Source organism: Cygnus olor, chromosome 2 (genome assembly GCF_009769625.2).
Source record: "Cygnus olor isolate bCygOlo1 chromosome 2, bCygOlo1.pri.v2, whole genome shotgun sequence".
NCBI classification, from domain to species: domain Eukaryota; kingdom Metazoa; phylum Chordata; class Aves; order Anseriformes; family Anatidae; genus Cygnus; species Cygnus olor.
This window is the reverse complement of record NC_049170.1, coordinates 158,949,871-159,021,708: the sequence shown is the minus strand read 5'-3', so window position 1 is coordinate 159,021,708 and position 71,838 is coordinate 158,949,871. Positions and strand designations below refer to the sequence as shown.

The window sequence follows — 71,838 nt, the reverse complement described above, 5'->3', positions numbered from 1 at the left end:
CATATTGCACATCCCATGTCCCTGGTGAAGAATATCGCCTGCCTGTAGCTCAGCTTCAATGTGATGAGGAAGACACTTGGGTTCAGGATGTTTGCTGGGGTAATGTGCTAGATCTTGTCCTGAGTTTCACATATGCTTGATCCATCCAAACCAACTTGTTATTATCAGGCTTGTCACTTGAACTGGTATCACTGGAAGCCTGTGCTGACTGGGACATCTTTCCCTGCAAAAGCTAAGCATAGGAAATGCCTGATTCAGGTGGCTCTTAGCTGAACACAAAAAGAAAATTCTGCTGCTATCCCTGCTCTGCTTTTCTTCTTGGCAGGCACAGGCACCAAGTTTCTGGAGTCTTCAGCTCAGACTTCCACGGAATTGGAAATGAGGGGAAAAGGAAGATTTTTTTTTCTTTCCTTCTTCTCAGCTCTTTAGATGTGTACAAGCTGCTAGAGGAACCCACTTCTTCAAACTGCAGAACCAGATTTGGGAGTCATGTGGCAATGTGCTAGCTAGATCTGCAATTCATTCAGATAAATCCATCTTGGAATGGAAAACTAGACACAAGTGAGGAAAAAGACTCCAACTTTACACTGTTTTTTAGGAAATTTCAGGATGGTTGCCACTTTTCCCATCGACCATCAGTAGATAACCTTGGCAAAATCATGTAATAATGATGTATATCTCCTGCTTATCATCATTAACACAGGTCTAACACTTTTTTTTTTTTTTTTTCATAGTATTTATCTGCCTCCTCTTCCACATTTGCAAATGTTTGGACAAACAGACAACCATTGGTAATGTATGTGATCACTGTTTAACACCGCTTCACTCTTAATTTTCCTTGATGTTTTTTAGATGTTGTTTAATGTTAGGATGTTCAGTGAACAGCAGTTTTGAGTCAACATAAAGGAATATGATGGCCTCTCTGATATCCGTTAAGGATTGTACTCTAAAAGAGTTTTACAGCAGAAGAAACCAATAACATTTGCAAATTCTGCCTCCTTGTCAGACACAAGTGATGTCTGGGCAAACAGTTATTGGTATGGTTGCATATATCTGCGCGAGAATTGTGTAAGTTTATTTTTTGAGGAAAGCAGGGTAGAAAAACATCTCTTGAAGTGTCACATAGCCTTCAGCCATCACCTTAAGGACTTAGGAGGCATGAATTTCACTGGAGAATAACTGAGATCCTTTAATACCCTCTAAAGTTCATTACTGGGGATTTTTTTCATTTACCAGGTTGTAGAAAGAGCTCTTCTATATACTGGTATTGATGGTCAAGATTAGATACAAGCTTAAGCTAAAAGAAAAAAAAATAGAGCGAGTCAAAAGAAACTTGTTCTGGAAATTAAATATCCTATCATCTCTGTAAATGATATCTATTAAGTCTCTGGTCAAGATAGTGGGCAAAACAATAAAACTACCCATCTTAACATTCTGGGGGGCTCAATGCAATCAGAAAATCCATCAGAGGAGCTGCTTTCTCATCTCCTGCTGTCTTTTTGCACATAAAGGCTCATATTTCTTCTGGCTGATGCTACATCATGCCCAGCATCCCTATGTCTGAAGATCAGCAAATTAAACTTTGTAGTTTTTTCCTTTCTCTCTAGCTAATACATTGCAGTTTTACTAATTGCTCTTATTGGTTGGGTAATAGGATTATTATTATTGTTATTATTATTATTTTAAATTTGTTGGACATGTCTTTTTAAATAATTATTTGCTGGGCTTTTAGAAATAATTATGTATTTGGTTAATTTGTGTCTTGTTTTTCAGGATGCTGTATTTCCTTCTCACATGACATTATTGTCTGTCTACAACAGACTAACTTTCTCATGTGATATTTTTCGGGCAAATTTCTTAGGAAGGCTAAGGAATAGACAAGCAGGAAAGAAAAAAAAAAAAGGAAGAAAAAGAAAAAGATCAGAGCTTGACATGAATAAACATAACTCAGCACCTATACTAGTCGAGAAAAAGAAACTACCAGTACGCCTGCTATCTCGATTGGTATGCAGAAGAAATGTCACACTGTGGCTAAGGAAACTCAGAAAATGTTGCAAAGAGGTTGATTTCACTTGTGCTCTGGAGGTTGCCAACACTGCTACTGACAGAAACATGTTGTTAGGTTAAAAGGGCCGATCATCTGATCCAGGGTGGGAACTCCATTCCCTGCCTGGCAATTATGCCTGTCTTGGAAGGCCAGTGCTCAAGTAATCAAGTATTCAGTAAATAATAAAGCAGCCTCCCCAGGCAAATTTCTGGCAATCCAGACTGAACGCAGTGCATGGCTCCTTTGTCTTTTTAATTGATTACATGTTGTTTTTCCCTACAAGGATGATTCTCCGCTGATACAGAGAGTAGACTGGAGAGCTTTCCCTTTCAGGAAGGACCGAGGAGGACAAGAAAAGGGTATACATTTTATTATTTATTTATTTTTAATAGTGTATTAAACAAAACATTTGAGAGATACTTGAGGTATCGAATGCTCTGAGCAGCTTATGTCATGTCTTCTGAATATGGACAAACAAGCTCACAATAAAATGATCCCAAGTCCAAATCAACCCCTGGTTGCTCAGAAAATCTGAACAAGCAGTCTCTGTCACTAATACCACCTTGATACACTGGATCTGCCTTTGCATAGAGATAAAAAGCTAAATAAGGAGTTGTCTTCTTTGTTCTTCTTCCATATGCACTAATGCATTGGGTCCTGACCATTGACAGAAATCCACAAGCACAGTCAGACTTAGTCACTTCAAAAGATGTAGTGGTTCAGATTAAATGAGCTGCACAGTGCTCTGCTTTAGTGGAGTAAACTCTATGGTGTAAGTCTTGTTTTGTACCAACTGAGGGCTTGGCTGCTTCATTATGCTGTGGCTGATTCTGTCTGCAGAAGTATGGGCAAACCTCACAAGTCAGGATTTGTTCTTTGACAATACTGAAACTCTCTGAACATCTCAGGTCTACCAAGCCAGTGTTCATATGTAACATGTATGCAACTTCTGAGGCTCATTTTTGACCATCCTACTGAAAAGACCATAGGAAATCTGGATCTATCATGCTGTTTTGCCTAACATAGGTGCAAGATCAAGCAAGAAATATTACAAATGTGAAAACAAGCAACACGCAGGTAACCCATGGAGGTGGACTTCTTTTATTCTGCCAAATTTAATTGAACTTGGCCAGTGGGTGTTTGGGGCCACCTGTTTGGGGCAGGTGGGAAGGGAGAGCATGGCTGCTGATGGAGGTAGATTTACAGCAAGATGGTCCATCAGGAAACCAGACTAAAGAAGAAGAGATGAAAGAATTTGAAGGAAAATGGCTCTCCATGCTGTGAGATATAAAGTTAACTGCTGGCATTCAGGAAAATACTTCCCTTAGGAGGGGATACATTATTGTAGAACTATTTCCAGTACAGTCCTTTCACCTTTAGCTCAGAAATCAGGACACAGTCATCAGAGCAAGAAAGATGACATGAATAACTGGATGGAATAAACTCATTAATTCATGGGCTCCTATTTTGTGCCAACATTTTGTTTTACTGCAGGACCAGGTGGGATGCAAATTGATGCCAGAGGTGAACGTTTCTTTTTACCAGTCCTTGAAACTAATATGGGATGCTGATAATGAGGACCATCTGTGGACAGTGATGAGTATCTCTCAGCTGTCTTCCTCTAAGGAAGAAGAGCAGATTGAGACATGCCATGAACTTTATGACAGCCTCCAAACACCTATAGCATGGCACAGACTGCTGTGGGGACTAGCAGTCTGCTTGCCGATGGTGCATTGCCTCCACTTCCCATGAACTCCAGCTGCATAAGAAGATGATATTTTTTCTTTCTGTGCTGTATCTCTCTTCCTCTCGTTTCTGATGTGTTTGTGACCAGATTTAAAGAATCCTGGAGTCTGTCAAAGGACAAACTGTCTCTGATGAATGCTGCCAGGGAAGTAACTCCCAAACTATTGTGCTGACATTTAAGAGAAGAAACCACCACTCAGCACCTTCCCTGTGGCGCTTCTGTTCCCACTTGAGCATTCCCAGGAACTGATTGATGCAGAAAAATATGCTCTTAGGAAAGATTATCACAAAGGAGGGATCAATGTCTGTTACTGTAGCCCCCAGCCATTTTGAGTAGTGTGAGAAAATATGCTTTGCCTGGAGAGGCAGAGGCTGAGTGGAAAATTAATTCTGGATATTGTTCTGCACCAAAGGGAATGAATCGCTGTGTAGAAGTTTAAAAAGACTTGTTAACTGCTTGGACTCACTTTCAGAGAGATTAGATGCCTCACCAGAACATTAAAGACAAACTGTCTTACAAGTCTTTCCATTAATACTCTTTCACCATCTCTCTTGAAAGTTTTCCTTCTGATAAACATTGAAAAAGTTCTCGATACTCCCTGGGTATAGAACTTTGCACGGAGAAAAACAGCCAGTACAGTCATTTTTAGGATGTCCAGGAGATAATTTTAGCACTAGCTGTGTGATGGAGTGTGTATTTTTATGCACATTCCTAGTATTGAATGGAAATTGTGTTGGCTGTTTAGCATTGCAAACATCATCATCAGAGCCATCACCCTTATGTTCCACATTGCAAGAAACTTGCAGTTCTAGTCAGTGTACATATCCTTGGGAAGCAAGCATAAAGGAGAGAAAGGGATAGCTTAATGTGAAAGAGATTTTCCAGTACCTAGGAAAGTAGCTTAAGCTTTACACCAGCCAAGTTGTATTTCTTGCCAGAAGCAATTTGTGTAGCTCAAAGTCAAGTATCTATTCACTTGAGGTTCACCGGGCACTTCCAATCTAATGATAAGGCATTCATTTACAACTACAATGAGTTGAATTGTTCTGCTGGCACGGGTCATGAACAAGATTTGACTTCACATCTTGGTCAACATAGAGATACCCTTCCTGTTTGCTTTATAGTCTTACCTTGTATTTATTTAACTGCTCTTCTTTTGACCATACTTGGGACACCAGATGCATTAGCTATGCACTTCAATCTAGAAAGAGAAGAGTGTTATTTTATTTATTTATTGCAGTCAGTGAAGAAACATCATGATTGTCATTAGAAATCCTATTTGGAATGACTAGAAAGCAAGCTGGTCAACATCATGTGTTGACTTACATTCACTTTGTAATTCATGTCTTGTGTAACATTACTTTTCGAGAAGCATAGATGGGACTCAGAAGACAATGGCAAGTCTCTGTCAAAAATTAATCCAAAGAAGTTTCTACAAAAAACAATGAGCTCATCCAAAACAGCCATATTGTTACAGTCCTGATTTTGTTCCTTTGACCTATTGGACTGCTGAAAGTCTTCCAATGAGCAAAATAGGAACAAGTTATTTCAGAATTAAGTTCAACAACATGCACTCCAAAGCCTGAACAAAAACTTCTAATTCATATCTTGCTATAGCATTCTCGCCAAGTCTTTCCACGGGGTATTGCCATGGCATGACAAACCACACAAAGGCAAAGAAGGAATAAACTAGATGCAACAAACTGGGTGACTGACACTGAAAAAGCTTACAGTCTTGGTAATATTTCCCCTCAGCTCTTGAAAAACAGAGTAAAATCTATAGGAAACAGATAATCAGCTAGCAGTTAGTTAGAGTTTGTAGAAGAAGGAAGACGAGGTCTAGAGATATAGTCAAAGACTGGATTAATGTTAGGAAGACCAATGAGTTATGTCCCCATCTCTTCGATAGGATGCACGTTCAGATTTCTTTCACTCTGTATCTGGCATTAGATGTACTAATGGAGGCTGGAAAGCCTGCAGTGTGGTTCTTCTGATCAGGAGCTGGCATTCAGCACCTGTGTCTTCTATGGTGGTCTCAGTACAAAGCCTGTGACATAACAAGTGATAATGATTTAAAAAACATACACCTTTGTTTTTGCATTGTGAGCTGTCATGATGTAGAACTGCTTCTGAGAAATTTCAGGTTTCATCTCGAAAGGAGGTGCAGGTCTCAAAATAATGGCCTGCTTCAGGGCTCATATTTATCCGTGGCACTTGGCTTTTTCACTGATGTCTTTCTCAGTTCTTGCTTTCTTTAGTATAAGACAATTACCAGTAATGGATGCTGGGGCCAAATGCAGTGCTTTACTAAGTAACTCAGGAGATTATTCTGATGTTCTCCCGATGTTCATTAGCATTCAGTGCTTTTGGGAGGAAGGGAGGAAGGGAGGAAGGAAAAATATAAGGGTGAATTCTCAGCCTTGTTTAATTTCCTACCTGTGTTACCTAAAGACTTGTCTGAAGACCTTATCTTCTTAGAGTGGACTAGTTGCTTCAAACAAATATTGTAAATTACAAGAGATACTGCCATGTACTGCAGGCTTAGCAGTCATTCCTCAAGGAATACACATTCCTCAAGGACCTATGCACTGTAGGTATTGAACGATAGCTTTAATCTGGAGAATTTTTACAGGATCTACATATTTTCCTCAGGCTATCTTAGGTGACAATCCCGTAAGATTTAGCACTCCCATGCTCCTATATAAATAACAGAACAAGAGAAGGAGATTCCAGGGTAAGCCTTTTCAAGCAATCATGGGTAACAGTACAATGACAGCACATTGCTGTTGCTGATCGCATTACCGTCATGATGCTAAAAAAGCAAAGTGCAATGATGTATTGAAAAGATCTGGGTCAAGATTACACTATTTCAGGAAATTCATTTATGCTGAAGGCAACTGTTGTGTATAGCAGAGAAATCCTGAATGTAGAGTAGAGATGCACAAAGATCAAGCTCTCATTTTAGAACCCCAAAGAGGCGTTTTTCAGACACGTCAGACACGTTCAGACACGCAAGCAACAAAAAGTCTTGCAAACATTTTTGTAATTTTGGGAAGTGGCACAGGATGAACCCGAGCGATTCCATGGGTATGTGGCTAAAAGGCAATGCCAACAATCTGCCTCCAATCCAATAGGATTTGATTTCCCAGGCTGTCTGGGGGTGAAGTTCCTTTGCTCTCAAGGCCTACTTGAGTCTTGTTTTGCTGGTGTAGCCACATATAGAAGAACATCGTCAGAAATCATTAGGATAAGGAGGCCATTTTGCTTTGGAGTGTCCTCAAAAAGAATATTTTGTTACTGAATGGATAAACGCTTCAATTTGCATGCTCAACTTGACCCTCTGTATGAATATAATTGCTTAATGTATGTGTGCATCTGTGTGTGTGCCTATACAGAAAATCTAGAAGGATCGTAGCACGAAATGTAATATAGAGTAAAACCCAGGGGATGGAAAGAAAACTGCCTGAAATTAAAAACATGCTTGCTGGAATCATTTTCTATAAGACTACTTATGTTGTTAAGTCCTCATCCAATAAATACATTACTTGAATTTTAAATGATGACTTTTTTTTTTATATGTTGTTAAGTCTAATTAAAAGAAATTAGTCACGAGAGTGACAAATTTTAAGCTAACTACAAAATTACTTCACATGGCATTTATTCAGATAAGTCAAACATGGCAAGAGTTTTAACCAAACTGGCAAATTCAGCAAAAGTAATGCCTAGGCATCAAAATTCTTTCTTAAAATTAAGTCATTTGTTATGAGGGGTATTCTTTTCTTTTCTCCAATAACTTCTTTTTCTGTACTTTCTTTTTGTTAGGACTGGAGAATAAAGAAATTGTATAATAGTGAGTAATAAAATCTGTCATTCTTGTGAGTAATGCTTTGTAATTAGAAGAAATAAAAGTAAAGTAAGTACAATGGTGTGTGGTGTGCAGGGCTGGGGGTGTATTGTTGCGTTCAAAGGTTTTTATATTAATAATGATGCTGAACTTTCTACGCTTGAAGGTTCTGCTTGAATTAGCATCAAAAGGTGCAGCTTTTTATCTGTACTTTCAGTTCCACATGCTGCCACTGCTACATAAATCTTTCACAGAGAGAGAGCTGGGAGGAACCCAAATCTTTCTTTGTTAAACCTACAAGCTGCGAATATGAGAGCTTAAGGAAGAAAACTCTATCAGCTGCTAAAGCCCTGGTTGTCTTTCCAAACCAGACGCTAGATGGCTGAATTCCCCTCCCAAAAGCTCATGCACACTAGGTCGTGCTCTGCAACAGGCACCAGAGGGATTTACTGTTTCCCTCACGAGGACTTCCAATTCCCCAGATTCGACCTTGCTGCTCCTACCGTGCTTCTTCCTCTGCAGAAGCACCTGGAAATACCAGTCCATTGGTCTGGAGAGTTTTGTTAGAAGTATTTCAGGTCCTACGAACTTTGATCAAGCCTGGGTTTCAGTGGGCAGTCTGTCCTCAGAGTCATGAACGCTGTTTTTCTGGCAGCACACCGACCCTTTGCAGGTTTTATCCAGAGCCAGACATTTTAGCCATTGTACCCTCTCTGGCTCCAGAGCAGATGGCTTTGACGAGGATGCCCCAGAGCTGGGTATTTTGGAAGATGGATGCTTCCCAGCCTGGGGCAATCAGCTGGAGGATCTGCCCCAGAGCTGGCCATGCTGGGAGCCACCTGCAGCTGTTCAGTGAAATTAGCATTCTCATTAACTAGCATTTAATGGGCTTGTTAATTGCCAGCTAGTAATGAAATGCACAAGAATGTCAGATTTGCTGAGCAACTTCTGGGATCCGGGAACTTCTTGTTCCATGGAAATGTGAATGGCTTTAGTTTTCTTGCTCCTTTCAACAAAGAATGTCTTTTTTTTTTTTTTTTTTTTCAAAAAGACCAACAAACCGTAAGTCCTGATTTCCACTTAATTCCCCTGTCTATTCCTGTCTTAGACATTCCAGGGACTGTTGAGTCCACCATGTCTGGTGTTAAATTACCCTGAAATATAATTACTGTCACTTTTTGGAAAGTATATCTTATTTCAAGGCTGAATTTAACTAACTTCAGTTTCCAGTTATTTGATTCAGGAATACCTTCGTCTTGCAAGTCTCAAAGCTACCAGCTTGCCCCCCTGATATCTCAGATATCTACCTGCATAAAACTCTGCACAAGAAATGCGCTTCTTACACACTTTAATGGAGTGATGTGATTTTACTCCCCAACATTCAAATAATTAGCCCTGTTTTCAAAAACCTTAACTTTTTTTTTCACTATTTTAACACTTTTCTAAGTTGAAGGAGTGATGTATTTTAGTAGCAGAGACGTGATTTCAGTAAAATACTAAATCAAAAAAAAATACATTTTGAAGATTGTCTTAGTGCTTTTATTGGAGGATTTCTCAAAGGAATTCTGGTACATCTATCTCCAGGATTTCTATGACCTCCTCAGTTTCCTAATCCCTTCAGTTTTGTTGTTTCTGGAGGTAAAAACTGTTCATTTGGCTGTTTTCAGTGCACTTTGACCACTCATTGTAGTGACAGATTACCTTCATAACAGAACTTGTCCTTTTTATTATTTATTCCATATTATTTATTCATATGCTATATGCCATTTTTTTGCTAAACAAACAAAAATAGTGTTTAAATTATTAGTGAAAAAGTACTGAATAATGTTGGCTCAAAGTCTACTTTCAGTTAGATTGCAGCAAAAAGTTACCATTCACTGGAAATCCTTCTGTCCCCATTTAAAATAGCATTTTGATGTACTGAGACAGTTTTTAATTGATGTAGGATGTGTCTTTTTGTTTCTTTATATGACAGCAGCTTCAGTCTGGAAGGCATGTGGTTTAGATCTAGTGAAATCAAAGTAGGTTATATCATCTTGACTTTCTTTATCAACCAGACTTGAAATCCTATCAAAAACATAACAGGTTTCTTTGACGAGACCTACTTTCCCTGGAATAATGTCATCTGGTGCTGTAGCATTATTTTTAACTTTAAATTTTCCTTTTTTTTTTGATGAACTGCTGAATTAAAAATAATTTTGCTTGCTGAGGATCAGTCATTACAGTCCAGCTTTAAAGGTCTGCAAGCCCTCCAGTCCCTTGAAAGATCTCCATTTTTCCAAGATACATTAAGATTAAAGTGATGCCAAAGCTTCTTCCAACACTTAGTAGATTTTTTTCTGAGAGTATTGACTTATGTTCTTCAGAGATTCTCAAACATTTCATTGCAACACCTGTGGCCTCAGTTGTTTTATAGGTCAAGTTAGTTATATTGGAACATTTACCATCACAACAAAGCACACTAACACGGGAGTACTGGCAGTGCCGTGGGCTGCACTGGGAATTTTGCAATGTTCACTCTGTACATGGCCGATGTATTTGGCTGTATGCCCAGGGATTGTGAATGGTGGGAGAATTGTGCCATGTCCAGGTGTTATAGCCCTTCTCCTTATACATAGAGGGGTTTATGGCTGCATTTTGTCAGACCAAATGTGCGCCTGGGCAGTATTCTATCTCAAACAGTGGCCCACACATCATGCCTAGTAAAATTTAAAAGATAAAAATATACTGTTATTTCCATGATATGTTCTCTAGAGATGGATGGCCAAGGAAATGCAGCAGGCAGAATACTTGAATGTACTCTGCAAAATCAGAAGAGAGTGGTTATTTTCTGCTCCCATGTACCCACAATCCAGAAAGGTTAACTGCTCTGCCCAATTCACCCCTGCTGCTATGGCACGTGCAGAGAGATGCAGTTTTCTTATTGTCATGTTGGAGCTCTGAATTCCTTAAGCTGTTTACCCTTTTTGCAGGAGTAATTCCATTTGGTAAATAACCCGGGGATGGTAGCAATGAAAGTAGTGAGGCAAAGCAAAGTTATTATGAACCTATTGAAATGTATGAAGGAACTAAAAGGTTAGATGGAGAAGAAAAACACTTGGGGGAGAAAAAGAAAAAAAAAAAAAAAGTCCCAGGAACACATTTCATAGTGGGCGTCAGGTTAAATAAGTTAAAAATAAGCCATCATCTTAAGAGCTACCAGACACTGACACAAACAGAAAGTTAAAACAACAGCACCACCAATATTACAGGCAGCAGCCTTTGATGCTTTACTGCATCTGCAGTCCTGTGCTGTGGCAATGTCTTCCCTGCTAGACATTTAATATTTTATCTCATTTAGTGTTTCATTTGTTATTTTAGATCTCGGTGCTGTCTGTTCTAACTATACTAGGGTACGCTGGTTTGGAAAAATTTCCTCAAGACTGTTGGTGGTGGATTTGAGGATGTACTGGGTCGGGCTGGGATGTTAACTTTCCCTGCAGCAGCCCATACAGTGCTGTGCTCTGCACTCGTAGCTAAAACAGCAATGGTATCACACCGGTGTTGTGTCTGCTGCTGAGCAGTGCTGACACAGCATCAGGACTCTCTCTAACCCCGCTAGGGGTGGGCAAAAATGTGAGAAAAGAAACATTACCAGGGCAGCTGACCTAAACCAACCAAATGGATATTCCATACCATATGATGTCACACTCAGCAATAAAAGGTGGAAAAAGGAGGAAGAGGGGAGGAGTGGGCTCTCATTGTGAAAACCTCTGTCCTCCTCCTGAACACCAGCTACGTGCACTGAGGCCCTGCTTCAAGGACGTGGTCAAGCATCGCTCATTTGTGGGAAGTAGGGAGTAATTACTTTCCTCTGCACTTCCACATAGTCTTTACTTGTTTTGTTTCGTTTTCCCTTTCCCCCTCCCTTTTCCCCTTTCCTTTTTTTTACCCCCTTTAGTTAAATTGTTAATTGTTTAGTTAAATTATTTAGTTAAATTGTTTAATCAATAATAATCTTTCCTTAATATTTTTTTTTCCTTTAATTAAATCATCCTTATCTCAACCTGTGAGTTGTGCTTTCCTTTACTTCTTCCCCTCCTCACCTAAGGAGGGGGAGTGAGAGAGCAGTTGTGGTGTTCAGCTGCCTAGCATAGTAAAACTACCACAGAGGTTTGAGAATGTCACCTTAACACCTATCATCTTCTGGCAACCATCCATACTGTTTACTCCAGAACAGAGCTTGATATGCTCCGACACCTTATGCTCCAATACCTATTCCTAGAGAGGTTTCTCTATTTAAGTGAACCCTTGCTCATGTTTTGGAACAAGATTTGACAACCTCAAGTACAGAGGACCCATGGCACCCTTGGACTAAGGTTCTTTTTTTCATTGAATGCAGAAATATTGAACCTTGGAGTGGGAATAACAGAACTGATGCTCTCATTTCCAGACCTATAATGCTATAGCTCAGGCAGCATGTTTGACCTAGGTCTCCAGGCTGGTTACATCTGCTAACTAAAAATAGTTTCAGATGGGTAAAGAGTAGTTTATACACTTGCTAGCACAAAAGAATAGGTTATTATTTTCCAATGTGCTAAGTAACACAACAGGCCATGAGTTTATCCTGCAGCAAGAAAACATTTGGGAAAAAGCTTTCTAATGCTAAGACTAGTGAAGCACTGAAATAGATTGTTCAGGAATTTTTGTCTCCATCACTAAATGCCTTTGAGGTCAGGTTAATCTGATGTCCCCCAGAAGTGAGAAAGGCCATATAGATAAGCAAGAAGCGGCAAGTACCCTCATAATTTTGGCTCTCAGTTTTAGGCTATTTTCAGATGAAAACCTCTCTGCAAAAGAAAGTTATATCTCACTTGTTATTTGCTGGAGCTGAACAAAGAGACCAGACCACTATCTAATAAAATGTTCAAGGTTAAGTCAAGAGAGCCAAGCACCATTGAGAACAAAATTATTTTAACTTTTCCATCATTTCTCAGTACATTATTGGCACAAATTTGATTTTCTGAACTGCAGCATAGAAGAGAAGTTACCCTTTTGGCTATATAATTCTCCTTCCCAAGTTGGGGGAAGAGATAAGACTCCTTCCCCCAAAAAAACTGATCTCAGTCTCATAAAGAGCAAAAAACCCCATCCAGGCAGCCCTCAGGAATCTGCTTTCCATTAATGAAGTGCATACCTATTCTTAGCTATGCTCATATACATTTTAATATGCAAACAAATCCCTTCCTATCTCCTCAGATGAGATTCTGACATTACCTAGTTTGCCTGTGAAATGTGGATATGGTTTTCTCCCTTGCGTGGCGCGTGAATAGTACGTGCTCTACTTAGAAGGGAAGCAGAAATAGAGGTGTGTGCACGTGCGCCTGTAAATCTGCTTTTAGAAGGCAGAAATCCCAGTTCCTTAAGCACCTCCAAGTCCACTCCATAAATCTCTGCTGGGAATTTTATCTTTGCAGAGCACAACTTTCAAAATTATGCACATATTGAGGAACTTGCTGAAAAAGTGGGGCAACCCAGTGTTATTTTAAAATGTCTTCTCTATACCTTACTGACTTGCTATCATATTTTCTGCAGCTTTCACATCATGCTTGCTGACCAGACAATTTATTAAGGACTGTGTGGGGAATACTGAGATGAACTGCTAACCACTCTGAATATTGATGTTTGAGGGAGTAGTAGGCTTCCAAATAATTTTTTTTAGTGGCAAAATTTATCAAAGTGTGTATAAAGGTAGCAGGAATTATATTCAGATCCTGCATCTTCATTTCTGATAAACATATGTCACAACACAGGTATTAAGCCCCTTAATAAGAAAGCTGTGTGGAAAACTGATTAATTTATTTTATTTCCCTTCAGGTTTGCATCATTTATAGGAAAGAAAAAAGGCCCACAGCAAATTTTGCATTGAGTTTGATCAAACATTGTTTTTCTCTGGTAAACTAAGGGTAATGCTTTTGTTCAAAGAGAAAGTTTCACTTTGGTGCTTGGTTTTTGAATCCTGATAAAAAAAATACTTGTGATTGAATAAATGTCATTTCCAATTAGAAATACAAAAGATTTACTTTGAAATGAGATGCTTCATCTCCTACAGATTTTTTTTGCTCCCTGCTAAGTTTTTTGTTTGTCTCTCTGAGACCCAATAATTTGGTGAAAATGATACAAACTCAGAAAGGATTTTGGATTTACCAAATAGGCATTTTTCATCTGATCTCAGCCTAATAATTCAAATCTAGAAGGTTGGTGGTGGTGTGTTTTTTTGTTTGTTTGTTTTGTTTTGTTTTGCTTTTCTTTTATGTACTATTATCTGAATTTAGTGGTAAGGGTCCCTGGGCTAGACCCTTACCCTAACCGTTCTTTGGAACTGTGAACTCCACATCAATCTGTCTGTCACATAGTACTGGGGCTTTAAGAGTTACTATGTTATCAATATATAATAATAATAATAATAATAAACACTATGAACTGCCATTAAAGTATGCCTCAGTTTCATTTCTTACACTGTTAAATTGAGTTGAGGAATGAAAATCTGAAGAGTTGATACTTCGCCTTTGGTAAGCTCCAGTAAGTCTCTGATGCCTATATACAAGAAAATTGCTATAATATCTTCTTCCAGTCATTTTTCTGTTGAGTTTGCTTTTTATTTATCAGTCTGGGGAGGTGTAAATGGACACTTGGTTACTACTGTGCAAGCACTGAGGCAAGGCAATGAGGAAGAAAGATAGGACTGTAATTGGCACACCATGAACCAAGGGCCATGTATGTTCATGCTACAGTCCAGAGGTATCATGTGACACATGAAGATATCTCCAATTCAGGTTTAATCCAGGTATTTCATCTCACACTAGCAGGCTGACTACCTTTCTGTGAACTCCAGCATTAGGACCGTGAGAAAACTTGTGCTCCAATAAACTGTTCTCCAATTTACTGCAGCTAAAATCTGCAGCTTAAAGCTAGCTTTTGCAGCTACTTGCCCTTCATACATTGCCTTTCTAGTTAAAAATGTCCTTATCCTTATCCGTGTCAAATGAGCTAATGCCAAAGAAGGGTCATTTAGAGTTTCTTATAAATGCAAATTACCTCCCATTCCAGCTTTAATAAAGATCCTGTCATCTGAATTAACAGTTGATTGCATTAAGTAGAATGGACTTAAATCCACTGCCCCTCAGCTGACCCATCCCCACAAATAAAAAGGCCATAACAAGTTGAAGAAAAACCCTTTGGATTGCCTCATTGAAACTATGGGATCTCTTCCTTTCTATATCCCAGAAGAATCTGTCACCAAAAGAAATAATGATTATTGTTATTTCTGGTTAATTTTGTAGTACCTTCTCTGGACAAAGTGGAATGATCCTGAAACCAAAGTGTCCCCAATGATTTTGGTGTCTTGAAATGTGTCTGGACTTTTTCCAGAAATTTTATACTACTAGACTGATGTCCTGTAACAGGGAGAGCAGTCATGAAATGCACCTACAGTCACACTTGTTGTCACCTGCCTGGTAGGAGCTGTGCACACCAAGCAACTCTAGGTGGAGGTGTCCGCAGATCACTAACAGCAAGGGACAGAGATATAACAAAAAGTAATCTGCCATGGGGAGGAATTCATTGCCTACATGAAGCCATTCAACAACATTGTGTATGCTGTGTGCTGATCACCTGAAGTACCTTCAGTCAGCAGAGAGAAGTGGCTCAGGAGGATGACAAACACTGCTCTAGCACTAGTGTCCAAGCTGACCAGCATTTTCACACTCTGTGTGCTAGTTGCAGAATCATAGAATCATAAAATCACAGAACATCCCAAGCTGGAAGGGACCCACAAGGGTCATCTAGTCCAACTCCTGGGTCTACACAGGACCACCCAAAAATCCAGGAGCACCCTGAGCTTACTTTTCATGTGCCTGATGATTCCCACCAATTAGATACTTGGGATGGGACCTGGAGCTTAATATAAACTCACTAGCCCAAATGGGGAAAATAAAAAACAACAACCAAGAAAAGCACTGGGAGACAGCAGAAGATGAATGAGGGAGGCAGATGGGGAAAACCTATCACCAAAGGCAAAAAGCGTGACTTGAGCTGCAATCAACCAAGACATTCCTCTGTTCTTTCTTTCTTTCTTTATTATGAATATTATGATATAAATCCTGAAAGCTTCTCACTCAGTAATGAAGTCTTGTTTTCAAGGACTTCATTGGTGTGTGTGAAATAGTTCTCTATCTGGGCTTGACCGACTGTGGTAGATAAGAGAAACAAAGCTGCAAAGGTACAGATGGTCACATCAGACATTTGCATATCCTTGGTTTAATGGCAAAGCTATCAAACATAATAATGATGGGAAATTACAGACATTACCCTCCGGTCAAGAGCTTTAAGCACTTTGGACTTGGCAGGGGTTCATGACATCCAGCTGGAACTGAGCAGGTTTTTACCCACCTCAGTCCTGCCTTGGTTTGCGTCCAGCCTGAATAGCAAAATGGTCTGTTCCTCTCTGAAAGAAATGCAAGGGCTCATTTCTGTCTTTAGGGAGGACCACTGTTAATCTGCCTTCTGGAGTCTTTGTATCTGGACAGTCATACTCTTAGACAGGAGTGAAACCCTCACTGATAGAAATCCCGTAACTGTGAGACTCGCTGCTGCTGGCTGAGCAGGCATCTGGCACTTCTCAGGTGTGTTATTGTCCATCTGCAAAGCAAAGTAAGAACCAGGATGACCTGTGTCTGTGGAGGGTAACCTAGAGATGCTTGGGTTGGGTCTCATTTCACTGTAGAGGACTCCACCTGAGCTAGTCACGTTCAGCCCCCTGTATAATCAGAGGAGAGAGGTTTTTAGGGTGCTATTCTTCACACCTACATTAACAACCTGCTGCAGGTGGGGGGCTAAACTGTGCCCTCAACTTTGTATGGTCCAGAAGTAGTCAAGAGTGCAGCACCTGACTTAGCTTGGTCAAGAATACCATCGTCTTATGGCTATTTGGTGACTTAGGGGAGCTAGAGTCTCCATGAGCTCTGACCCAGAGTCGAGCTAATGTATCATGACCTGACTCTACAGGTTGTGCTGTGGATGCCCTTACCAGCATAGGACTCCAGATCTGAACATCTATTTCACTGTAGAGCTATAACCAAAATCCACCTGGAGGCTTCCTGTTGCTTGCATCAGTGGAAACATTTACCTCTGGAAAAGATCTTCCCCATGATGGTTCAGGCTGTTGACATGCTGGGAATCATACGGTCTCCTCAACCCTGGTCCTGCAATGCTGTTGCTCCAGAGAAAGCTGGAAAACCCCTCCAGGTGAGGACTGGAAGGAATCCTTGCTGCAGTTTCTTGCCCAGCTGTGCATGTTATAGACTCATCTCTCGTTTCTTGTCCTAGCCCACTGCATGTAATTAGGCAACCCCAGCGCTAACAGTGTCTGCTAGACTTGCTGGAGATGCCGAGGGAAACACTTGTCAGTCATCCACCAGGAAGGTTGCCCTTACTAAGTGAAGCGATGTGCCGTGACCTACATCATATGCACCCACCTACGCTCCGCGTGGGTTGCGTCTTCTCCTGGGGGAAGCCCAGCAGCTGCGTGTGGGTATTATTCCAATTAGTTTTCACGTTGTCAGTGTGAGTGCGATACGGAGACATGCTGGCATGTCCTGCGTGGCAGCATTCTGCCAACAAAAGAGACTCCCCCTGCTACTGGGAAAATATCATTTATTTGCAAATCTGTCCAAAGCCTTACATATATTTGTGCTGTTCCACGAGAAGAGTCATGTTTTATTTTAGAAATATGTATCTGCCTCTAAGCGTGTGTATCTATATCCCTCTCTGCATACAATACTTGGCTGGCATTTTTCAAACTCAGCAACTTAAGCAACAGAAGGGTTGTGTTTTTTTAATCCTTATGTGTCATTAGCTAACAGCCTGTATGCTTCCATCTTAGGGAGAAAAAAAAGCTTGCAGTTGAAACCCCAGTCCCTTTCTCACGGGCTGAGTCAGCGGGAGGTGGCTATTTTTGTGTTGCTGGAAGACAAGTGTTGGGAGAGAGTGGACTCGCACTGCCTACACCACCCAGAAGGAAAGGGGCACGCAACCACAGGCTTGCAGAATGGTTGAGGTTGGAAGGGACCTCTGGAGGTCATTTGGTCCCAAACCCCTGCTCAATCAGGGCCACCAACAGCAGGGTGCCCACCACCATGTCCAGGTGGGTTTGCAGATCTCCAAGGAGGATTCTCCAGCATCTCTCTGGGCATCCTGTGCTGGGGCTCCATCATCCACACAGCACAGAAGTGCTGCCTGATGTTTGGATGAAACCTCCTGTGCCCCCATTTGTGCCCATTGCTGCTTTTCTTGGCACTGGGCAGCACTGACAAGATCCTGGCTCCATCTTCTCTGCATCCTCCCTTAAGGTATTTATATATATTGATAAGATCCCCCTGTGCCTCCTCCTCATAGCAGAGCTGTTCCAGACCCTTTAGCATCTTTGTAGCCCTCTGCTGGGTTCTCTCCAGTAAGTCCAGATCTCTTTTGTACTGGGGCCCATCAGCACTACATGTGCAGTAATGTCATGGGACAAGACAACTGCCTCTTTCTCTAATCAGTGAGGAAATAAAGCAGCTGTTAACTGGATATTTCGTTTTAGGCTACTTTTGTTTTTTTTCTCCCCAAGGCTAAATTGTAAATTGTGCACATTCAGCTCTGAGGCAGATATTTTCAGGGGGGTTTTACCTCGTGATTTTCTTTCTTGGGCAATTCCATTTACTAAAGCATGTCTGCCCTAGGCAGTAACAAGAGACCTTGTTGTTACTCAGGACCCTTGGAATAACTGGGGTTTGTTTATACCCAGAGTATTCAGGGCATCCCTGCAGACAAACCCTGTTGCCACACTATAGAAGAAAGCAAACAGAGGGACCTCTTCTTCCCATCTGGGTTCCTGTTTGTCTTTAAAATATCTGACTGAAGGGTGAATGGTATACAAGGTCCACAACACCCTCCCAAGATGTGGTGGGTCATGCCCAGAGTTGTGGGAATAACACCTCGATGAGGATGTGGCCTGGAATCCCAAAGTTGTTCGGGGTTTGTGGGTTTCAGGTTTAAACTTCACCTTCAAGGGGAGACACGGAGGCATGTTGTTGTCCATGTGAGCTGTTCAGTCTTTAGGCTTTCAGTGTCCTAATGGACACAGCAGCTATCCTCTGCTGCTCCCTTTCACTTACATTAGGATGGTGGGAAAATTAGGGGCTTTCTATATCCTGGAGAGATGTTAAATAAAAAAGAAGGGCTGACTAAAAGCAACCAGGGTGTATATTTGCAGGCAATACTCTGTGATTAGATGGGAGACCTGTTACTAAAGACTGCAAGAACAGAGTGAAATACAGCAGCAAATGCAGCTACTGCGGCAGAGAGGGGTAGATGGAGGAAGACTCCAGACTGTTTGCTTGCTTTCAAAACTTTTCAGTAGCACTAACTCTTCCATCCCACCCCCCTATCCTGGTTGTTTCTAGGTTATCAGTAGTAACATGTTGGGAATAACTTTATAGCCTAAAAAACGCACAGCTTTGCAGCTAGTCTGACTTTGGGGAAGTGGTCTGTTCTGCTAGCCATCGATAGTACCTCTACTGGGGCTATAATTGAGGGTCACCCTTTACTCTGGGGCAAAATACTATGCTATCAGACAAGGAGGTTGTGGCAACCCTCAGCTTGAGGATTTTCTTTTTCTTCTCTTCTCTTCTCTTCTCTTCTCTTCTCTTCTCTTCTCTTCTCTTCTCTCTCTTCTCTTCTCTTCTCTTCTCTTCTCTTCTCTTCTCTCTTCTCTTCTCTTCTCTTCTCTTCTCTTCTCTTCTCTTCTCTTCTCTTCTTTTTTCTCTTTTTTCTTTTCTTCTTTTCTTTTCTATTCTATTCTTTTCTTTTCTTATCTTTTCTTTTCTTTTCTTTTCTTTTCTTTTCTTTTCTTTTCTTTTCTTTACTTTTCTTTTCTTTTCTTTACTTTTCTTTTCTTTTCTTTTCTTTTCTTTTTCTCCTCATGAGTTACAAAATCACCCTTTGCCACCAGTTTGAGGCCATTTCCACAGGGCATCTCTCACTCAGAAACATAGGTATCAAAGTAAGCATAAGGTAAGGCAGGGAACAATTTTAAAGGGCAAATGTTATTCACACATTTAGTTATACCTATTTACCTCAATAGTTTTCAAGAATGTTTGCCTTCAGCTGAAAGCCTAAAAATTCCTCTTATGCTGCGCTTGGTTGAGCACCAGTCCTAGAATCATAGAATATCCAGAGTAGGAAGGGAACCACAGGAATCATCAAGCCCAACTCTGAAAACTGTTTCAGCATAGGGAAAAACAAAGATACAGCAGTAGGTCTGACCCACCCTCTTGCAAACCTCAGGTGGCCAAGACTTTCAGCATCCCCAAAAGCAATCAAGATCACAGAGCCCCGGGGAGACTAATGGGAATTTCTCCCCATGGTTTCACCCATCTGAAACAGCAGGGCTGGGATAAAACATTCTTTGAATGTCAGAGAAAAAGAAGCTGGCAGGTGGCTTTGCCTCACTCCTCGGGGTCTCCTGACTCACAGTAGGTGCCTGGGGGCTTGCACTACCCACCTCCTCAGCGGGGGACGGCAGGTGGGCAAGGCAGAGTCCTGGCCCCGCAGGGAGGGAAATGCTTTCTGCAGTGACTCATCCGCGCACTGCCTTCAGAGGGAGAGGCAGCAGTTTCACTGAGTGGGAGTCGCTTTGCTATTTTCTGTTTACAGGTTTTTCTTACCGTCTTTTCCCACCTGGGGGATGGTGGTTTTGAAAAAAAAAACAGAGTGCAGTCATTTTGTGGCTGGAACAAATTTATTTTATTTTATTTTATTTTATTTTATTTATTTATTTTCCTTTCCAGATGAAGAGTGAAAGTTTGGTGTTTGCAGGGGAAAATGGAAAATGAAGAAAGGAGGAGAAGGAAAAATCATTTCAGGCAGGGATGGGTTATGCATGCAATACTCTTATTTTACATCCCAGCCTATAGCTTGTCCAAAGGGTTTATTGGTACTAATGGGGAGTAACATATCAACTGGTGGAATTTGGGAAAAAGAAGAATTCAGGCTCCTTTACTTGCAGATCTTATATACACATTAAATCGTAGACATCACAGCCCATGTCAGAGAGTTCCTGCTTTACTAAAACACATCAAACCTGTCAATCTTCCCATCAAACTCACTGTCACTCAGGTCCCTTTCATGCTGTTTGCTTCAGCCATGGTGAATCAATTGCATGGCTTGGGGCTGGGTTATTAGTGCCATTATCTTGTTTACTGCCTGTGGATCTCCCTAGCTTAAAGCAATGCCCTTCTAACATCCTAGTAAAAGAGAAGGTCGGTTATTCCCAAGTTTCACATGGAAAAATGATGGAGAGACGGATTCTCTAAGGGTCTTTGCTTGCCAGGTTTATGTTGTTTGCAGGGCTTGATCCAGTCCATGTTCTCCAGGAATGTCATCCAGCCTGGGCCTTTCCTCACTTGTTAGAAACCACTTGAGGGAATCTCCTAGACAAGCATAGAGGATATCCTGTGCTGGACTGGGATCCTTCCTGTTAAAGTATTGGAGTAAATGGTGATGAGGATATGAGTTGTCAGGAAGCCCTTGTATTAGACCACAGATGTCCATGAGGGAAGAGTCCAATTGTGAGTGCTGAACTTGGAAAGCTCCTGAGGTAGCTTTGCCCCTAACCCAATGGTTTGGTCATCTCTGGCTGTGGGATAAAGCTGAGAGTTGGGGTTCAAAGCTTGAAACAATAAATGGGTGTTTAATAGCAGGGAACCAGCTTCAGCTGGGCAAACTGTTGTCCACCAGGATATCCAGAGCCTGGTGAGCAGAGCACGAGTCTTGATCCTGGAAGTTCTGTCTTCTCTGGCAGACTTGAGACTTGTACCTCCATCTTCTCTCTTACTGGCAAGTGCAATAGCCCATTTATTTTGTATACATCTGAAACAACAAGGTTTTGTGAGAGTTGGCTGGCCTTGCCACCTTCCTCCAGGAGAGGTTTCCAGGCCTGGATCTAAAGCAGAGAACTCCCAACAGCTTGCTGTTAGCCACCGGACTCCCAAACAAATTTGCAGCTGATGTTTCCCCTGTTAGGGACATGGTTTAGTGGGTGACATTGGTAGTAGGGTGCTGGTTGGACCAGATGATCTCAAAGGTCTTTTCCAGTCCTAATGATTCTATGATTCTATGTATTATAATATGACTCCAGTCACTCTGGCTAAAGCACTTTGTGGCCATGGGGCTTATTCTGAAACACCCAGCTCTCTGCAGAACACTTCATCAGGGGGCTGAGAAAGGCACCAAAGACTGAGGATTGCCCCTGTGGGAAGGTCCCTAAGCTGAGCACAGCAATACAAATACGTGGAGTCTGAAAACTTTGAGGCAGAGAAGGAAACTGAATTGAAAGCATTCAAGTGCTATGTGACTGTAGCATCCTGCACACTGTGGGGTGCATCACCTTTTAGACACAAACAAAAGCAAAGCCTGAGGAGTTGGATAACTGGCACATGCAGTCTTGTTCCGTGGCAGAGAATGTGTGTGTCTTTCCAAGCAAGCTTACTGTGCACTTGCAGGAGATGTTGAATTAGCAACTATGGCTTAACTATGTATGACAGTGGAATTTTAGAGAAGGAACTTTGAAAAGATGCAGCATTCACCTTGTCTGTGAAAGGGGTGGGTACATAGAGAAGTTCTCCAATGGATAAGAGATGGTAGCATTTAGACTTCAGGGTTGGGTCAGAGTTGTGGTACCCACAAGGATACAGGTCCTCCCCTCCTCCAGATCACACTTTTCAGTCCTGCAAGACATAGTCCCTCTCTAACTTGCTTTTTTTTTTTTTTTAATTATTATTATTTTTATTATCATAGAGAAACTCTGTTTTGCATTGAGATGGAATTCCAGTTGGATCATGTACCTAGACTTAGGACTGGGTAAAGCTCTGAATCTCGTTGTTCAAAAACAGACACTAATGGGAAAATGAAGTCTTGCGTAAGATGAAGCAGATGAGTGAACTGAAGGCCCTGATGGAGAGAACTGAAGAGGTTCCAGCTTTTTCTCCCATCACTACATATTCACTCTGGAGTTTTGCAGGACCCACGTATAAACATAGTTAAACTTTGAGGTGGTTCTGCCTTTTTTTTTCTGGCCTAAGGGCAGCCAGGTATAGCTGGGGATGTCACACCTTGGCTATGTCCATCACCTACATTACTAGATCCATCTCCAGTTCACATGCAGCATGTAGTTATTGTCAGGGTTTTGACTGAGGGCTCTATCCACGTGTCCTCTGAAACAGCACCTGCACAAGGACTGCTCGTGAAGTTGGAGTTAATTTACTGAGAAGGAGTATAACCAAAATAATATACACCATATTCTTTCCAGTTTTGAAGACAACGATTAAAAGTTAAGCTGTTAAACAATAACATTTAGAATCAGGATTTGTTCTTTTTTCGTTGTTGTTTTTCCAAATACTTTACATTTAAGCACAGATATACCCTCCAATCATCTTCACTGCCTTTCTATTTAAAAACAATTAGAGAGAGAGAAAATTATGTGTGACTAGGTGTGTACTGCGGAATATAACTCTTTTATTTATTTAAGAGGGAGTGATGAGCCATATATGTTATACAATTACATGGAAGATAGCAAGATTACTGTGTTTTGGAACAAAAAAAGTGTCAGCGTTTGGAAAGAAGGGGGATTATTGGAGGTAATTTATGTAGTTTAGAGTGATTTAAGTCTAGTTAAACAATTGCACATCACGGTACAATATATGACATAATAGGACAAGAGAATTGAAAAGTTTTCCACTGTTTTCTATTCCATCTTTCCACCTGGTGCTCTGCCAGAAAAACCTGCAGAGCTCTGTCATCTGTGGAGAGGCTGCTTCTGCCCTATGTTATCCTAATGTCTCTTCTCTTTTGCATCATACTGTGGTTGGTCGCTCATCCCATGGCATTTCTTCTGGGGATCTGAGTGGGGTTTGCTCAGCTCTTAGATGAGCTGGTTCTTACTGACCATCCCAGCTCAGCTGCTTGAAATTTCTGATCAGCAGTCTTTTGATTTTTATTCTTGCATTGTCCAAAGTTTTTCCTTTGGGGAGGAAGTCAGGGCAGACTGCATTTAAGAAGCTAAAGGTAAAAGGAGTTAGAATCATAGAATCATAGAATGATTCAGGTTGGAAGGAACCTTAAGGATTATCTAACTCCAACCCCCTGCCATAGGCAGGGATGCCACTCGTCAGATCACGTTGGCCAAGGCCCTATCCAGCCTGGCCTTGAACACCTCCGGGGATGTGGCATCCACAACCTCTCTGGGCAACCTGTTCCAGTGATTCACTACCCTTACAGTGAAGAATTTCCTCCTAATGTCTAGTCTAAAACTACCTTCTTTTAGTTTAAGACCATTCCCTCCTATCATTATCTACCCAAGTAAAGAGTCCTTCTCCATCTTTTTTATAAGACCCCTTTAAGTATTGAAAGGTCTCAAGGAAGTCTCCCTAGAGCCTTCTCTTCTCCAGGCTGAACATCCCCAGCTCTCTCAGCCTTTCTTCATAGGAGAGGTGCTCCAGTCTTCTGATCATCTTTGTGGCCCTTCTCTGGACTCGCTCTAACAGGTACACATCTTTCTTGTGCTGGGAGCCCCAGACCTGGATGCAGTGCTCCAAGGGGAGGGGCTCACGGGGGCAGAGTAGAGGGGGACAATCACCTCCCACGACTTGCTGGTCACTCCTCTGTTGGTGCAGCCCAGTCTGCAGTTGGCCTTTTGGCCTGAAAGTGTGCTCTGCTGGCTCATGTTGAGCATTTCATCCACCAACCCCCCCTCAAGTCCTTCTCCACAGGGATGCTCTCAATGAGATCTTCTCCCAGAAGGGAAGAAGTATTAGGGAAGGGTACTCATGAATAAACATCGATGTTTTGGGATTTCAACGCTTATTGGCACGTGGGTCATCTACCTGATGTGTTTTAGAGATGGGGAATACCTAAAGGTTCACGTATTGCTCAGACTGAGAGCTGACAGCTCTGGCACTGGGATCTGAGCACATCCCAGCTGTGAATGCTTGAGAGGTCTCAGTAGCATTCTAGAGCAGAGAAAGACTTTTTTACTGATGGGGGAACTGAGGCACAGGGAAAGTGATAGATTTGTCTTTTTTTCATGCTAGCTTTACTGAGCTGCTGCTCAGCACCTCTAGGGAAAAATACAGCAAATACCAAACTGGCTTCTGAAAACATATTGGTTTAGTTTAATCATCTGGAACATCACAAATTTCCATTATTAGGGAAAGAGATCCCCTAGCAAAAGCCTGCATCCAGAAAGGGTGCAAACACTGCTACACAAAAGCTTTGACTTTGAAAGAGCCTGAAGGTACCATCCTCTCTGTGTGCAGGGAGGGAAGGGGATTTAAGCAATGCAGCTCTGAGATGGTAAACTGAGATGGAGAAATGAGACTCTGCAATTACCCTGCTGCGAGTGACTAATGTGACTGCAGCAGAAGCAGGTGACACCAGCTGGTATCATATCGCCTGAAACAGCAGCCGGGCAGCAGGGCAACAAGGTTTGGGCACTAATGTAAATGGGATTGAGCACTGACTTGGACTCAATAATCCTTGTGGATCCCTTCCAACTCAGGATATTCTACAATTCTATTATAAAGGCTTCCAAATGGTCTCTTCCGACACAGCCTCTTCCTTTCCTCTAGAAGAGGTGCTTGGAAGAACTCAACTTCAGATGTGATGGTGGCATGTGGTGGGAAGTTTCAGACAGATGGGGTTTAACAGCCAAATTTTTCAGATACAAGCACACGTTTTTCATTTCAGACTCCAGCTAATGACCCCAGAGTCTGATAAAAATACCAGCTCCCCAGTGTGTGCTTGCTCTGGTTTGCAGAGGCCCATCCATGGCACCATGTATCCTCTTCACCCAAGCCAGCTGATGCAGCAGGGTCTGCTTAGAGGTAAGGGTGAGATAGAAGGATCTCATTTCTCCCTCCCCAGCACCACGTAGCTGTTACGCTGGAGGAAAGAGCCAGAGGAGTGATAGTGACCACAGTGACCTGTGTGACAGCTAAAGCCTGGTGCTCTCTGGATACTCATCCTGCACTCCCTTCCATCCCTCAGGTCACTGTGTCTCAGGTAGGGTTGGTTTTATAGGTTTGAATACCCCTGGAGTCACTACACAGTGAAGCATGAATGAAAATAGACTCTAGAAATCTGAAGTGGGGCCTGGACGCAGCTTTCCATGGCTCTTGCACAACTTGTGGTCATTCCCTCTCTGCTCACTGATGTTCAGCCCTTTGTGGACCAGCTCACGGGATATTCCAAGCATCACGCCTTGGACCATGGACTTTCCAACCACAGCACTCCTACAGATGAACCCCGTTTTGGTTGCTGCACCCCTTGGACTCAACTCAAGGGGTATGTAAAGGAAAGTCACTGAGAATCACCTGAGCTCTGAGGACAATTACTTTTACCGAGCCAGGTCTTACAGGCAGTGTTTGAGGCTTCGAGCAACTCCAGCCACAGCTGCAGAGTCATCATTACCGGCCTAACTCCCAGATAGAATTAATGATTCGAGCCTTCTTAACTGCCAGTTTCTCCCCTTTGCCCTAAATGTTAATTCCTTCCTCAGCTATGAAATTACACAGAGATTTCATGAGCTGCCATCTTACCTGTGATGATGGTTGTTGTGGTTTAGCCCGGCTGGCAGCCAAACACCACACAGCCGTTCGCTCACCCTCCCCCCTCCCTCTCCGGGATGGGGGAGAGAAACAGGAAAGTGAAGTCTGTGAGTTGAGATAAAGACAGTTTATTAAGACAGGGAAAAGAATAACAACAACAACAACAACAACAACAACAACAACAACAACAACAACAATAATAATAATAATAATAATAATAATAATAATAATAATAGTATTAATAGTAATAATGTGTACGAAATAAGTGATGCACAATGCAATTGCTCACCACCCGTTGACGGATGCCCAGCCTATCCCCGAGCAGCCGGCCCCCTCCCACCCCGGCTAGCCACCCCTATATATTGTTCAGCATGACGTCACATGGTATGGAATACCCCTTTGGCCAGTTTGGGTCAGCTGTCCTGGGTCTGTCCCCTCCCAGCTCCTGCTGCATCCCTAGCCTGCTTGCTAGCAGGACAGAGCGAGAAGCTGAAAAGTCCTTGGCTTGGTGTAAGCACTGCTCTACAACAATTAAAACATCAGCATGTTATCAGCGCTCTTCTCATCCTAATCCAAAACATAGCACCCTGCCAGCTACTAGGAGGAAAATTAACTCTGTCCTACCTGAAACCAGGACAATGGTGTTCAAGCTCAGCGAGGCACTGAAAGTGGGTACAGACCACCCCATAACTTATCTTATACCCTCACCCCAAGAACAGCAGTTAATGCTTTTATACATAATTTTCTTTGTTTTGTTCTTGTTTGTTTGTTGGATGCATATAAAATCTGCCAGCACCTTTCAAACATCATCATGCCAGGAAGAAATAAGAAAGATACTTTGGAAATAACTTTTCAACCTCAAAGAAAGTGAAATAAAAGAGCAGCTGGCTGAGACAGCTTAAAGCACATGATTCACTGGTGGCAGAGCAGAGATGAGATCTGAGAAAGGTCAAGACCCTGCTGTAACTGCTGTGACACACTCCTGCAAACTGATGGCAGCAGGGGTGCTGTGGCAAGCGGGATTGTCAGGAGGAAATAGGTGTAGGTGCTGGGAAGGCAACACAGTTGGAGTGAAATAATCCCCTGAGCCCGGGACAGGTTTCATGGCTCATTCCTGCCCACTCTGGTGATTATTTATGATGCAAAGTGGCTGCAGGGGGTTGCCATGTGGTAACTTTTGTCGGGCACTGCTTTTGAGACTTTATCATTTGTTTTGCAGAGCCAAAGCTGCAACAGTGCACGGAGGTTGCAATGCAGAGAGCTTATCTCACCTCTCGTCTGCAAAGGGGGTAGCTAAGGAGAAAACCTACAGCATCCCACAGAGTCCTGATTCCTATCTGACAGACCCTCATTCTCTTATTTATTTTATGATTTATTTATTTATTTATTTATATGACCTCAAAAATCTGGGATAATCTCCTCTCCAGACAGACCCTGAGCACCAAGAAGGTCAAAAATACTTCAGTAGCTTCAGGGATTGCTGCGAGTGGATTTGAGCAGGAAATTGAATTAATTTTTCAGGGCTGCCTCATGTGTGAGACTCAGATTCTGGGGAATAGGGAATAGACTGACGGATGGATGGTCGTAAAGCAGCAGAAAAGAGAGACTTGCATCAGAGCTGCTGATCTCCATCTCTACATCACCTAGCAACACTCCAATTAAGGGCTTAACTTCCGAAAAATTGATTCCTTGGGAATTTTCCCATTAGGTGGCACCACTGGCCTTGAGAAGTTTCTGTTGCTCTGGCTTTGTCTTTCCAGATAGCTCCAAATCCCAGTGCACAGACCACAGAAGTTCAGGAACAGTCGAGAGCAGAATGAAGACTAGTCTGGGATTTGTGCAGACTCTGAACTGACATGGGCTATCAGTTCTAATTAAATTTGTAGACAAGCTTTTGATGGGAACCAGACCGTCTTTACAATGGGGATAGCACTGCTTCTGGAAAACCCCATGGAGTGATTCCAGAACCTGGCTTCTTTGGGTAAAACTTTTATGGCTTCATTAAAGCTGTGCATCATCAGCAGAAATTGTCCCTGAGCCACACACTATATTCCAGTACAGCTTGTGCAGCCTGTGGCTTTCCAGCTGTTGGTAGAGAGCAAAACTAAATGTTCACGTGGTGACACCATCACCCACTCCATGACCTCATACAACACAGTGTAGCACATGGTACGTGCATGTGTAATTTGTAGGGAAAGTCAATGCTTTGGCTGAACTCAGTGGTGGAAATACCCCTTTGCATTGTCTCTTGGAAATATCATTTCTGGCATGGCTGCAGGGAACTGATTTGTATCTCCCCCAAAATTTGTTCTTGATGCATGCATGAATCTCTGCTAGAAAGGGGAAACTCAGTTTGTGGACATATGTTGACACCAACTGAGGTGTCATATTGAGTCCTCTGAAGTTAAAATACAGAGATTTGGTCTAGTTCGGTTCAGTTCGGTTCAGTTCAGTTTTGGTTTGGTTTGGTTTGGTTTGGTTTGGTCTGGTTTGGTTTGGTTCAGTTCGGTTTGGTTTGGTTTGGTCTGGTTTTGAAGGGAAATTCATTTTGGGAACTCGCCACCAGTGTTTCCTATTTCTATTAGCTCTATTTAGTGATTGGTGAGTGGGAGATTTGCCTTCCGACCTCTGAGAAGTCAGGTGAAATAAATCCTACCCCAGGAACATTTTCCAGACTTCCAGAGCTTGCAGAAAAAGTCCTGCCAGGCTCAGCAAAACGAGCCTTCTCTTGTAGTCATTGTTACCTGTCAGACTCATGTCCCCATCTGGCCTTCTAGGAATTTTGTAAAACTGGTCATGAGTACTGGTAATATTAAATAGCTCACAGCTCTTCAGGGAAGAACAAAACAGTGCTCAAGGCCTCCTCCAGCAGAATCAGAAGCACTGGTGTTTCAAAATAGACTGAGTCTTTAAAGAATAAATAGACTTAGAGCAGCTACACACTGCAGACATTAGTATCCCTTCCGCAGCAAAGCTTTGTACACAAGTAAACAGTTGTGACAGTCTCCACGAGAGTCATGTAACAAATCAGCTGGCTCTGCAAGCCTTTTTCTTTCTGCCTTCAGCATGCAAATGAGGAAAAATATTCTAGAAAGAGTTTTCCATTCCTGCAGGCTGCTCCAAACTGTATTTGTGCGATCCTTAGTCACTGAGCTGAAGAAACTGCTCCTGTAAGCACCTTCTGAAGATAAAAATACACAGACCTGCTCTGAACATACAGCCTTGGGTTTATGGAAGTTCTTCTTTTTCCTTTCTTTCTTTTTTCTCCTTTCTCCTTTTCCCTTTCTCCTTTTCATTTTTTCCTTTTCCTTTTCCTTTTCCTTTTCCTTTTCCTTTTCCTTTCCCTTTCCCTTTCCCTTTCCCTTTCCCTTTCCCTTTCCCTTTCCCTTTCCCTTTCCCTTTCCCTTTTTCCCTTTTAATTCTTTCTATTTCATTTTTTCCTTTTTTTTTATTTTCTTTTTCATTCTCTTTTCTTTTTTTCACTCTCTAATTAGCAGCATGTGTTGTGGTCCATAGGGCAGAGGTGGCATTGCAGATAAGTCTAACTCTACAGTGGAGAATTAAATTAACCAGCACAACTGACATCTAAGTCTAACCCTAAACAGAGTGACAAAGAATTAGTATCTGAGGAAGGAAAAAACAGGATCTGTTCAAAACAAGAAACACAGAGCGAACGGTCTGTATTTGATAGTCCCTTTTTATTCTCTTCCCATTCACAGTCATTTGTTGAGCTCTTCCTACTATTAATTTGTCTTTTCTCTTCATCCTCCATCACCCTTGCCATTTGATATTCAGCTGCCTCATCAGTAGTTTTGCATTTATAGAGACGTAGCTCCATCTCGTCATTTTCCTTGCAATGATTTGTGAGTGACAGATCCCTTCTGTAACATGAAGGTAAATGTACTCCCCTTTCAGTCCTTCAGGAACAGAAGGCTTGCTTCCCTGCTTCTCTTCTAGACTACCCCCAGAGCCATGCTGTTATCGAAGGCTCACACACAGAGCCTCTATATGTAGAGAGGTGTCTTACAGTGGGGGCCCTGTGTTGATGCAGATGGTTAGACCATTGCTTTTGAGCCCAACCTGTCTGCATTCTGTTCCCTGAAATGACTTCTTTGACTCACAAGCTAATGTCAACAAGATTTGTCTGGAAAGGGCTGCAAGACAATTGCATTGCATCAGCTTTGGCGAATATTCATGCCAGGGCAGGGCTGAAGTAGCTCAGCTGGGAGAGCGTTAGACTGAAGATCTAAAGGTCCCTGGTTCAATCCCGGGCTTCAGCAGCCTTTTCCAACAGTTTTGTGGGTTTTGATTCTGGGCTGACCAGTACAAGAGAGAAATGGGGCTACTGGAGAACATCCAGCAAAGGGAGGATGATTAAGGAACACGGAAGTATCCCTCATATAAGGAGAGACTGAGAGACTTGGGGTTGGTTGCCCAGAGGCTGTGGTATCCATCCTTGGAGATATTCAAAAGCCATCTGGAAAAGTCCTGGGCAATCAGTCCTAGGCAGCCCTGCTGGAGCAGGGCGTTTGGACCAGGAGACTTCCAGAGACCTTCCAACCTCAACTATGTTACGATTCTGTGGGTAGAGAAAGAAAGAGGTTTAGGTAAACAGCAGGGATTGTCATCTTCAAATATTGCCATTAGCAATGGCCACCTGGCCAATCAGCACAGCCATACGGGCTGACTAACCAGGCAACAACAGCTGTGATTATTATTGGGATATTAGAAAAATGGACGTAAATATAAATGAGAGCAGGTTTACACATTCCTATCCTTAAAGAACCATTTATTGGGTTCTAACTTTTTATTTTAATTTTTTTTTCCCAACAAGCTAATAGCTCCATGGACAAGGAGTGCTTCAAAATTATCTCACCAAGAGCTCTGAAATCCTGGTGTCTGTCATCTGTTGCGAGAGCTGCAACGCTACGTCACGCGCAGAGCCCCCAAATAAACTTCCGTTCTCATTTAAGACACCATCTGTGTCCCATTTCTGCAGCACTTGGCACAGCTCACTTCCCTTCTATGGTGTGTTTGTTCCCCTCGTGGAGCTACAGCCTTCTTTGGAGGTGGGAAAGTCAGCTGGAGCGGATACCACCTCCGTGCCAACGGAGAGCACTTTGCTGCGATGTCTGTGGGTAGCAGGGTGTTCTCCGTGCTCTGCCTTGGTCAGTGGCCCTGGAGAAGGCTCAAGGGCAACCCATGGAAGAGCTAGAGCCTCTATTAAGTCATATTTGGCTGCAAGGAGGAGAAGAGGCTTCATTAGGCTGTTGGCTGTTAATGAGGGCACAAGCAACGAGGTGAAGAGCCAAGTGGGAGCATCATGGACACGTGCAGACACGGTGGAACATGCAATTACTCAGGGTCCTTTACCTGGTAATTGATGGAGTTCATAGCCTTGTCTTCTTATTATGTAATTAAATTATGTCTTCTTGCATAACTCTGACAGCTACAATCCACTCCAAAGCAAAAACAAACTTAGCCTAAGATCTCTATTGAACTAACTGAATGATCTCTGCAAACCACATCACCTTGCCTCAATTTCCCTCACTATAGCTCTGCCCTATTACCTTCCCCAGGTGTAGTGAGAGTTAACTTGCAGGTGAAAATACTTCATGTTCCCAACTTGTTTTTGTGTGTTATCCCAGCACGCGTCCCCACGGATGATGTTGTATTACTCACACACCTCAAGTCCTCTTTTTTTTTTTTTTTTTTCCTAATTCTTTTTATTTGCAAGAGCTGTGAACAGTCATGCTATCCAGGAAAACAGTCTTCATAATGCTGGCATCAGCGTCATTGAGCTGTGCTCAGGAGATTGTTTCTTAGGAATTCCTATGACTTTCAGGTGAATTTACTGCAAACTTTAACAGAAACAAGGAGGAGGGATGGATAGGGAAGCAAACAAGGACAGCTCATCTCAGAAGAACAGAGAACAAGATGAGGTAAATAAAGCGGAAAGAGAGTAGGAATGAGGATCACAGAGTGGAGGTGACGTAAGGCAGTAGAGAAGCCTGGGTCATCTTTGATAAAGACCATTTTAAATGGCTAGGAAAGACTTTGGGATACATCTGGAAAAGTAAGGTCATATAAATGGAGCAGAGAAAAACTTGGATCATTTTGCTTATGAAGGCGAAGTCTAGGAGAGATTTGGTGTTATGTGCATCTGAAGGAGATAAACACCAAGGATGGAGAATATGTGGTCAGGCCAGAAAACAGCATGAGAGGAATGGAGCCAAAGTGGTTAATCATGTGCCTTGTCTGTAAATTCTGAGATTTCTGCCTTCTCAGATGTAACAAAGTAGACGAAGAAAGCATAATGAATCAACACTTTCTCTTCATCTTCCTTCTCCTGAGCAATTTTATTTTATTTTATTTTTTTAAGCAAAGCTGAGATATTATATAAGCCTCACAAGCCAGAGAAACATCTTGGTTTTAGCCTACTTTTGGATGTGTTTTATTTCCTTTTTGCTTTGGAAGACGTGCCCCAAAACTTTCCTTGAGCTCAATTTGCTTGCCTTCAATGCATCCAGCAGTACCAGCTTCCATACACTAATTAATGTCATGTGAAGAGCGTGAGGGAGAGTTTCTTGGTTAACGTGGTGAGATAAGCAATGCTAATCCTGTCATATCACCAACGTTTCCCTCCCTGGCAGAGCTAAAGGATCTGGGGAACGACAGGAGGTGCAGAGGATATGGACCAACATGCAGCCTTTTTAGCCATAATATTTGGTCTAATTAGAAGATAACTAGTATCAGCCCATGACCATGGCAGAGACATGGGATGGAAATGTGGGTTGCATCAAGGGATCTCCAGTCCCACAGAACAGGTATAACTCTGGCTGAAACCGGATGTCAGGAGGGAGTCAGGTCTGATGAACACATAGAATAGGAAAGAAAACATTCTGACCTTGCCCTCTCCTCCAGCTAGTTATTTCTTGGGAGGGCAAAATATGAATCAGCACTTGCTCCCACCGTGGTTGTATCATTCACTGAGGAACAAGCTCTTTTTGCAGTTTGTTTGCCATTCATTCCAACTCTCCTTCATCGACATCGAGCATTGACAGAGGTAACTTTGACCCTGTGTCTTGGGTCAAGAGACAACTTCAGCTGGGTCACCAGAAGAGCAGGATGGTCAGACAGGGTAAGGCCATAGTCCATCAAACCCTGTCTTGTCAGCAGAGAGTAGTTTGCAAAAATCTCTGATACAGACAGCTGTGGAGCTACCTTTCCTTCGGTTATCCCAGCTCAGCAAACCAGAGGTGCTGAGGCTTCTTCAGGTGCCAGTTACCTTGTTATTGCCATATTTAAAAGCTCTGATAGACCTGTCCAAAGGAGGTTTTTTTTTCTTTTTTTTTTTTTTTTTTTTTTTTTCCCCTACAGCAGTTTAAATGCCTTTTTTTTTTTTTTTTAACTATTTCCTTTTCTACCATTGGCTAATGAGGTCTGTTACTTTTTACAGATATCTTCACTGCCCTTGCTCACTTTGGCAGGAGAAAAGACCATCACACAATTCAGGGACAACACAGTGTCAGAGGTGCCTTGAGACCAATCTCCAGCAAGCTGAATTGATTTAAAGTGCTCATTCTTCCTCTCCTGTATTCATACAGTGACCCACATTCACCTGAGTCCCAGTTGTGTGCAAGCTCACTGGACACTTTGCTGTACATTCATCTCATCTGCTCTCAGACCAGCCTGCAGTGGTTTCATGAAAAGCCAGCATTTCCCTGAAAAGACATGGCAGAGAGGGAGAGAGAACTTTAATTTTTTTCACTTTTCTTTATAAACTACTTTGAACTCTCCTTTTCCAATCTCTTCCCAACTGTTTTTCTCCCATTCCTCACACCAATAAAACATGCTATAATAAAGGTGCCTGCCATGGCAGGGGGTGGACATGCGAGGGAAATCATAGTCCCTGTGAGGGAGAGCAGAAACCCTCCAGCGGGGAATAGGAACAACTAGTAACACATTTCCAGAACACTGACGTGCTCGCTGTCTGTGCTGCCCACCTGCTCAGCTCGGCTGGCCTGCCACCTCCAAGCTGCGTACACCCACCTGCAAGAGGGAGCCAGCCCGGGGGAACGTTCACCTGGAGGGGAAAGCAAGTGGTCCCCAGAGGAGGTGGGAAGAGGACGAGGGATCCTGTGAAATACCATGGCTGTGTTTCAAGAGGGAGATTTTCTGGGCTCAACCTGATTTGGGAGTATGAAGGATGGGATATGGTAGGGGTGTATTAGCATCCTCATCCAGATAATGATGCAAATATCCAAAACTTTTTCCTCTGCCATTAATTCATAGTGTATTCCTGAGGAAATTTTCCTGTCCCATTTGCAAACACTGCTTGACTTGGCTACAGCATGTGAGACCATTTTGTAACTATCGAGACAACCGCCATCCCTGGAGTGGGATAAATCCCCCAGCACTGCTGGAGAATTAACACTGCAGATGGCTACGGGAATACTTGCAGGTGTTGAGATATTTGTAGTGTTTTGCCTCTTTCTTTTGACAGCTTCTGTCTCACTTGTTTGCCTTGTTTATATCCGGTCTCTTCCAACGTGTTCAACCCACCTGGGGAAGTCATGGGTGATTCCCACCCGTGGGGAAAAATGCAAAGTTTATAAGCCAAACACCCAGATGCACGAGCTGAGCTGCAAGAGATGTCAGGCTATGAACAGCAGTCTGATAAAAATCCAAAGCAATTTGTGCTCCTTGAGCACACGGTGGGGTTGAGGTTATGTGCAGGTATTTCACGTTTACTCCAGAAGCACTAGGTAGCTGAGAAGTGCCAATATATTTAGTGAGGAAAGCAGATACCAAACCCTGAGCTAACAGGTCTTTTCCTGGGGAAGCACTGAAATAGCAATGGAGCTGATTTCTCTCTACTGACTTTCCCTGAGAAGCTGGGAAAAAAAATGAAGCTGTTAACTTAGAAACTTCAATTAAATGTTTAAAGCTACAGGTGATGATCTGGGACCTTAATTCCTGAAAATCTTTGGGCTGAAAAAAAAAAAAAAAAGCATCCCCAGTGGCTTTGCAAGCCTCCCAGTCCTGGAGTTATTTGCTTTCAGGTTGTCACTGTAGCTGCAAAGCCAGCTTCCCTCGAGCAACAGACAATCCAGCACATCTGTGGCCACCCATCAGGATCTTTAATGGGGTGGCTTCAAAATCAGCAGGCAACTGTACTGCCTCTCACTCCGTCCAAGTTAAGAAAAGCTGCCGCCGTTTTCTATGCTAATTTTATGGTTTTCAAAAGCCCATTTCATGTCTCCTCCTCCTCCATATACTTCTCTCTCTTGCTCGCTCTTGCTCCTCCTGTGGAGGTGCCGAAGCCTCCTCCGTCAATTTGTGAGAACTTCTGCTTGAAAACTAGAGCAGAGAATCACCCACGTAACCAGGCTGGCAGGAAAATATCGGAGGCAGAGACACTGACTCAAAATGACTCGAGGAGTTTCCCCATGTCAGGGTGAAAGGAATGAGAACCTGAGCCTGACATCGACTTCACCAAAATCCCTAGGGCATAAACCTGTCCATCATCTTCTGACCACAGCTGGTGAATTTGCTCATTAGGGAGACATTCCTGCATTTGTTTCTGCCATGTGTTCTTTTCTTATTTTATCAGTTTTCTGCTTGCCTGGAACTTGTGCTGTTCCTTTTTTTTTTTTTTTTTCTTTTTTTTCCCATGAGAAAATTTGGCAAGGCAAGCTTTCTTCTAGACATTTCCAATTGCTTATAATGAGGGATTATAGGACATAGCTGAGTTTCTGCAGACAGAAGCTAAAAAAGCATTTTCTAATGTTTGTGTCATTATAAGTGTAGCTTAAGAAGGTGATCTAAGTGCAGTTTAAAGCCCTAAAATCTAGTAATTGAAATCATTTCTGAAATGGATTCTCTTTCTTTCTACATTAACTGCTTTAGAGCTTTGCCAAGAATGTTTTCCACGCTGCAGATGCTTGTTGGGAACCAAACTGCAATCCACCCACTCTTCTACATGGACTACTCAACTTTCCCCGGTCTGGCACCTCCTATGTGCTCCCAAAGGCTGGCAGAAGACCATTCGCCCTTGCTGCAGCCTGAATCCCACCCTGGGCAGGGAAATGAAAACCTACGTATCTCAGAAGCGACAGCAGGAGCTCCACAGCCCTCTTTCTCTGGGCGTTTTTGAAAACCATTTGCATATTTAAATAGCCTACTTCCACTTATAATGAGCGGTGCTTGATGTTCTTTCCTTTTCCTCCACTAGCACCCTGCAGTCACAAATAAAATTAGACTTCGCCATTCAAACTGAAAATAAAGGATAGCCCATTGCCCCAAAAGTTAACAGCCCGAACACTTAATAGACCAAATAACAATCTAAACTACAATTAATTAATCAGCCATAGACACTAAAGCTAAGACCCTTTGAAAGTTTTAACTGCCTATCTACTTTAGTACTTCTGAAGAATTGAGTTGGGTCCAAAAAGTATTTCGTTATTCTCCATTTTTAGCATTGGGTATTCAGACCGGGCCACTACTGCATTTGAAAGAAGAATGTTTAGTTTAGTTTAGTTTAGTTTTGTTTTGTTTTATTTTTGTTTTGTTTTGTTTTAATTTTAGCTCATGCATGACCATATGACTTTTGGGGATATTCCTTAGACAGAGAGAAACAATCCTATCCCAAAATTTTCGAGGACCCTTGCTCAATGACCTGAATGGATAAACTACCCAGGTCCTCATATCTGCCACCAAAAAACAGTGCTGGGTAATTCATGCCCTACATCAAATTCGGTAGGTGAACTAGGGCCCTGTGCTTTTCAAAACCCAAGGACTTCCTGCTAAAAAAAGGCAGGGCTGGATTTCCAGAGGAGCTCAAAATTCAGAGTTTGGAAAATTGGCTGCTCAGCTGAGCTCATAGGAGCAGCTGGACCCCTATGGACCATCCCCTACGGGTGGTGAAATGTTGGGTCCCAGGCCCTGGACCACTTCCCAAGGCTCCTTGGGGCAGACTTCAGCTTTAGGTATTTAATGCAATAAAGTTTTGGGTTACCTTAAGCTCCCTTTAAAGTCAATGGGGAGAGTTAGTGCTTCTGAGTCAACTTGCTGAGATGTTAGGGTCCACACTGGTGGACTAAGATGGGCTGGGAAGGGGCAGGACTGAACATGCACACACTTAATTTTCTATCAAATGGTCTGGATGGCAGCTCCTGTGCACCCATCGCACCTAGGGCAGCAGGAAGCATCTTTTAATGTGAACTTGGGTGGTCTTCATCATAATCTGTACTCTACTCAGTTGCACGACAAGCACAAGTGTGTGATTCCTTCAGGGCCTCATGCAAGCTGCCTGCTCGTGGCACAGTGCTGCTACACCTCTGAGAGCTCTGCACTGCAGCACAAACCTAGCCTTAATGCCTGGAGTAGTAATCATAGCATTATTGCTCCCATGGCATGCAAATAATAATCCTTTCTTTTCCTCATCTTGTAGCTGCCATGTAATTTAGGAAATTAATCTTCAGGGCTGGGAATGTCTTTTATTGTCTTATGCGTTCTTTCTGCCTCTGTCTCTGTCATGGCTAACTCTCCCTGTCAGAGCTCAGAGCATTTTCCAAGCTGACTGGACAATTTTTGCCCCATTTTTTGATGGGTGAAACTGAGGCATCAATAAAATAATTGTCTTCTCGGGTTAGCCGTTGGCAAAGAAGGAGACAAAGCAGATGAGCAGTCCAAATATTACAGTAGGTCCTGTGAGAACGTAAGAAGGAAGCAATTGCAGAAACACTCCATAGCAATGCAAACTATCACAAAGATAGCAAAATGGGAAATGTGATGATGGGAAGGTGCATGCCACTCCACATGACCTTCTCCTCAGGCAGCTTCGTTGACACTGCAGCAGTGTTTCACAGCGACTGCAAAACAGAGGGCTGGGGTCTTTTGTCTGACCCCATAAAACAACTGCAGATGCAGTAACCCCTGGGGTGATCTGCATTCAGTAGTTTCAGTGGGAACTTTCCCAAACCTACTAACAGACCCAGAGCCAGTCATGCTCCTACAGTGGCCACATACCTTACAGAGCCTCTTTTTTTTTTTTTTTTTCCTAGACAAAAGGAAATCCTCCTGCTGAGGATTCCTGTTGAGCTGATTTTTCACTGCAGCCCCAGCATCTCAGCAGCACCGAGATGTAACACTGGTGCTGTGCATTCGGGGTGGCTGCGTGCTGATTAATCCACGCCAGCACTTGTGGCAGGAAAGACGGAGAGAGTTGTATCATGAGGACAGGGGAGATGGGCAGCAGCAGCATGTCAGGACTGAAGGAATTGAGGGAAAGACAGGGAAACAATTAGAAAAAGCTGGAAATCAGAGCTGAAGGGCGCTGGCAGAGCTGTGAGCATTTGTGGGGAGGGAGGAGCCTGGAGAGGGAGCACCAATGCACGGGGGCTCAGGAAGAGATGGTTTTGGGGTCCGATGAGAGCTGATGGATCAGCGCATGTGGGCTGGGCGAAGGCGCTGGCGAGTCAGCCGCCCCCGCGCTGCCCACTGCCCTTAATCATCCGGCACCTTCCCCTTATTCATCCCGTATCTCGCCTCCCAGTGAGCAAGCACCATCCTGCAAGGGGCTGTTTTAACCCTTCTTTGAGCCAAAGGCAGAGAAACTCAGAAACTTTCAGCATGAGGCTTGAGCCCGAGATGCTTCAAAGAGGAGGGGAGCTGGCACAGGAAGGCGAAGGTGGGAGAAGCAGCAGACAGAGGAGCTGGTCTGATCACTTCTGACAGCACTGCACTGTGGTCTCTAGGGATTTCTTTACGTCCTGCAGTGTGTAAGATCAAGAGCTGATAGTCAGTATTAGTGGCAGCCTTTCCTTTGCTTTCCCACAGATGTGGATGAGGATTAGAAGCAGTTTGTTTGCAGGTTCCTCCTTGCACTGCACTGCAGCCATGTTAAGGGTGAGCAAGCCCAGCTGTCACCAGCACCTCCACGACTGCAACAGTGACGGCTTAGACCATGAATCCTCCAATTTTATATATAAACCGATACCAAGGAAAAGTAAGAAGAGGGGAAATACATGTGATAGTGCCCCCCAAATCCTCTCCCACCTCTTGACCATTTTCAGCTTGGGGGATTTGCTTAGCTGGCTGTGGTTTATCTGCTCAGCGATCCATAATAAATCTCTATTCCAAATGCTTGTCTGCAATGTGGCTGGCACTTCTAGATTGCCTGATGGAGAGAGATGGTGGGAAACACCAGGTCCTCTTTGGGAAGACCTCTTTTATGCTAAAACCTACAAATACAACTGGTGTCTCCATCTCAATGGCACTAAGACCAACTGGTATGGCACGTCTCTCTGTCATATTGCTAAAACCTCTTCTCCCCGCTATAAATAAATTCACTATACCCAAAATTCCTCTTGGAAATTTGGTTCCCTGCCCCATGTTCTCCCCAAGCCACATCTGGTTGTTGCTTGGGAGGGCACAAGTTGGCACATTCGAGCAGTGTGGATGGGCAATGGGCAATGCTTGAGTCCAAGCACTGGCCTTATTTAGATTTTCAGCACACATTAAACCAGGAGTCTAGCACCAAGTCAAAATATTGTTTAGCCAGACTGCTTGAACACTAAGCCTGTGCCAGCTCATTGCTCTCTGACTCATGATCAGCGTGTCTGGTATCTGATTTGCTTCTGCCCTTAGGGCCCAAGGCTTCACTTCGCTAGTGCAGTAAATGAGGTCAGAGAAGTTCAGTATGCAGCCACAGCGTGCAAATTGTTCTTAAACCCGAGGACAGTGCCTGGGATGTGCACACACACCTGCCTGCATCCTGACACAGGCATAGAAAATAGGAGTAAAGGGTCAAAGGAAATGTATTTTCTACATGCTCTATACTTGAGCCAGAGGATCCTGCCCGAGTGAGTCAGGTCTGCAGAGGGATGTGCTGGGTGAGCAGCTGGTAGATTTGCTGAGCCACACGGGAGGGAAGTGCATGCTCTGGCCCTACTGGCTAGTGGGTGGTGGCTGTTGGCAAAGAGATTTGCCCAGAGGGCCCCATGATGTCTCTTCCAGGCTTAAGCAGGTCGTGATGTCATTCACTTATACACAAGTCATTATTCACTATTGCTTATTCAACAGGGAAGCCATCTCCTGGAAGCAGTGCAGGGTCTGAAAGGGTTATGTCCACCATCAGAATGAAAGGGAGAAACAAGAGGTCTTTGCCCTATTTTGGAAGAGAGATCTGATGAATCGATCTTTGAGAAATCTGTAATCAAATGTTCATTGCTTCTCACTTCATTTTTCTTTCAGAGAACTTGCAATTGAGATCTTGTCTCTGCAGTTTGCCTGAAGGTCTCCACAGATCGGGAATTAGTCAGAAAGGAACTGAGAGCAAAACTGAAACACAGTTACTGAGTTATAGAACTCTTTGAGGGTGCTTGCACGTCAATACTATCATCTCAAAGAGGCTAGTGTAGGAACAGAAGAGGTTCAGGAAAGGGTAGAAAGCTTCTTCAGAGACCTGGAACTGTTTCCTTAAAAAAAAAAGGGGGGGCATACTGTAACTTTTCCTCCTGGAAAAAGACAAATTGTGCTTCAAAGTCAGTTCTGATTCAGACTGAAGTTAATTCTTTCTGATAATATATGTTTTCCTTTTCCTGCACCAATTTATTGAATGTCCGCAGAAACCACTGGGTCAACATTGCTACCTCTTTTGGGGGCAGTCCATGACATAAGGGGTAAGAACAGGCAACCCAAAGATGAGGGGATACAAAAGAATCATATCTCTTTTTCTGTTGAAGACATTGAATTATAAAACTCTGTTCCTGATTCACAGAATTATTTATGTTGGAAGGGACTTCTGGAGGTCATGTGGTCCAACCTCTCTGCTCAAGCAGGGCTACCTACAGCAGGTTGCCCAGGACCATGTCAATACAGCTCTTGAAGATCTCCAAGGAGGAGACTCCACAGGAATCTACCCCCTACCCCTACCTTGATACCTCTTCTCCTCCTCCCCAGGCTGAACAGTCTCAATACTTTCAGCCTTTCCTCACAGAAGTATTCCAGTCTCTTCTTTGTGGTCCTTCACTGGACTCTCTCCAGTACCTCCACACTATGTCCATCTTGTACTGGTGAGCCCAGAACCCACAAAACTGTTGGAAAAAGGCTGCTGAAGCCCGGGATTGAACCAGGGACCTTTAGATCTTCAGTCTAACGCTCTCCCAACTGAGCTACTTCAGCCCTGCCCTGGCATAAATATTCACCAAACCTGAAGCAATGTAATTATCTTGCAGATTTTTACCATTCAGACTGCCTTTGTAGACATTTGAGTCTTTTCCTATTACTGGAGATGTCTGAGAATAACATAACTCCGTCTTCTCTGCACCCTCTCTTCAGACATTTATATACATTGATGAGGTACCCTCAAGGCATATCTTCCAGGCCAACTTCTCTTCTCCAGGCATTTCATGGAATGTTGTACATGGATAAAAGGGCTTCAGAGGCAATTAGAGAACAATGGAAACTTAGTTCCACAAGAAAATGTTATACATAGGTTGCCTTGAAACCTCCCTTCTTCCCCAGTCTGAGAAGCTATTAAACTGCAAATTACCAGGATCTTGGAGAATGCTGCACAGAGACTATTTGGTAGCTTTCTTCTTGTCATTATAGTTGTTTCACCTGAGTTTGCTACTGTCCCAACCTCCTTTCTCCATATGCTATGTAGAATCCATGCCCCCACAAATAAAGCAATCAGGGTCTTTGTGACCCCCCAGAGCAGGAAACCTCCTAAAACCTTTGGGACTTGGGTGGGGTTTTAATTACCTATTAACCTTCAGGCAATGGAAGAATGCCCTTCATCTCAAACACAATCTCATCACAGTGAGACTTTGCCTAAATACAGACATTCAGTGTTATTTGTAATATCTTACGCAATCCTAGTTGTATGACAGTTCCTAGTCCAGAGGACTGTAGACTTTCTTCATGCACCATGAAAGAGATGAATCTTTCAGCCCTCTCTCATAGCATTCAGCCCTGGATTGAAGGCTCTTGGGACTCTTTAAAAGTAGCAGGCACCTAGGAACATTAAATATGCCCTTGCAGGTCAGATGTAATTCATTCCCCTGTCTCTGGAATAGGCACAGGAAGATGCTCCATTAGGGTGAGCACACCAGTATGGCAGCTAGCTGCAGTCCATTCCCTTTGAGCCATATTTAAGATGTTGGAAGGAATACTTCCACCTGGTCTTTCAGTATCTGTTTAGGGATCTATTACCAATGCTTAAACCTGTGTTGAAACACAGGTTTGGCCCAAACTCAAGAACTATCAGAGACCTTTGAATGAGAATGGCTTTGGTGGTTAAAGGCACAAGACAGGCATAATTCTTCCAGCCTCATTTCCACTGTTAACATTCCTCCAAGCAGGTTTTCTCAGAGGCTGGACTCAGATATCTTTCCCTGGAGGAGCCTGAATCATCCACACCCTGTTGGCTGTGGGTGAACGGCTGGCAAGGAGCCACCTTCAGGTTTCTCTCTAAGAAAGGGAGACCTGCCAGGTCAGCATCTGTGGAAACCTGGCTCACCTGCGACTTAGCTCTTCCCTTTCAGCTCTCCCATTTTCACTTCACCAGCTTTCTCCTTGCAAAGGCAAATGACTGCAGAAGCCTAAACAGTTCTGTTTCTCACCAGCTTTCCTCAGACAGGAAGAAATGATCCCAACATGGGAACTGTGGGATTTGACAACCCACTCTGCCTTACTGGAAATACTCAAGCATCAGCTGGGTACAAATTTCCTACAGAAAGATAAGCTGTGCTACCACTTTGCAAAAGCTAGCAGTGCTGGGAGAAATGAGGAAATGAAGGACCTGATAAAGAACAAGCCCTGAAGGAAGTGCTACATTGCAGTTAAATTAGAAATTTTAGAAGCTGACTTGCTGGGAAGTTGGCTCATACAGATGGTGAAACATCACAACTTAAAGTCTAGGAGCAAAGTTATCAGAAAATAGAGCGGAACTGCAAGTTTAACACGTCTGACTGGGAGGACTTGGAAGCTCAGACTTTATCTCATTGAAGAGAAAGAAATTCAGCCTGACCCTCTGGCTTGTTTCAGACCTAAGGGCTGGAGCTCTGTAGGGAGTCCTGCAAGGGAAATGAATGAAGTGGAAGGAAAAGTGAAGTTGGGCTCACTGCTTTACTTGTCTTATGGGCAGATCAAAATCTCTGCAGCTGACACTGCTTTTTTGAGCGAGGGCTGTGGACATCTCCCTCTACCACAAACAAGTCCAGCTCACTACTGCACTGTACAAATGCAGAGATTTGGGAAAACTGCTTTGACATCCTATCCACTGTCATGAAAGAGAGACAGACAGCCATGGTGGTCTCCTGATTGAAAAATACCCTGTCCCTTTTCTCTCTGTCTCCGGTCTGCCTGCCTATGCCAGAAAGTTCCTGATAGGTAGCCTTATACTTCTCCTTTGGTTTTCTCTGTTGTTCTCAGGTCAGTTGAGTCTCACTTGCACTGGGTCTGCAGAGTGTGAGCTCCTCTGGGCTTTACACAGAGGTTCCCTGTTAACTTCTCTTATCTGTCCTCATTTCCACTGCAAAAATTCCTGTTTCATTCACATCTTAAATACTGTCTGCTGTTTTGGTGTTCCCATATAACAAAGGATGTAAAAAAATACTAACAATTTGAAAGGGGCAATAAAATCACTTCTATACTGTGAATGGCTTTATAAGCTGTGATTATTCAGTCTGGAAAAAAAAAAAAAAAAAAGGAAAAGAAAAAGAAAGGGAAAAAGGAAGGATCTTGCAGGATTTAGAAATAAGTAAGAAGGGGTTGACTGCTTATTGTCTCTCCTGGTACAGGAACTAAGGCTTATCAGTTCAAATGATCAAATGACAAACTCAGAACAAAGGAAAAGGAAGAATTTCTTCACACAATATCTGGATATCTATGCAACTCTTTGCTGTAGGACCTTGTAGATCACCAAAGCATACAGTCATTCAAAGAGTGACTGAGTAAGTAAGTTTATTGAAGAAAAAAAGTCCACGTGAATTTGAAACTACCCATTTTAGTTCACATGGTTCCTGAGCCACAAATCTCTGGGGACTGGGAGAGTATCTGGTGTTATAACACTACGTGCTTTTTCTATTATTATACTCTACTGTAGGCATTAACTCATGGAAAATGTCAGAAACTGGGTTTTGAGCTAGGTGTTCTTCTGTACATCTTCTCTGGCACCTCCCTGTCTTCATGCCTGGGCTCCCTAAGACATCAAGACAGCATCAACCTGTGAAACCCTGTTGGCACGATGGGCAAAGAAGAGAGATGCTGGAGGTGTCAATTTAAGCTATCAGCCAACTGTGTGATCTACCACTCCCATACAGATATTTGACGCTTAGGCTAGGTCAAACAGATGACAGGACATCCCTCTCTTTCCATTTTCCCTCCTTCTATTCTTCCAGTCTTCCTATCACTCAAGACTGATCTGCCTGTGCTTTTTAAAACATCCATCTGGCATCCACCAGATGCAGCTTTCAAAAGTTATCACATTACACCCAGGCAGAAAGATGCCATTGAATGCTTATCCCTTGATCTGCTCTGCCTGACCATGATGGGAAGTTGGAAGCTGGCCTTTGTGGGTCAGCATGGATTCATCACCTCTTGCTGAGTGCACTCTTTTTTAATGGGGGTCAATTCATCAAGCAGATGGAGGTACAAAGAGCTGACCTTTCCTACCCAGCTCCACACGTCAGATTTGCCATAAATCTTAGTTTTCACTGCAGATTTCCTGGCACCAAACTATGCCACTGATCAGATTTTGCCCTATTTCTCCATTCTTAACCCATCTATTTGCACCAGGGGAGTAACAGACAATGGCAGGGTTGAGATGCTATTGCTTTTCACATATTGACTTGGCTCTGATGTGTCAAATAAAGCACATGTTCCTCCTTTAGGTTTCTTGGATTTTTTCTGTCTCATTACTCCGAGTGCATTTTTGGTTTACTTGAAAAGAATTTTCAGTGATTATCTCTATTTTGCTGTCGCTATTTTCTCTCCTTTTTATTTTTCCAGACTTTTCTGAAAATGATCTCATTAAGAACATGGAACTCCTGTTTCTGAAAAAGGTTCCTTGAGGTTTGCAAAGGTCTCCCAGCAGGAGGGTTGCTTGTCTCCATTTTCCCTGCAGTTCAACAGACCCCCAAGTGAGCCCATTAACAAAAATGGACTGCTCAAAAAAAATCTACAAAATATGCAACGGCAGCAGCTCCAGAATGTAAGGCTCCAGCAGGCACCAAACTAGGTTTGCAAACCTCTTTTCTTATGGCAGTTTAATATGCTAGGGAAAGGATGCACTAATAACACAAGGGCGACTGTTGGTGCCCACTACCTGCTGCAATAGCTGTGAGGGGACATACTAAAGGGGTTAAAATATGGTGCCTGAGATAAGTCAGTTGTTATTCTGGAGAGATAAATACATATTTGAAAAACAGAATTAATGAAGCCTGGCTGCAAAAATATGCCTGTCACATAGCCTTTTTCTTCTCCCCCCTCAGTCTGATATCTAAAAAATGCTGAGATCATTAACCTACCCTTTGGGGGGAGGACAACACTAGGCCTTCTTTAAAATTTTCATCTAAGGCTTATCTCTTAAGAATCCAGGCTATGAATAATGGCAGTGATGTCATTATGTGCAATATCCCCAAGCTTGAAACATGTGCCTTGGGTGGAAGGATGCAGGCTGTGGTCCTGTTGCTGCCTAAGACAAATGAACAGGCTGTGGTTGAAAATTTTCATTCTGCCCTGTTGTGAAGTACCCACCTATCCAGTGGTAGGAAAACACAGTGAGAAGAAACTCCAGACCTGGCATTTAAGTTCTCCCTGATTTTGGGTTGCTCTTTGCTGAGAAAATTGAGTTTTAATGTTGGCCCTAGTGACCCTGTTACAGAAAGAGACCTAAGCAGTCTTGGATACATTTCACTCAGACTGGTGAGGCAATTTTGGAAATACAGAAGTCTGTGTTCACCTGTGTTCAATTCTTGTCCCTGATCAGGGAGAAGAAGGTATTTGGGGCAGAAGTTTCTGAGCTTTATTGGAATACCCCAGGTACCGTACAGAAAAGAAGGCAATAACCATCCCCTGGTTATGGCCTGCATAGACCTAGGCTGATGAGACAGCAGGGGAACACCTGGCCTGAGACTATTTTCTTGGAGCTGAGCACTGAGGCACACAAGCCTCAGTGAGTTCAGTCTAAATTTGCTTTGCGTCAATTACTGGATATTGCAATCCTGCAGTTGTGCTCAGTGTACAAGTCCTGTTACTTTTTGCAGGCTTAATAACATTTGCAGATCCCTCTCTGCCTCCACAAACTCACAGCATTCTGTGCTTTCCCCAGATCTTTCTTTCAAGATGGATCGCCCACTGCCATTTCAACCCATCAAAACTTCATTTTCAGAAGGATAAATCTGATGCATTTGGGAATCACTTTTTTAATAAACATCAATAGACCAGAGGAATAAAATGGATGCTAAGAAAGCAGAAAAAACAACACCAAGAAATCCCTTGGAAAAAAAACAGGTGCATTAAATTGTGTGGGGGTATGTAGGTATATATGTAAGACAATAATACATGAACCAGGTGGCACGTTACCTCATTAACAATCCACTTGTTCTTGCCAAACAGGCTTTGGTGAGATTCCCTGAGAGGTTTCCCAGAAACTCAGAAAATTAGTAGTAAACAACACTTTCTGGGGGTTGGGAAATATTCTCTGAGTCTGCCTAGCATCCCAACCCCCTTCTGAAGTTTCCTGTTTTGCAAAGCATCCAGAAGACATTAGAAAGAAAATTAAGGAACAAAGGAGGGGGAATAAGAAAGGTACATTCAGAATCCACAGTAATCCACTTCACATTGAAAGTATAAGAATGATTCCTTGGACAGTGATAGTATCTTGATGTATAAAATGGGTTTGTTACTTAACTCTGTTGATTCACGCTGTCAGGCACGGGGATGAGGCAGCTGCCAATTTTGATGCCAGGAAGGAATTTTCTCTCCCAGAACAGATTGGCAGGGAATTTACAAAACTGATGGGTCAATAAAAAGGGTCAAATATGGTTATGATGATTATGTGGACAGGTTGGGGTGACATCTCAGAGCACAGCAGCACTATCATGACTCAGTGGTACCAGGCATGCCCCAAAAATCAGTGCACAAACCTTTAGTCTTCTCTCCCTCAGTTCCATTAAACCTGTCCACAAAGGGATGACTTTGGTGGACCAGATGATTAGATGAAGAGCGGGGTAATGACTCTTTTTATATTTTTGTCATCATCTGTTTCACCTATGTTCCTAAAAAGAGCCTAATTGAAGCTCTGTGAGGCTTAGCTGTTGGCTGTTCGGTTTTGTTGTGTTATTTTTCCTGTGTTTCTAAAGAGTGTTTAAAGAACATGTTCCAGCTGCCTGGAAGGAAAAAGCCAGAAAGAAAAAGAGAACAAAGGAAAGCAGTGGAGATATTTAAATGAGATAATTTTAGCTGTTCTAAATGGCACAGGCCACATGCACAAACATTTGCAGAAAGGGAGATGAGGAAGGAAGAGGGAAGAAGTTTTGTGCTGCACAATGAGTCCCCAAATTAAGGGAAGGAAGGTGGGAAGGTGCCCTGTCAGGTGGGAAGGTGCCCTATCGACAGGATCCTACCTAGTAGCTCTTGGGTAACTGACTTCAGAGCCTCACGGGTCTCCTCTGCACTCTACCAGGCCTTGGCACAAACTCATCCAGGCCTGGCAGGACAAAACAGGGAAACCATTTCTTTATGGGGCTGAGTCCCACAGACAGGCACTCTCAATGTGGCAGAAAGGGGGTGGCCAGCCTGGATGATATGAATTCAGATCCCTTCTTGGTCTCAGATCTTGCATCCTAGGTGAACACCTGAGGAGGTCCTTCTTGGTGGGGAGAAGGCTTGGTTGCTCCTTGTGGGATCCTTATGTTTCGTGTGCAATTAAACAGAAACAAGCAGAGAGATAGTGTTAGCTTTCCTGTGAGATATGGGAAATATAGCCTGGGATTTGTATCCTGAAGTTTGAGACTGCCAGGCCTGTATCTCAGTCTGGTCCAATGGATGTTTGGTGAGTTATCTGAAACAGAAAACCTCTTGCGGCAAATGCAAGTTAGAGCATAGTTTGCTATGTGGAGGTCAGAGCTCCTCAGATATGAAGAAGTCACAATTCATCTCCTAGTCAAAAGAGACATTTTGGACCTGGTTTTCCACAGGTCCTCAGAAGGCTGCCTTACCCCTAGACTATTCTGCACAATGTTGCACTCCTTGTTGGTAATGTGACTGGTAAACATGCCCTCTATGTCCTGACTAGGATTTTGAGTGGCGGTTGGTGCTTCCTGAACGACTGCTGGCAGAAGCATGGAGATAAGCTCAGTTTAACACCTGTTAAACATCTGTTTAAAATCTGCTTCTGTTTAACATCTTTGTCGGTGACATGGACAGTGGGATTGAGTTCACCCTCAGCAAGTTTGCTGATGACACCAAGCTGTGTGTTATGGTCGACACACAGGAGGGAAGGGCTGCCATCCAGAGGGGCCTGGGCAGGCCTGAGAGGTGGGCCTGTGTGAACCTCATGAGGTTCAACAAGGCCAAGTGCAAGGTCCTGCACCTGGGTTGGGGCAATCCGAAGCACACATACAGGCTGGCTAGAGAGTGGATTGAGAGCAGCCCTGAGGAGAAGGGCCTGGGGTGTTGGTTGATGAGAAGCTTGACATGAGCCAGCAAAGTGCACCTGCAGGCCAGAAAGACGACCATATCCTGGGCTGCATCAAAAAAATGTGGCCAGCAGGTTGAAGGAGGTGATTGTCCCCCTCTGCTCTGCTCTCATGAAACCTCTCATGAATCCCTCAGCACAAGAAGGGCATGGACCTGAAGGAGTGGGCCCAGAGGAGGCCACAAGGATGACTGGAGGGCCGGAGCACCTCTCCTGTGAAGACAGGCTGAGGGAGTTGGGGTTGTTCAGCCTGGAGAAGAGAAGACTCCAGTGAGGCCTTACAGTGGCCTTCCAGTGCCTAAGTGGCCTTCCAGTGCCTTCCAGTGCCTAAAGGGAAGGAAAAGCCCCAGGAAAGCTGGGGAGGGACTCTTTGTCAGGGAGTGTAAAGATAGGACAAGGGGAAATGGCTTTAAACTAGAAGAGGGTAGATTTAGATTAGATATAAGGAAGAAATTCTTTACTGTGAGGGTGGTGAGGCCCTGGCACAGGCTGCCCAGAGGAGCTATGGGTGCCCCATCCCTGGAAGTGTTCAATATCGAGTTGGATGGGACTTTGAACAGCCTGATTTATTGGGAAGTGTCCCTGTCCATGGCAGAGGGGTTGGAATCAGATGACATTGAAGGTCCCTTCCAACCCAAACAATTCTGTGATTCTATACCCTGATCTGATTCCTTTGCCCTCACAAGGCTTAATGTAGCAGACAAGCAGTGCTTTTAACATCCATCACATGCAAACCCTGGGGAGGGGGTTGAAAAAGGATGTTGGAGAGCAAGCAGGGGATGGAAAGCAGGGGGCTGCATCTGTTCATCATGGGGGACAAAAAAACTCCAAATCTTGAGGTTTTCCCCTCTGTCACAAGCTCCCTAACCACTAGCATCCCTCCAGAAAGCCTTGCTGTCTCTGGGCAAAGCAGTGCTACGGGGACCCTATCTCCCTCCCTGATGTAGAGCTTAGGGAGAAGAAAAGAAAGCTGTAACCCACACCGTGACAGGCACCACGCTTGGGGAGCCGTGCCCACAGCACCCTTATTTCAGCATTGTCACCCTGTCCCACTTTCTCCCCCTGAAAGCTCACCTAGCAAGCTGTCTCCCTTCCCCACTTGCAGGAAGGTGGAGGGGGAAAGGCAGGAGCGTGCGGCAGATCCCGTCTCCCTCTCATGCAGCACTGCTCATCCCTTCTGCCTGCTCCCACTCACCCCTTCTCCCCCACAAACCCACCCACCTCCATGTCTCATCCAGGGGCGGTTCAGGGTCCCTTGGGCAGCTGCGGGGATGGATACTAACCTCTGCCAGGCTGCTCTTTAAGGAACCTTGTAATATGGAGCTGTTGCATTTCCCTCCCCTTCCTCCCTGCAGCTAGCCTCGCCTGCTGAATAACCTGACAGAAAAAAAAAGGGGGTGCGAGGTGGGGAATCCAGGCCACCGCGTCCTCCCCCGCAGCGTGGGCTGGTTTTGTGTGGAGAAGGGCAGCGCTGAGGCTGCTGGCGGTGTCAAACGGGGAGAAACAGTGGCAATCAGGAGAGGAGCAGCGGCTCGGTCAGCCAGCCGCCCCTGCATCTCCCCTCAGATCCTTTTCTCTCTCTGTTGCAACGTTCCTATGAGGCCCTGTGGAGGGCTAAATCCTATTGTGCTGGGAGGGAGCTGCCACCGTCTCCCCAGCATCTGCCAGATTGCACACAGGGGCCCTGGATGAGGGCAGAGCTGCTGCTCCCAGCCCCATAGCCCTGCAGCACGACCATCACTCCCCAGGTCACGTCTGAACAACATTCACCCTCCCTGAAAAATCAGCCTTCAGGATTTAGGGACCTTCCCCTAAACTAAGGCTCAAATAACCCTGGCTGCAATTGCAGCCCATGACTATTTATTATTATTATTATTATTATTATTATTATTTTCTTAAATACTGTTATTCTATGTTTATTCTTTATTATTTTTTTTCCCTCCAGTTTTTGGTCATTCAGATGTCAGGGAAACCTGTGGGGAACAAATCTTTCCTGTATCTCTCAGCGGTCTTCTTTCTGGATGGAACCAGCCCTCCTAAGAGATAACCTCCATGAGGAGAAGGGAGGTTTAACTAATTCATGTGGGGAGACACCAGCAAGGAAAAGATTGGTGCTGGGATAACCTGTGTTGCACGTTTGATTTTTATTCCTCTGTCCTTAAAGGGAGCCTCATTCCCTGTGTTCTCCTGTCTTGGAGCAGAGAGAACCACACTTGGGCCCTGCTGTCCCTGCCCAAAATTGACCTTCCAGGTCTCAAGCTTTAAACATGACCTACACGTGCACCTTGAGGCAATGCCCCTTTGAATGCCCCCAAGCACACACCTTTCTCAGTGCAGAGATGTGAAGTCTCTGCAGTGTTTTGCTCCCATGCACCCGTGATTTCCATCCTGAGACCACCAAACATTTTTGTTCAGTGCAGAGGTAGTGGCATACTGGGGAGCTCTGGCATTGTCCCAACATTTTGGGGGAAAATGGAAAGCTCCTAGAGAGCTTTAACCAACAGCTTACTCCTCAGCCACCGCTAGTCCTGATCTAATATGTTTTTAGTGATGTTTGGGGCTTCGTACATTCAGAAAGAAGTAATGAGTACAGTCTACTCCTTGCTTCTCACGTTCCACATCTTCCCTGAGCCTTCCTGCTGTCCCTAATGATCCATCTCTCATTTACAGGGACTTAGAGAATGGAAACGGAAAAGCTGCTTGAATTAGGCTGGGATGAGGATGCGCTGGGCTCCATTCCCCTCAGAAGTGACCTAACATCACCCTTTCTTTTACTAGTGACGCAGACTCCTCGACACCAAGCGAGGCAGCTGCCCTGCTGTTAGCCTGAGCCAAGGGGACACAACTCATGCACTGACTCAAACTGCGGCTCCCCGGCTCCCCGTGGCTAGGAGAGATTAGGAGCTGAAAGCAAAGATGCTTAAGGGAAAGCCTTTGTCAACAACAGTGCCTGGGGGAGAAGAAAATAAGGGAAGTAGCCTAGAAGAAGAAAAGCAAAAGGAAAAATGTAAAAAAAAAAAAAAAAAAAAAAAAAAAGGCAAATCAAGTAAACACTGAGAGATACAATTGCTGAAAATGGGTAAGTGGTGGTCTAGTTTATGACCTCATGGTGGCACGGCTGTGAGATCAACTAGCTGAGAACTGACAGGTGTCAGCATGCAAAGCTCTGGAGATAGGGGTTTGGCTGGTGACAGCAGCCTGGTGTCCTTCTGTAACCATGGAAAGCCCCATGGCCCTTTGGTGCTTTTTGACAGAGCCCACTGCAAAGAGCCAGATGCATGAGAGCATCCTGTATCCACCATCAAAGGAGGATGTGGCGAGGAAATCACTCTCCAAACACTACAAGAAAAAAAAAAAAAAAGAAAAGTAAACAAAGTTCCCCCAAATGAGTTGAAATAATGCATTTACCTTTTCCTCTCATTTTAGGAGTGTCCTAGCAAGGACATGACCTGGGTTGATAGCCCTACACCAAACTAGGCAGAGCATAACTTTGAACCTGCCTAGGGTGCTGTCTGAAGACACCTATGTGGCCAAATCCTGCATTGTCTGGGGTGGGCAGCTTTGAAAATTCTTTGGGATTTCAGTGTGAGTGAGGGCAAATAAAGCATTTAGGGGAGTTTATGTGTATCTACGTGTCTATTCTGTAAGACAACAGCAAATTCATCCTTCAGACAGAGAAGAGTATTTTTGGATGAATAGGAGATTGAACTCTATAATTTTGCAGATGAAAGGATTTGGACTCAAACACAGAAACAAATCCTGTTTAGTTGGTCCCCAATATTAATCTGGAGCTCTCTAACACAGGTTGGGGACGTCAGCCATAGGGAAGTCAATAAGAGATTTGAGAATAAGGGTGGCATGCTGGTGTCCAAACGCTTTTGTTACCATTGCACATCTTGGAGAATTCCTACAATAACTTGTCCAAAGACGCTCTGAACCTTCTCTGAATCTGGACCTGTTTTCTCTGAGCACTCCTGAGCTGACTTTTGGGTTCCTCCTCAGGGGACAGGGCTGTTGCCACAGCAGGGCAAGGAATATGGGGTAGGGTAGGAGTATGCAGTGTGATGAGAAAAAGGGGTTGTGGTGGCTTCTCAGTGGGACTGGTTGGTAACAACCACATCAAGGAATTATTTCTGTAACAGACCCCTAGAAGGATCCCGTGGCTGGGTGTTGGGATCATGTTGGGAAGAAAGGTCAGCAGCACGTGAAGCCAAACTTACCTCAGGAATACCCCATTGCTTTTCCCTCCCCACATCCCATAGCTAAGAGTCTGCAGCTCAGAAATCTTCCAGGGAGTCAGCCCAGCTCCTCTGGTGGAAAACCAGGTTCCTGTCACCCCTAATGCCCTTCCCACCTGCCCTAGTCAAGGAGGAAAAATCCGTATAGGTGCTGGGAAAGTGAAAAAGGAGTTTAATGCAGTTTCACCCCATGGGAACAGCACTCTGTCTCCAAGGGAGCTGGAGTAGGAGCAGGAACAATCTGGAACAGTCTCAGCCACCCTCTTCCTCATCGAGGTCCCTCATGGTTGCACAGCTTCCCCTGGTGGTTTGAAGTCACAACCATCTGCCACCAACAAGGGCAATGTCCCATTTTCTTATGTGTTTGAGATCCCTCGGTGCTCCTCTACCATCACTAGACCTCATCTGACCCCATACCCAGATAAAAATGGTAAAGCAGATCCAAGCCTGCAGGGGAGGGTGGGACCAGCTCCCAGGACCACAGGTACCCCTTGGATCAGCATGGGTGCATGGTCCTGGCAGACAGTGAGGAGCTCAGGTTCTCCCTGGGGCAGTGTGCTGGGAGGAGAACCAGGGCTGTGTGCTTTGCAGCCACCCCACCACTTTTCTTTATTTAGCAGACCTGTGATCCACAGGGTTTACTGCTGAGGAGGAGTGAAAAAACACTAAATTCAGAAACTTTTACTAGATCGCTCAGAGGGCACCCTGAATGGAGACAGGGTGGGAAAGAATCGAGAGTGAGGGCAAATGTGGTCCAGATTCAGCTCTCAGCCACGTGACATAAAGGCAGCTGGGATTTTCATCATAAACCAGGTCTGAATCAGGCCTTTAGATATGGAGATTTCTTGTTTTGCTAGCTTCACATGTACACTACCCGCTCATCAGTGATATGAATGGGAGGAAATTGAAGTTAATATGGAAATGTCTATTTGTGTTGACCCTGTGAAGGTTCTAACAGCCAACACCAAAGTTCTGGTTTGTACAGTGAAAATACTGATGCCTTCTTTGACTTGCTTGATTTAATTTCAGGCACACTTGAGGAGGTAAATGCAGCACACAGAGGCACTCATTAACATTTCCTCTGCCCAGTTAGGAAACAAAAATAACAAAGATCCCGTTAAATAAAGGGGAAAAAAAAGAAGGCAGAAGATATTTTTAGTCTAAAAACAAAGCATTCTATCATCCCCACAAAGGAGGGCTTTTCAGAGGAAAAGAAAATGGAGAGAACTTGCGCAGTCCTCCGCACCAGAAGGAGTGGCACTAATAATAATTATTAGGATTTTTGTTAATATTGGTAGCAGAGTGCCCTCAGCTCACTGCTTGTTTCCCGACCTTCCCAGCATGTGACGTGTGGGTCCCAGCCGTGGAGGACAATGGGTGGCTGCGCCGGGTGGGCAGGAACAATGAAGCCACTGACGCGAACTGTGTTTTGAAAGCGAAGCTCTGCGTTGTGAGAGCTAGCTTCAATGCAATAAAGTGTTCCAGGGATGGAGGTGGTTGAATAGAGACATGTGGTGTAAATAAAACGTGTTATTATTATTGTTTTATATATATATATATATATATTAAAAAGACCAATACTTTGGTTTCTCTTTGTTTTCTTTCCTTCTTGAGGATTTTGCTACCGGAGAAACAAATGGCTGGCTAGCTTTTTGTGGTAACCTATAGGAAGATCAATAGGGATTGAAAGGGCATGGAGGCGGAGGGGAGGAATTGTATTTTTTTTATTTAATTTTTTTTCCCCTTCTAGAAAGAGAAGGCATTTCTGGAAGTGAAAAAGAAAATTCTAGCACAGCAGCTATAGGTTGACAGCAAATCCCTTGTTCACCAGTGGAAGAAATGAGTCCCTGCAAGGGTATGGGGTTAATTGCACACTTGCTTTCACACTTCTACCTTGAGACTCTTCACACAGTCCTTGGTTAAGGATGGGGCCCTCCAGACAGTGATTCAGAGAAGGAAAGCAGTGCACAGCATGGTGTATAACCAGGGGGGGACCCTGGCATTGCAGCAGGTTAACACAGCACCCAGCAGAGCTTTTCTGAGGATAAGACACTAAAGGAGTGCATAACTCTGCTGCCCCATAAACTTCCCCGAGCCCTGAGATCCTCCCATTTCACTGACCCACCTGGCTCACAGGTCAGGCTCATCCCCCTGAAATGGCATGTCCTGCCATGAGATAGAATCAGGAAGGCAAAACACCTGTGCAAGTGGGGCAGCAAAGGGATGTGAATTCCACCAATTTTGGGAGCAGTGAATCCTCAGCAAAGCTTTCGTGTGATGGCACCATGGAAGGGTGCAGTGCTGGCTATGGCTCAGTGACCCCTTTTTCTGGTCCCCCTCCCTGCAGTGGGGTTTTGTGTGGCTGCTCAATGCCATGTGCTCTTCTGTCTGCCTGTAATTAGTCTGTCAGCTTTTCTCTTTCTCTTTCCTCATGCTTTGGGCCTGATCCTAATCTCCTGTGCCTTAACGCTGTTCAGGAAGCTCTGTAGAGACAACCCACACTGGCAGCACCCCTGCTGAGCTGAGATGTGGCTTTTGCTGCTTTCTCTCCATTCCTTCTTTCTGCTCAGATGTTTTGGAGGAAATTATCCCTGCTCAGTGCTCCCCCTTTCCCTTCCTCATTTGGCACCTCGCTTTTCTTTCTTCTTGCCCCCTCTCATCTCCTAAATCCAGTGACAACCCAAAGCACCCCAGACCACATCCTCCTTCAGCCATCCCACTGCTGGTTCCTCTGAAATTAGCTGCCTGAAATTAGCCAGACAGTGAATTTCAACAGGAGTCTGGCTGTCTCCTTGTGAAGCCACAGGATAAAGATGCTGTGGCAATGAAATCCTCCTTCCCAGCCTGCCCCAGTCCATGGCTAGTGTTCCTCCATGCCCGTCTGTCTGTCTGTACCATGAAATTGTCTGTCTGCACCATGAAATTGTCTGTCTGCCTCAGACTGCCTTTCCTTGTCAGCTCTCAGTGCTCTCCCTCCTCCCTTCTCTTCCGGCTCCCCTCTCTCCTCCTCCTCTACCCACGCACTTTACTTTAATTAGAAGTACAATGAAAATTCTTATCACTATGTCTTAATCAGCAAGACATTCCCCAGCAGGTCCAGAAGGAAAACCCCCGTTCCTCCTCCCCTCTCCGGTCTCCCCCACCACCACCCCCACATAGATTAGGAGGACAGCTCGGTGGAAAGGGTACAGGAGGAGGTGAACCTAGAGACCTGGACAAGCTGGAGCAAAAAGGCCAACAGAAACCTTCTGATGTTCAACAGGGATAAGATATTCAGAATCAAAGTCCTGTACCTGGGAATAAAGAGTCCCTGGCAATGACTCTGGCTGGAGATCAAAAATGGATCTGGGAGTGCAGGGGGTCAGCTAGCTGAGCATGATCCAGCAGTGTGTCCTGGCAGCAAAATAGGGTATCCTGGGCTAAGGGAGCATAAGCACAGCCAGGAGATCAGTGGAAGTCATTAACACCCTCTACTCGAGATGTATTTCTATCTATCTATATATTTCTATCTGTTTCAACCACCTTTGGGCCCCTCAGTACGAGACATCAATCAACAGGACCAAGTTCAGCAGAGGCCAGTGAGATGGCCAGGGATGAAGCACTTGTTGGTGCCTGGTGTGTGACCAGCTTGTTCCTCCTGGAGAAGGGATGGCTTTGGGGGAGAATCAAACAGTGTTCCCCCTGTATCTGTGGGGAGGTTATCTAGGAGAAAAAAACTCTTCACAGAGGTGGTTGGTGAGAGGACATAAACTGAAACAAGATACATTTGGATGTAAGGAGGAATGTCATCCATCTGAGGACTGTCACAAGTGGAGCAAGTTGCCCAAAGAGCTCTGTATAATCTCTGTCCCTTGGGCTTTCCAGATGTGTCTGGATAAGGTCCTGAACAACCTCATCTGACCCTGTAGCTGACCCTTCCTGGAGCGGGAAGCTGGGCTAAAGACCTCCTGAGGTGACTTCCAGTCCTAATTATCCTGTGACCAGACCTAAGTGCCAAGTGATGCCATTCAGACCTTGGTGAATCCCCCCAGCATGAAACCTAAGGGAGAAGATAAAAAGGGAGAAGACAAAAAATAAAAATAAAAAATAAATTAAAAAAATTACCAGGGGATGGAAAGGGACAGATATGGTGGAGCAGTTTTCACAGCCAATTCATCCCAGACTCTGGCATTTGATGGTACAAACCGAGGTTGAAACCGTGTCTTCCTACAAAGCTAAATCCAGCCTATAACCTGTCCCCATCCACAGTCAGTCTCTTAAGGGCCATTTCTGGGGATTCTGGGTGAAAATCTTTCTGGAGAACAACCTTACTTTAATCCAGAGATAAACAGATTACACAGTCTTTCTTAGTTCCTGTGATCTCTTACAGGCAAGGCAGATTTAAGGAGGATTCTCTAGGGTATAGGGACCACAGCAGAAAAGGCTTCAGATCTGTCCCAAACCCTCAGATGATCCACATCTGACCCTTTCTGAACACACAGATGTACAAACCTCTCACAATCAGGAAACCTGGATGAAAGTGGAAAAATAAGGAAGACATAGGGCATAGCAGTCTCCTGGTCACATTCCTAACATGATATGTGTGGGATAAAGTGGCACTGGGAGGGTCTGCTGGGTTAGGAATCCTGGGTTTCCAGCCTTAGATTTTGTCCCCTTCCCTTCCCACTGGCACTCCCCACCTTAACCCAGCCACACAGCCCTTCTATGCTAGCTTGCTGCTGCCCCAGATAACCCTCCTGTTTCCCCTTACAGCCATATGGCAGAAGTATTTGCCCATTTGCTGTTACCACATCACCTGGCAGGGAGCAGACATGCATTTTCCTGTAGCACATGGATATGGGGAGCAAGGGACTCCTGACCCCCTGTCCCTCATGTCCTTCTTTGGACCATACAGCTTAAACACTGCTTGTTTGCTCCCAGAGGACTTTATTTTGACTCTGTTTAGGGGGTCACTGACACCCCCTTTCTGCAGGACCTCACTGAAAAACCACCCATCACCTCTGCCTTTTACATTTACCAGTCTGGCTGGAGTCCCTCTGGAGGACATGTGGCAAGGAGCCACGGAAGCGGGGACCCATCCTAAGACAGCCTGGCACACTGCCCATCACCTTGAAGCAGAGGCAAGGCACCTCCTCGCTGGCACTGAGCGTGAAACCCCTTTTTAGGTGATATCCATGAATCAGCATCCTGCTGCCTCCGGTCACTGTCATCAGGAGGGAACAAGAAGCCCCGGATGTCCTCAGAACCTCTCTGAGGAGGTTCCGGTGGGGAACTCTCTCGGATTAGGGAATCCTTTATCTCTGGCTTATATAAGTTCCCGGGTCTCCTTTTATGGTTGGCTTTTCCTGCTTTGTCAAGAGCGGAGAACAAATGTGGCTTCATCTGCGCTTGTGGGTTGGCTAACTGATTAAGCATCTGATTCAAGCTAAGTACGGAACAGGCTTTTGATGGGCGGATTTAATTCGGTGTAAAAACCAGGATGCCATCCCCCTCCCTGACCGAATATTCTCAAGATAGAGGTCGGTCTGCTGCAATTAAGCACTGGGGATGACTCCCACCCACCAGTGGTTTAGAAAGTCCAGAGTGCCCCAATTTGCCCTGAGGTGTCTTCTTTGAATGCTTCCCCCTCTCCTTCCCCCCTCCTCTTTTTTTTCCCTCTCTCTCTCTCTCTTTTTTTTTTTTTTTTCCCTGCTGAATTTCCACCATTTCCAAGCGTGTGCAATAGGAGTGAGCAGCTTAGTGTGTGTGTGTATGCATATGAGGGCGTGCGGGGGGCCCGTGGGCGTCTGGCTTGGGGTGACACACCAAATTCCTCCTCATCTCCCCCCCCTGCGAGCCCTGCCAGGGGAAGCATGCTAATGATGACCTTGCTGAGTAAATAGTTGTGGAATGAATAAGTGTTTTTCCTGCAATCCGAAAGGCGGAAGGTGCGATTACTCATCCATCTCTCCAACTGTCTCCAGCACCTTTCAAGTGCATCTCGCGTCGAGTCTGGGGGCGTACGGGAGGGGGTGGGAAGCGAGGGGAGGCTGCCAAGATCTGGGTTGCCACAGACACCGGCCTCGCTTCTCCTCCAATGAACGCTGTGCCGAGAGTGCAGGAGGAGGCAGGGCACCACCCACATGTTGAGCTGTGCGGGGTATAAGTAGATGGAAGTGCCTGGACTAGTGGCAGTTCAGGCAGGGAAGAGAAGCAGCTCCTTGCATCTCTAGTGAAAGCGCTTTTGACTCGCCAAGTTTACCGGAGAAGAAATCATCAGGATTTCTTTTTTTTTTTTTCTTTCTTTCTTCTGCGGCAGCTTCCAGCCTCTGTGTGCATCGCTGTGTGTTTCAACCGAGCGGGGACTCTTCATCGTTCGAGATTCTCAGCTCCGGACGAGCAGGTAGCAGGCACGCGTTTGGGGCTGGACATCTTAGCCAACTCCTTTCCTCATTCCTGGAGGATCCTGGCTCTCTCTGGGACACCCTGAGCACGTGAGACAGGCGTTTCCAGCAGGGCACTGGGAGAAATTTGCCTACAACTCTCTCTGAGATCCACGGGGACCGAGCAGCTCACTCTGCGGTGATATCTGATTTGGTTGTGTTTGTGTCGAAAAGTCCTTTGACGGGGGTTTAGAAGTGTCTGTGTGTCTTTTGGGAAGTGTTGCAGTGGGGGTTTTGAGAGCAGGCTTTAGTGCCGGGGCTTACAACCCAGTTTCTTCTGTGTTTGACACTTGTACGGTAGGAGCCATGCAGCTGGATAATGTCACCAACGCGGGCATCCACTCCTTCCAGGGGCACCGTGGAGTGGCCAACAAGCCCAATGTGATCCTACAGATAGGGAAATGCAGGGCGGAAATGTTGGAGCATGTCAGGAGGACCCACCGGCACCTCCTGTCTGAGGTCTCCAAGCAGGTGGAGCGCGAGCTGAAGGGCTTGCAGAAATCGGTGGGGAAGTTAGAGAACAACTTAGAGGACCACGTCCCGACCGATAATCAGAGATGGAAGAAGTCCATCAAGGCCTGCCTGGCCAGGTGCCAGGAGACCATCGCCCATCTGGAGAGATGGGTCAAGAGAGAGATGAATGTTTGGAAGGAGGTCTTTTTCCGTCTGGAGAAGTGGGCAGACCGCCTGGAGTCCATGGGGGGCAAATATTGCCCTGGGGAACACGGCAAGCAGACTGTGTCCGTTGGGGTGGGAGGCCCAGAGATAAGGCCAAGCGAGGGGGAGATTTATGACTATGCCCTTGATATGAGCCAAATGTATGCTCTGACCCCTCCTCCTGGGGAGGTGCCCAGCATCCCCCAGGCCCATGATTCCTACCAGTGGGTCTCCGTGTCGGAGGATGCTCCAGCCTCCCCAGTGGAGACCCAGGTCTTTGAGGATCCCCGGGAGTTTTTGAGCCACTTGGAGGAATACTTAAAGCAGGTGGGTGGGACAGAGGAGTACTGGCTCTCTCAGATCCAGAACCACATGAACGGCCCAGCTAAAAAGTGGTGGGAATACAAACAGGACTCTGTCAAGAACTGGGTTGAGTTCAAGAAGGAGTTCCTGCAGTACAGCGAGGGGACTCTGACTAGGGATGCTATCAAAAGGGAGCTGGATCTACCCCAGAAAGAGGGCGAGCCCCTGGACCAGTTCCTCTGGCGCAAGAGAGACTTGTACCAGACCCTGTATGTTGATGCTGATGAGGAGGAGATTATCCAGTACGTGGTAGGCACCCTCCAGCCCAAACTGAAGCGCTTCTTGAGTTACCCCTTGCCCAAGACCTTAGAGCAGCTGATCCAAAGAGGGAAGGAAGTCCAAGGCAACATGGACCACTCCGACGAGCCTAGCCCACAGAGGACCCCCGAAATTCAGTCAGGGGACTCTGTTGAGAGCATGCCTCCCTCAACCACCGCCAGCCCCGTGCCCAGCAATGGGACACAACCCGAGCCCCCTAGCCCTCCAGCTACTGTCATATGAGCTAGTCCAACAGAGATGGCAATCTGGGTTACGTGAATGGGAGAAGGGGGCGTATTTAGGAAACTTCTCCTTGGAGAGAGGTTCCGGCTGAGCCGCGACACGAGGTGTGCTCAGTCCAACAGCCCATAGCAAAGGAATTAACTTTGCTTGTGGGGGGAGGGAGGCGAAGGGGGAGAGGCAACCTTAGGATGTGGTTGCACACCTCACCCGAGCCACGCCATACGGTGGTGCCGGGGATGCTGCTTGCACCACTGTGGGGGACGGACAATTTTATAAGACCCATGACAAGAAACCAGAGACAATTCCCAACTTCAGAAGCAGCCGCTTGGCACTGGCGGCTTTCAAGGACTTCTGACGAGTGCAGCTATTGGCTGAGGGTTCCTACCCATCTGGATCTCTCCTCCTTCCCCCCTCCCTCTCGTGAAGAGGTTCTGAGAGGACATCTTTCTTTTGACCCTCACCCATTTCTAATTTACCGCTGGGCTTCTGTTTACTTGGCAATCTCCTGTTCTGTCTTGCTTTAAAGGATAAAAGATTTTATTTATTTATTTATTTTGTTTAATTAAGAGGAAATCCTATGACTTCAGGAAATGAAAACCTTAAGAATCTGGGCAATGTTTAGTGCTTTTAATTTCAGTGCACCCAATACCTGCTTTAATGTTTTTCCTCCCAAGAGGCTGGTTTACTCCTTATCTTAGTTTCTGCTCACTCCAATCAAAGCTACTGCAGTGCAGTAGCAAATTTCACCCTTTCTCTGTGCATTACACTGTGCATTCAGCAGTAAACAGAGTTTCAAATTAAATTCTGGGTTATTTTATTGAAGGGAGAACCTGTCTCCTTTCAGAGAAGGGAGGGTGTCAAGGTGGAGAAAGCAAACAACAGAGCTATTTTGAGAGGGTGGTGGGGGGGGGGAGTTAGAGGAAACAAATCCTTATACATTGAATGAAACAAACAAACACAGCCAAAATTCAGAGCAAAATATCCCCAGAGCAGCAAATCGTGTCCATGCTGATGTGTGGAGACAACAGGAACTTTTGCCATATAAAAGCAAATCAAAGTGAAGAGAAGAGCTGTGTGTCCCAGCACAGCCTCAGCCTGTGTATCAGGAAGAAGAATTTCTGCTTTCACAGACAGACTCAAATGCTCTTGGAAAGCCTGGCACCTCTGTCATCTGAGGACAAAGAGTTGCCTGTTCACATAGAACTTTCTACAACAGCCCCTTTGCCATGGATGGAGATGGACTTGGACTCGGTGACATTTTCCATGGTGAGACAGCAATGCTCAGCATTCACCTTGCTTTGACCAAGGCCTGATGGTAGGACATTGAGAAGAAATTGCTGTAAGATGCAGGAAGTTTGGCTCTTCAAAACCTCTTGAGGCTGGACACATCTTGAGCATCATCTGCATTCACCACCAGACCAAATAAGCAACACCTCTGCAAGATGTACAGCAGGGATGCAGAGACAGGAGTGTCCCTGGGATGTCCCCGGCACCACAACAGCAGCGATGTGTGACCCCGGCGGCTTAGAAGGCCTTTGGCATACCTCCTTCCAAGAGGCTGAAGGTAAGACAACTTTCTGACGTTGTCCTCTCTGCACTCCTCAGGCCTAAATTAGTCTTAGCCTGTCCAGCGGGATCCTTGCAGTGGGATACTTGGGACAGGAGCATTGTAAGTGGCAGACTAGGGCATGGAGGAAAAAAGGGAGGGACAACCAAAGGGAAATAAAATACAGTGAATAGGAAAATTTTCCAAACAGGACAGTATCTTACACTTTCTAATTACTATAGGGAAGGAATGGGAAGGAACTGGCCCATGAAGCCATGGGCTTGAGTGCCCAGCAGTGACAACACATCACGGGGCTATTCACAGCCCAGAGGAGATGAACCTCTGTTCCGCATCCTTGCCTAGAAGTGAGTCAGTGTCAGGAGGAGTGAGGGCTCTCCCCTCACTTTTTCAGAGTGAGTTAGCTTGCAGTGGCTGTGTCTGCAGAAAGAAGGGAGCAGTTCTCACGAATGACCTGGGAATGAGTGGTGGAGGAGTGGGTGTCAGTGCTGAGGATGAGCTGGCCCTGCATTACAAACATTATCTTCTCTTGATTACAGTGACTCACTCAGAGCCTCCTCTGAGAAGAAATCACTTCATGGTGCTCAGGACTCGGAAGGAAAGCCAAAGAGAAAAGATTTCAAAACCAAGGATTCAACATGGGACCTGCTGCCAGGATCCCCAGCTGCCAAGTGCCAGATCCCCTGCCTGAATGAAGGCCTGGCACAGGTAATTACCTCCCATCTTACCCCTGAGAGCCTTTCTTAGCCTCCCCAGTGTCCTCAGGCAAGATATGGGATAGCCCAGGTGCAAATATCTGGGCTGGTCTTGGGACCTCAGACCCGATGGCTACAAGGGGCTGGCACAATCAGATAGGTGGGATTTCAGCTTAATGTGGGAACACAAGCACCAGCCCCAGTGATTAGTGTTCTGGGGACAGAGACTGTCCTGCCTTCCTTTCTGCTGGACCTCTGGCAATCCTTAGACACCACTGCCTAGCGGGACCTCCAGGCCCAGGCACATGGTGGGCACACCAGCTGAATATTAACCTATATCCAGAAAAATCCCCAGTATTCTCTGTAGAACTTCTTTGGAGACCTTGGAAATCTAACTTGAGTTGCTCCATTTTTTTTTTTTTTTTCTAACAGAGACTCCTGCTGCTGTTGCTGAGTTTCCTCCTCTGTGCCCAAGACACCTGCTTTCCCAAGTGAGAAGCAAGTGCTGCTGAAAGACAAGAGGGCAAAATATGCACCAAAGAGCCAACCATGCCGTGCAATGTTGTATTCAAGATGCTGAGAGCCGGAATGAAAGTGGGAGCCATTTCCAACAGGGTGAGGAAAAGGCTGAGCTGGTCCAACTAGTCCAACAACAGAAGAAAGTGATGAGAATGAAGAGAGAAACCAAGAGAAAAGATAAACCAAGAGAACCGGGTCTGGGCTTTGGGGACAGCAAGGATGCTGGACTTGTACCGACTGTCTGTTGAGATGATGCCATACCTCTGCAGTTTGGGGCCACTGGGACTCACCTAAAGAAATCTTCACTAGATTATCAGATTAAAACAAAAACACTTTCCTGATTAACTTTGCAAAGTGACTGACCCTCCCTAGGCTACAAACCCTCCACGCTGTTAAGGCTGTAACTCATTTTTCCTGAGTCGAGGGTCGCTTCATTTCATGCGGGTATCAGTTTTCAAACCTCAAACAGCTCTGGAGGTTCGGAGAAGCATCCTGGGGTCCAGATGCTTGTCTGAACTACCTGAGCCTGCACAACTGGGCCAGCTGTCTTGCCAAAAGGGACACTTGTGAGACAGCAGGAGCTTCCTGGATCTGCATGGGCTACAGTTACTGCAAGAAGCGGTGCTCTTGTGGTGGCTTTAGCGTGACTGCTTCCATACAGACCCAGGGAGCACAAAAGGTGCATGAGAGACAACAGCTTGAGTGAGTTGAACCAAGCCTTTTTGCAAGACAGCTTTGGTTCACATCTCATTTGAAGGGATCCCGTTGGTTCCTCTCTCTTCCAGAGCCAAGGGTCCCGGGTATGCGTGTGCGCGTCAGTGCGGGTGTGCATGTGTCGAGTGATCAGATCCACCTAACCAAATTCTGTGGAGTTTTGTTGAATTTGAACCAAGCCAACGGGACGTCATGCACATTCCAACATTGCTCAGCCAAAAATGTCCAGGACCAGAAAATTATGTGAAACTATGTTAAAGCAGACTTCATAGGTATCATCCCAAGGTCAAAATGAAGTTTGATTTTGAGGTGCTTAATTTCCACAGTCCCTCTCAAGGGACCTGACTGCCTCAATGGGTATTTTCAATGTCCATAGACTTTCCTGCCTTTTCTATGAGTTATCCTGCCTGAACTACTTGATTATATGGCCCTGAGCTTTGTACATTTTCCACTGACTTTGTGGAGTGTGCACAACTGAACGCCCTTGGCTGGTTTTATTTCAGTTATTGCTCCTAGCTGATTGGAGCTTTACTTGTAGCACCCTGGTTTATATTACCAGCTTCTCCAGGAAGGACTGGTAGTTTGTTTTCCTGGGGTAGAGTCACGTGAATGAAGTGTGTATGTGCTGTGTCTGTGAAACTTTAGCAGATTTCAACCACTGGAGATTTTTTTTTTCCTTAGGTAATTTTACATTTGACTCTGACAAAACTACTTTAGAGTTTTTATTTTTACTAGAAATATTAGTAATTCAAACAACCTTGTACAAAAGGCAAACTCATTGAATCACTACAGGTTATAGGGGTTGAAGCCAAAAGGTCTTTGTAAGCCGACATCACTTGCTCTAGATCTGACTGTATCAGGCAGTTATTCCTCATGTGTCATGTTGGAGTTACAAGATCACACCAAGCCACTAGAACCTGTCAATAGAATAGTGCTACACTTTATTTGCTATTGTAGCAAAGCCTTTTGTAGATTTATACAATAAAACTTTGAAATATCTGCTTCAATTGCTTTGTGCCTTGCTTTTTGGTCTTTCTGTCTTGGTTCATGGGGGACTCAAGTATCTATAGCACTCTGAAGATGTATTCTTGTCAGTTGTTTGGGTTTATTTGAGTCATTAAATCTCACTTCTCAGCAAAAGCAGATGACTAACATCAAAATGAAAAGTACTGGGCCTTTGGAGAGGAGGGTTTGGATGTGGATATGGAGGTGTTTTAAGAGGGGTTGTTTAGCCTTTCAGATTGAGCCAGGTGGTGGCCCAGGAGGCTGGGAGACACAGGACTGGATTGTTCAGTCCTTGGGTACAGCTAAGAGAAAGTCAAATAAAACATAGAGCAATCACATTCATACCCATGCCTGAGAGGTAATTTGCATGGATGAGCAAGTTGGGGCAAGGTAAAGAAATTGCTAGGCCTGAATCAGCTCTACCTGATATCCAAAGGGACCTTAGCACTCAGAAGAGCCAACACTCAGCAGCACAGATATCCTGGAGCTGTTATCAGGTTAGTGCTTTGCTACATGTTGTATTCCCCTACAGCAGGGATAAGGGATATTTTCACTTCCTTGGGTTCTTTACCTATAAAATACCTCCAGGTCATCAGGACCAGGGGAAGGGAACATGGCAGGGGAGATACCTCAGAGAGTTTTGAACTGAACTGAGTATTTCTGCAATGGTCTGGGCTCAAAGATCTGACCCCAAAGACCTTCATCCCATGGGGTACATGACTCTGCTCTACCTCTGCATCTCCCTTTTCTTCTGAAAAGGTTTTGCTAAATCATGTGGATTTAGTCCCCACTCCCTGCTCTGTCCCTGGTCTCCCCCCAGCAAGAAGGACTCTAGGACAAACAATGTGGGGTGCAGTGTTGCAGCAGATAGCATGCACTTGGATTGGTCAATAGGAGAAACAGATTCATTTATTTCACAACAGGCACTAAAATGTGTATTGCCAAATGCACCTCCCAGGCATTCATTTTGCTCTCAGGTTGGAAAGGCAGGACATGGTCCAGTGGCGAAAGATGACTATAAGCCAGCTGCTAACCCTTGTGTCTTCAGGTCATTCAACCACAAACTCAAGTGTGAGAAAGTTTAAAGATATAATCTGAGTACACAGCTGAATCTCCACCCTTGTGCCCTCAGCTTCTGTCAATGGTAAAGAGGTGAAAAACCATTGAGGAGTCAAACTAGCAACATGAGAGCAGACAGAGTCATCCCATGCTGGGAGAGGATAGGAGAAAACTGGACAGGAGAACAAGGTTAGACTTTGCAAGGTCTATGGACATGGCCAAAAGGCTGAGTCTCCTGCAAGGACCAACCCCCTGTCTTGCAGAGTGAAAAGCAGGAGCAACTCAGCTGGAGGTGCTGAGCTCTTCCAGCAGAGGGGGGCAGAACTCCACTCTACACTGTGGGAATTAAAATTAAAAACCACTATAGAAGAGAATAATCATCCTCATCATTGTTCATCCCCGCACTGCACACTCCCACAGCTTCAGCAATGCAAGATACATGGTTGCTTTGCTGGAGAAGGTTTAAGGGCAAGGAGAAATAGAGCAATGAGGGACAACAGGAGGAGGCGTGGAGGACTGATGGCCAAGTTGCAGTGGAGGAAGATGGGTGGGATGAGCATACCATGCCAAGGGAGGTGGGAAAGGTGGATGACCCTGGGGAACACCTGACAGCGTCAGATGAACTCAGAAGCTTTCCATTTTTGTTGCAGATCCTTCTGGATTTTATTTTATTTTATTTTATTTTATTTTATTTTATTTTATTTTATTTTTTTCCCTGACAGCTCCAGCTTAAAATCCAAGAGATTCACTGGATCTACACCTCCTTTTAATGAAGAAATGACTTATTACTACTCCTAACTCCATCAATAGGGAGTCACCTGGGACACATATAGTCCAGCAATGGATGAACTGCCTCAAACTAATGGAAACCCTCTCCAAAATCCAAGTGGGAACAATCCCTGTGTTTGCTGGGGCATGAACCAAAATGCAGAGCTATTCAGAAATGTTCTTCCACTGGTGGAGAAGGAATGTGGGATCGGACACATAAAGAATTGAAAAAAAGTCACTAATTCATTCTTGATAATCCTTTTCCCTCTCCTTCCCTTCCCTTCCCTTCCCTTCCCTTCCCTTCCCTTCCCTTCCCTTCCCTTCCCTTCCCTTCCCTTCCCTTCCCTTCCCTTCCCTTCCCTTCCCTTCCCTTCCCTTCCCTTCCCTTCCCTTCCCTTCCCTTCCCTTCCCTTCCCTTCCCTTCCCTTCCCTTCCCTTCCCTTCCCTTCCTTTCCTTTCCTTTCCTTTCCTTTCCTTTTCCTTTCCTTTCCTTTCCTTTCCTTTCCTTTCCTTTCCTTTCCTTTCCTTTCCTTTCCTTTCCTTTCCTTTCCTTTCCTTTCCTTTCCTTTCCTTTCCTTTCCTTTCCTTTCCTTTCCTTTCCTTTCCTTTCCTCTCTCTTTATCATAGCTATGAGTCCCTTAATTTGCTTATTCAGGGCAATTAAAAAAGTGGTGAAATTTACTTTCTCAGAGCATGGCATTCACATATGTAATAAGTGTTCTCCCTTTCTTTCCCCTTTCACTTTTTTTTTTTTTTTTTTTTTTTTTTTTTTTTTTTTTTTTAATCAAAGTGATTGCACCGGTCAGTCATGTAAATCATATTTATTGACTCCTCAGGCAGGCGTGTGTTTATGCACAGCCTAACTGCTCCCCTGGAGCCACTCTTTCCAGCAAAGCAATGTGTAATTAGGGAAGCTGTGAAACTTTCCTTATTGGCACAATCAGCTCTAATGGCTCCACTTACCGTGTCAATACGATGCTCTGGTGAGCTCTGGGCGCTCACTCTGATAAAGTAGCTGGACATTATTTTAGCCCTATTCCCACAGATACTACAAGTAGGCATTGCAGGCAGGTGACATGCTTTTTACAGCCGATACCTAATCACTAAAAATAGAAAGGAGGATTGCTAGGTGCAAAATGGTGCTCATTTCAGCAAACTGTTTTAGCTGAAAAAGTGCAAGTGATAATTTTCTAAGGGACAACCATTTTCGTTACTTTTTAGGCTACATTTCTGAAAGTGATCATGTGGTGTCAGTGTGTGTTTCCACCTTTCCCCTTGCAAACTTAATAACTTTTAACCAGCTAGCTGCATCACTCACAAACAGAGGCTTCCAAAATCACTAAAAGCCTGTATGCTTTTGATAGGGAGTTGTTGAACAGAGGACAGTTGTTCCATTGTTCCCACATAGCCACAGACAGAATGTGATCATCTAACACTACATGTAAAAGTATTCAAACAAAAGCCGTAAGTCCACAGAAAATCGGACTTCATTTAGTCCTGAAGCTTACAGAACCACTTGCTGGTATTTAGTGTGTGGGATTTGTTTCCTTTTTTTTGTTTTGTTTTGTTTTGTTTTGTTTTTCCTAAAGGAATAATATCATGACATTTTAAAAAATAACCTGTTTGACTTTTTGTTTCTAAACAGCTCTTCTTATAAACTGACTTTTAATTGAAAAACAAAAACAAACAAACAAACAAAAAAAGACAGAAAGGTAAGAAAACTCAAAGACAATGGAATTCATTTTTTCAGGACTCAGAGGCATGTCGTGTTTGCTTTTTTCAGCTCCAGTTTGATCCATTAAGTCATTAGGAGGATTTCTCTTCTGACTTCAGCTCACCCCATTTTGTGCAGTCCTGATCTGACTACTGAATTTACACGGCATCCACTATTTCACTCACTGCAAATAATACACTCCGTGTGCTTCTATGTTTCACTCTTCAGTGAGGCAGGATTTTCTGAACATCATAGGAAGAGTGGGAATCCCTTCCTTAACCAAAATGAGGAACAATTCCTCTTTGCAACCAGAATTACAGAGCCCAGGACACACACACACGAAGGCTTAGAAAAACATTCAATGGAGGGTTCAAACTACTTTCAGCTTTGACACCAGCACAAGCCAAACTTAAGATTGTTACCTTATGTCTGAGCTCATCTTGGGCAGTGATATCAGTGCAATCCTTCAAGTGGTCTGTGTTGATGTTCACTTATACCCTGCCGAGGAGTTCAGGGTCCATTTGAGATCATCTCAAACCAGAAACAGAGGGAAAAAGAACAATGGGAACTGCTGACAGGCTCTGGGTGGTGAGACTGCACACATTGTGCTGTGGAGAGAGATGTAGACTAACATTGCTAAGAAAGTTTGTGGTTGGGATTTTCATATCCCACCTTCTTAGGATCGCATCTATGCCCTACACACCTCATGTACTCAACTCCCTCCAGGTATTCCCACTACCCATATTGTGGCTAAAGAGAATATGACAATTATTGCATAAAAGAGACCTCAATGGAGTCAGGCACAATAAATACCAAAAAAGCCTTCTTTTTCACCTTTGTTATTCAGGTACCCATTTCTTGCCTGGAAATATGCTAAGATCTGAGTTCACCCCAAGGACCACCCTGTGTCTAGGCAGTTTTGGGGGCTAGCATGGTTAGACCACCAGTATAACGTTGGCCAGCAACACCCAAAGAGCTTGAAGACCATTAGCACAATTCATTTGATATGGTAGCTGGCAAGCATTACCTACATAATAAGCTTCTTCCCAAACATAGAGACAAGGGGTAACTTTAACACAAACATGAAGGAAGATCTGACCCCTGTGTAATGTCACAGGATGACCTGTGACTACCCATGTAGACATCATCATGGTGGGTAGAACTTGGCAGGCCTCAAGGCCTCATGTACATCCAGTTTGTTTATGTGCTCTACAACGTGGTTCTTCTCCAAGAACAGATCCATATCCAAGCCATTTAGGCACTGAATGACTTCTCCAGACAGTGAAAGACCAATAGCTGTGTTTTCACAATCTACTCGCCTGTCAGTACTAGTACTAGTACTAGTGCCACTGAGGACACCTGGGGTATGGTCTCTTTCTGGTTTTCCCTGGGGAGGGAGATGTATACAGTGGAGGGAGAGATTTATGAAATGATGAAGAGTGAAGGAGGGTAAAGGCAGAAAGAAAAAATTGGCTGCAGACACCTTTTATTCACATATGCCCCCCATTGAGATACCATTTGCTTTGCACACATCCACCATGTAAATCCTTCTCATTTTATAGGTAGGGAAACTGAGCTATGGAGAGGAATATTTGTCAGTGTTAGAAGCAGACAACAGCGTAGGGTTTCCCAGGATAGTATCTCCATTACTACTCTGTGCTTTTGCTTCTCAGGTGTCATTTTCCTCCACAATCACTCTCACTTGTTTCTAATGGCCAAGGATCATAAATCTCCTTGGAATCAAGTAAAAACTGGGCCCTAAATTACCCTGTTCCAAAGTCTTTCACCTCTGAGGTGTCCTCTACACAGAGACTTGCAGAAAAGCAAATCCAAACTGAGTCAAGGCATTGTGTATGAAATTGCTTGGAAGACTTTAAGCCCTGTAGCTTCAATCTTGTTCAGAATTAAGGTGACTAATGCAGTGTGGCTCACTTCCTTTTGGCTTGATCAGACAGGCAGGTCTAGAGGTGAATTAAGCCTGGCTAAATTAACATCTCTTTTGATCCCTGTTAGGTTTGTCCAGAGCAAGCATTTAGGCCAGCTTATGCTACCTGCCATAGAAGTTAAAACCATTAGCTTTTCTGCACATCTCTGTACAGGCAAATGCTGCAGTGGGTATGGTACTTCTCTGCCTTTCAGACCCATGAGGAGGGCATGGTTTCTGAGGCTGGTCACATCCAATAGTTTTGTTCAGGGTGGTGGCCACTATGGCCACTACAGGCAGCTGCCTCCAGCTTCGTGCCCTGGGTTGGGGGCCTCGGTCTCTGGCAGTGGCATTCAAACTGCTGAAGAAAGCAATGTCACTCCATCCAGAAGTGATGAGGTGCCACAGCAGACTGTGAGCAGACATCCCTAGGCTGTCCTGGAATGGAAAAATACAAAATGGAAGCACTTCAACTCCATCTGTGGGAGCCCCCATAACAGTCTCCTTCCTGCATAGATGGCTTCTGCCAGATTCTCTGTCAAAGACAGTGCTGAAAGGACTGGAGGGCTGGAAATGTGCAATGGAAAAAATGGAGAAACAGGCATCCACACTCAGCTAAAACCTACCAAACTCTGCTTCCTGATAAGATGGATGTTGTCCTGG

The 71,838-nt window shown here is 44.5% G+C and overlaps 1 protein-coding gene and 2 non-coding genes across 3 annotated transcripts; 2 read left to right on the top strand and 1 right to left on the bottom strand.

Annotated features, from left to right (window-relative positions):
* Positions 1 to 30,528: 30,528 nt before the first annotated feature.
* TRNAF-GAA lies at positions 30,529 to 30,601 on the top strand. The gene has a single exon. It is a non-coding gene; the product is annotated as a tRNA-Phe (tRNA).
* Positions 30,602 to 41,437: 10,836 nt separating this feature from the next.
* On the bottom strand, positions 41,438 to 41,510 carry TRNAF-GAA. Its single transcript has one exon. It is a non-coding gene; the product is annotated as a tRNA-Phe (tRNA).
* Positions 41,511 to 59,440: 17,930 nt separating this feature from the next.
* ARC (activity regulated cytoskeleton associated protein) lies at positions 59,441 to 65,710 on the top strand. The gene is made up of 3 exons (XM_040547427.1): positions 59,441 to 62,777; positions 63,317 to 63,485; positions 63,905 to 65,710. The coding sequence occupies exon 1, from the start codon at positions 59,999 to 60,001 to the stop codon at positions 61,211 to 61,213; it is 1,215 nt and encodes a 404-aa protein (XP_040403361.1). The 5' UTR covers positions 59,441 to 59,998; the 3' UTR covers positions 61,214 to 62,777; positions 63,317 to 63,485; positions 63,905 to 65,710.
* The last annotated feature ends 6,128 nt before the right edge of the window (positions 65,711 to 71,838 follow it).

Excerpts from the sequence above, each read along its gene's own strand:
- ARC (XM_040547427.1), top strand. The coding sequence starts at position 59,999 with ATGCAGCTGGATAATGTCACCAACGCGGGCATCCACTCCTTCCAGGGG.